The sequence below is a fragment of the Sciurus carolinensis genome, unplaced genomic scaffold (assembly GCF_902686445.1).
Source record: "Sciurus carolinensis unplaced genomic scaffold, mSciCar1.2, whole genome shotgun sequence".
NCBI lineage: Eukaryota > Metazoa > Chordata > Mammalia > Rodentia > Sciuridae > Sciurus > Sciurus carolinensis.
In genome coordinates, this window is record NW_025920253.1 from 270,772 (window position 1) to 337,538 (window position 66,767).

The 66,767-nt window shown below is 38.2% G+C and overlaps 1 protein-coding gene and 1 pseudogene across 1 annotated transcript; one reads left to right on the plus strand and one right to left on the minus strand.

The window, feature by feature from the left end:
- Positions 1 to 3,604: 3,604 nt before the first annotated feature.
- On the minus strand, positions 3,605 to 38,106 carry LOC124975332 (putative gustatory receptor clone PTE03; annotated as a pseudogene).
- Positions 38,107 to 45,115: 7,009 nt separating this feature from the next.
- Positions 45,116 to 54,501, plus strand: LOC124975334 (olfactory receptor 7G2-like). The gene is made up of 2 exons (XM_047538080.1): positions 45,116 to 45,207; positions 53,562 to 54,501. The coding sequence occupies exons 1-2, from the start codon at positions 45,116 to 45,118 to the stop codon at positions 54,499 to 54,501; spliced, it is 1,032 nt and encodes a 343-aa protein (XP_047394036.1).
- Positions 54,502 to 66,767: the final 12,266 nt, after the last annotated feature.

Below are 66,767 nucleotides of genomic sequence, written 5' to 3' on the forward strand. Positions count from 1 at the left end.
TAGTGCACCTATGGACCTCACATCCTGCTTAAGCTGCAATCTTATTTCTGCTTCTCGTACAATTTATCCCCCCAAATTTCAACTTTTTGTTTGTTCGTTTGTTGCATTACTGAGGATTAAACCCAGGGCCTTGTGAATGCTAGCCACATGCTCTATTAGTGAACTACATCCCTAACCCTCTCCTAAAGAATCTCTAATCTTACCCTTTCCAGTATTTATTTAACCATTTTCTTTTGAGGTCAGTCTAACAGGAATTTGCTCCAGCAAATCTTAGGATTTCTCCTGAAGAGTCACCAATATTCTCTGCCTCATTCAGTCCAGAGTTAACTTTTGGTCCTTCACTTAATCTTCTGGACAGCAGCTCTGACTGTGTTTGTTCTCCACTTGTTCTTCAGCGTCATATGTTATTTGGGTTCACTCTACATCACTGTAGATTATTTCTGAGTCTTCTTTTGAAGGCTGGAAAAATGTAGTCAATATAGATAATAAATATTTGGGTCCAATCTAGAAGGTGGGAACCGGTGGTAAAGGAAAGCAAATCAAATGCTGATATCTCCAAAGCCCTTTCCTGTCCTCCTTCATCCTGTTGCTAAGGAAACCTACCCCAGGATTGTTCCTCCCTGCAGGGAGTTGGAGGAGTTGTCAATTAATGCCTCCAGGGCTGCTACCTTCCTGCCTGGATCACTCTGTTAGGGTAACTGGTGCAAATATCCACAAGAGACACAGCTCTGAGTTCAAGCCAAGGTGTATTGACAGAGAGAGTCTATCAGGCTGCCCCTCTTGAAGGAGAAGAAGCCTATAGGAAAAAACTTCCAAACTATATAGTCATGTACAATGGAGTAGTTAAATAATAACCGGTCTAGCCCTGTGACTGTTACTTGACATCTTTTCTGGGGTGAGTGACACATTCGGGGTGGACCTACTGGGAAGGTCATGCCTGGGTGGGCAAGTCAGGGAGTTACTTTAACCAAGAGCCCTAACTCACTCCATCTTCACCTTTTGGCCCACCCTTTTGTCACATATGCAGGATGGGAACAGGAGAGAGGCAAGAAAAGGGGAGAAGAAGAAAATGAGAACAAAGAAAATCTAAAATGTGTACGAGGGACAAGACACCTCCACTTCTTTGGATACCCAGCGCTGTGGCCCCATCTCTGTGGAGAAGTCTGACTCATTTCTATCCTTTAAACAAAACTAGGTTTCTACATTTGCCTTGGTTTCCTGGGTGTTCAATCTTCACATGTGGGAATCAGAACTTGGCCCTGATGGATTCCCATCACCAGCAGTGTCACTCTGACACACATCTCATCTCCCCAGACTGCAAACACTGGTCACCCTCCAGACCCAGAGCTAGGTCCCCTTCCCTGTTCTGACTTCTTCCCTCTCTATAGTAGCTTCTGCCTCATGGCTTTAAAGGTCATCCACACCCTGAGGGCTCCAAGACCCTTGTCTCCACCGAGAAACCCTACCTTGAATTTTGTAACTGTGTATCCAGCATTCTGGAGAACCCCATGTGGATGTCTAATAGGACCCTCAAATACAAATTTCCTATAAAATACATGGCATTAATGCTACTGAAAGTTCGGTCCTTGTCCCCAATGTCAATTCATGCCAATTTAATAATGAGGACACGGTTTTGAAAAAAAGGAAAATTAAGCTTTGTTGCTTTGCACGCAGGACTCCAGTCCCAGGGTCTGGGGTTCTGTCCATCTCCCAGGGAATGGGGCCTTTTAAAGAAACTCTTTTGAGCCTGCATTACAGGAGAGCCCTGACACAGGTCCCAGGTTGTTGTAAGCAGTGAGTAAGAGAGGAATCAGGTTTGGTTCCAACAAGTGGATTTTATTCATGCAATGCACACTCAACTTAACATTCCAAATGATAGCAAGTCACAAATACATTGAAGATTCACTCCCTTGTTCAACTAGAGTCCAATCTCCATGGACTTATTCAATGCAAAGTGTCATAGCCAAGAAGTCAGTCAGCACGACCGAGGGGATTCTTCTCAGCTGTAGCCTCTCTCAGCTCCTCAGGAAAGGTAGTTATCTGTCTGGTCTCGGTGACAATAGTCGATCAGCAATCAGTGATGGAGTGGACAGAATCTGGGGCAGTCAAGAGACAGCAACATGGAGTCCTCTGGTCATGGTGCTGCTGACAGTTTTCTCCAAACGTCCAGGGGTTTAAGTCGTGATTTTCAGCCCAGTCATGCTCTGGTCTACATTGATAAAGAGCAGAACACAACTACACTAGGAGCCACCACTCAAATCATAGATAAAGATTCATATAGGCATTGTTCAGGAGAGTCACCTGCCACACAGCAAGTTTGTCAGTAGGCACCTTTATGATTTTAGTTTTACAAGTCCAGGCAAATACCAAATATAATTTATCATCATGGAAATGCAAATGAACACTATACTGAAATTTTACCTCACTCCAGTTAGAATGGCAATTATCAAGAAGACAACTAATAATAAATGCTTATGAATGCCTGTGATAAAAAAACACATACGTTTTGGGTGGGACATCACATTAGTGAAAGCAAGGCAGGAATTATGAAAATTCCTCTAAAGACTAGGAATCAATTAATCTATTAAAAATAAGAATCTCAATGGAAATATCATAGACATTTTTAGCATAGGAGGTCGCATGGAGAATGCTAAAATGTATTTATTATAATAGCAGAAAATAATTACCAGACATCATCACCATCACAAAACCTCTTTTATTTTTTAGCTCATCACACAAAATATACAAATACAGAGCACTGGCCGTAAATGAATAACTGTTAAATAACATGATTGATTTTTGAAGCACAAAGCTGAGACTAACAAGAAGATGTGGAATTAATCCACTAAGTTTGGCCTTTAACAAGGTCAAATGGAAAAACATTTGTGTCATAAATACCTTCATTGATGAGTTTGTGAAATGCCACCATCATGTCAAATCAGCAATGTCATCTAATTGCTCCAATTTTACAGATATAGAAATTGAATTTGGTGGATGGTATTAATATGTGGGAAGGACTGGCTTGGGATTAAAAGGTCTCAGTGTTTACTTCATATCATAGGACATGAGCACCCCCTCCTTAGCCTTTCAGTATCAATAAGTCTAGAATATGGCTCTACTCACATGATCTAAATTTGGAATAAATACAACAACAAACCTGTTTAAATACTTTCTTTGTGTTCTTTACCTTCTCTAATGAGTCTTCTTAGAGAATACCACAGAAGAATTGCTAAAAAAGAGTCTCTGCTACCAAGTTAGATTATGTGGCACCAGACGAAAGAAATTGTGCTTAGAGAATTGAAGTCTTATGTCAATTACTACAGAGGTGGACAAAAGGAGGAGTTGAGATACAAGCCAAATAAAATGTAGGTAGCCATCATGTTATTTAGTAATCAGATTAATTTTATGTTTCAATTTTTTCAGTGCTGGGATCCAACCAAGGCTCTCATTCAGGCTTCACAAGTTCTCCAACACTGAGCCACATTTCTACCCTATTAAGGCATTTTACAAATATGTAATGATAGAAGGATAAGGTATTCTGGCTCATCATGAATCTGGTAAGTGTAGTTTACTCTACAAACACAAGTGCAAAACAAATGATACATCATAGAAGAGAAGTGATCCTATCCATGAGTTTCCTCAAGGCCTCCTTCATGTCCCTGTTCCTCAGGCTTTAGATAAAGGGGTTCAGCATCTGAGGGACCACAGAGTACATCACTGAAGCCATTGCAGCATTTCTGTGTGAGTCAGTCACTGCAGAGCTAATTAACACCCCAAAAATTGTCCCATAGAACAAGGAGACTACAGACAGGAGAGACCCACAGGTGGAAAAGGCCTTATACATTTCCTCCTGATGAGGGCATTCGCAAGACAGAGGACAATATGTGGATATAAGAGAAAATGATCCCAAAGAGAGGAACACCAGCAAATATTCCAGCTGTAACATATATCAGGATGTTATTGATGAGGGTATCAGAAAAGGCCAGCATGATGACCTGATTAAGTTCACAGAAGAAGTTGGGGATCTCCAGGTCTGTGCAGAAGGACAACCTTAACACCATCAGACTTTGCAGCAGGGCATCCACAGTGCTGATGGAGAAGGAGAAGAGAACCAGTAGAACACACAGGCAGGGGTTCATGATGGCTGTGTACCTAAGGGGATGGCAGATGGCTGCATAATGGTCATAAGCCATTGCTGTGAGAAGAAAGTTTTCCAATCCAGCAAAAATCAGGACAAAGCAGACCTGACTGAGGCAGCATGTGTAACTAATGGCCTTCCTCTTTCTCTGGATGTTCACCAGCATTTGGGGGATGGTGGTTGTGCTTATGTCACAAGGAAAGGTTGGAGAGGAAGAAGTACATGGGGGTGTGGAGGTGGGAGTCAGAGCTGACGGCCAAGAAGATGAGCAGGTTTCCCAGGATGGTGACCAGGTACATGTACTGGAACAGGCTGAAGATGAGGAGCTGCAGTGCTGAGTACTCTCTCAGTCCCAGGAGGAGGAATTCTGAGAAAACGGACATGTTTCTAGCTTTCATGTTGTTGAATAAGCTGATAGATATGATACAATTGAAATATGATAACATGAATGGAAGGCAGCGACAATATCAGTTAAAAAGGTGTTAAAAATGTAAACTCTTGTTCCCACTCCAGAGTTACTGATGATAAATTATGGGCATGAGGACCAGCAGTCTATGTTTCAACGAATCCTCCACATGGTTTTGATGTATATTGAGCTTTGAGAACCAGTTCAGCAAAAACAAAAACTTCATCATCTCTATTTTGAGCTCAAATGACTGTTCAAATACAGTCATACGGCTCCTTTTAGCTTGGTCTTCCTTTTCCCTTCAGTCTCTTTATAGCAACTGCTCCACACTGAGAACCAGTCCTTTCCCATGAATTGTGCTAAGTGCTGAGAATAATTAAGAGGATAAGGCTTTTGAAACAAAATATTGCTATTTCTTCGAATAAACAAAGAGATAACAATGAAATTATTAACTCTGTCTGATTGAGGCATGGTTTACAAAGTTTGGAGTATTTCAAAATTGCTTTATGATCTTGCCGAATTGTACATGCATTAACTCACTCCATCATTCCCACCTACAAGTCCCAGCAAGTGCTCACAATGACTGGGACAAACTCAGAATATATCACTGAGGAGCTGAATCTTGACCAAGCTCTGCTAATGATTCTGGATAACTAGCACAAGCATTCCTGAATACTCACTCTGATCTCCTAATTTACCTTTCTAATTTTAATTTTTTCTTTGCAAGCAAAGCCTAAAGACATTCCCTGGCCCTCAAGGTTTTTTGACTTCTCCCCATGAAATTAGTGGGTGGCATTGATCCAGGTGGACACAAAGAAATCTTGCCTCTGTACTTGGATCTCAAAAGACAGTCCTATGGAAATTCAAGTCATCTCCTTTAACATTAATTCTAACAGGAGCTGGGCAACTCCATTCATGAACGTCTGTCTTATCCCAAGGGGATTCTTCCCTTAAGGTAGTAGGAACATAGAATTTTTAAAATAGAACAACTAAATGAGTGAAAGACTGAAGTGCAAAAACTCCTAAGAAAACAGGTGGGAATAAAAATGATTCTCTGTTCTTCAGAAAGCAAACACCACATAACACAGAATTATAACATATTTATGAGATACATATAATTAGGGTGCTACCAGGAGTGTCTCTGTAGACCAGTGGTCCCTCTACAGGGTTAAACAAGGTTGTCAATTACAGCAACTATAACTAGATGTAATATTGGCCATGGATACATTCTAATCCATGCTCCAGAATACAATTTGAGAAGGGGAAAAATCTTCAACTGTCCAAGAAGCCTGTATGTTCTACATGGACAATGGGAATTGCATCATGGTCATGCTCATTAGCTGTACTGTGATGATCATTTTGCAATACATGTGTATATGAGATCCTTACACTCTGTATTTGAAATATATTTTTTATTTAATTATGCTTCAATAAGCTGAAAAAATTGGGGGATGATGAGAAGTGAATAGAACAAAAGCCATCAGCACAGTGTACAGTATGTGGGACCCTCATACAGACATTTCTTACTGTGTTATATTTTTCTGTCATGAATATTTATACCTGGCACCTCTCATTCTGTAGAAAAAATCAAAGGGTAGGGACAGATGAGGGAAAAAGAAAGAGAAAATAACCGATATGATAAATGCACTTGTCAGGAATGAATTTATGTGAGGAATTCCCCTCTGGGAGTGCTGGTCATATAGAAAAGTGAGTGAAGAATCATCAGTCATTCCAATAATCTTTTGGCATGGTTATGTGATGAAGCACATAATAACTAAACTGAGTTAAGTAATATGTGAATTCCATATACAAATCTCACCAAAACTTACTTCCAGTACATTAACTAAGGCACTGCATATTACCTGGTCGACTTCAAGAGGAACGACGCTCAATGCCTCATCTGTGTATTGGTGATGGACGATGCATTTTCAGGAAGTGCAGACAGATTGAGTCAGCAGGTCCTGGTCAAGAAGGATCACATCTCTAGGTGGAGGCTCCTGTGTTGCTTCTCCACTGTGGCAGGGCTGTGGGGTGGGGTGGCCACAAGCTCACTCTATGCAGTCTCTATACCCCTGGGGCTCAATATCCAAAGCTCCGTGTTAGACTAGCAATTTTACTGCCATGCTGATCCCTGGGGTGCATAACCTTAAAGACGAAGAAAACAGAATGCAGGCTTTTAGGCTGGCTTGTCCCCTGGCCCCAGAAGCCAGGCGCAGATCACCCAATTCTCTCCACCGTTTCTCCTCTCCTCCACTTATGTTTTTTTGAGAACACAGCACATAGTATTTTCCAATAAATTGCAAAGTTCTGCTTTAGCTTTAAACAAGTGTCTCTATCTATTTATGATATCAAGAATCATGACATTATGATTTGCTTTTAGGTGTGAAATATACTTCATATGTGGAGTATAAATAACATGTCTACAAATAGAGCTAAGAGTCTTCAAAATAAAAATAGAGGTTTTTCTTATTGCCATTGATGACACCTGAGCCTTAATTTCTTTTGTGCAGGCCTTTGTTATTTTTCTATTTGTGCATTATAGTCAGTTATACATAATATGGGAGTTCACACTAACACAATCATACACGACTAGTTTCTAATTTGCTCCACTTCAGTCCCCAGAACTTCTTTTCTTTCCTCCTCTCTCCTCCTGTTCTACTTCCACTATTCTACTGATCTTTCCTTCTATTTATTTACAGTTTTTATTTTTTAATTTGTGCTTTATAGCTATACATAAAGTGAAATTACTGTGATATATTTGTATGTGTACATAGTATAATTTGGTCAATTTCATTCTGAAGTTTCTCCTTTTTCTCCTCCCTCATCCTTCCGTCTGCATCTTCTTCCTCTGATCTCTTTTTTATTTTCATGGGATTCTCCCACATTTTTCTTTATTTCCATCTAGTTTCCCCACATGAGAGAAACCTTTTCTGAGTCTGGTCTATTTCACTCTCAGTTCCATCCATTGACCAGCAAATGCCATGATTTCATTCTTCTTTATGGCTGAGTGAAACTCCATTGTTTGTATGTCCCAGGTTTCTTGACACATTCATCTGCTGATGGACACTAGCAGATTCTAATCTACTTCCTTAATGATCGCCAATGTCATCACAGTTCACTTTTCTTCACGTAAGGAAATTGTGAACTGAGATTCAGGTTCTTCAGTTTAAGATGAGGTGATAATTCAAGTACAAACCCAGTAAAAGTTAGTAGTAGGCAGATGTGTCCGTACACTTAGTAAATGTGGTTGGATCTCAACCTTCCTCTATGATGCAGCAATGGAGTTCTATGTCAGTGCCCATTTTAAACCTTCTTTCTATATTTAAGGACATCAATGTTTCTCTATCTTTATCAACTTGTTTTATCACTTGTTTCCTGTTTCTACATGAACTTAAAATTTTAAAGACACATTATTTGAAACAGGCACAGAGGCACACAACTGTAATCCCAGAGGGATTACACAAAGATTGTTTGCAAGGATTGTTCTTGAGTTCAAAGCCAGCCTCAGCAATTAGGGAGGGATGGTGAGTAGAGAGATCTCCTTTGAGGAGTTTTGGTACAAAGTGAGAAGAGACTGCAGCTAGAGCAGACTGAGGGGACTAGAGATCACTTCCTCTTATTTTCAGGGCATGTTCATATACTTTTAGTGTAAGGATGTCAGACTTCACTGGTGAACTTATACCACCATTTTAAGTGACCTCTGAGAAGTCCTTGGTTAGGAAACCTGAAGTGTCACCGGAAACTTCCACACAAATAGAGACACACAGGAACACTCAGCTCTCAAGGTCTCTAGTATTCTGGTCACAAAGGTCCTATCCACCAAGGGGTAGCATTTGAATAAGATCCACACTCTGGGCTCCCTACTTTTTAGGACTCATGCTTACTGTTTTGGTGAGACATTGTTTTCAGTAATTTCTTGAAGATTCAATCTCTGTGAATTAAGGTGACAGGTTGCACATTTTCTTTCCAAAACAGAGCAATAAAAGGAAAGATAAATATATGGGAATTTAAAACCTGAAGAAGTAGCAATATTTGTAACTGTGTCCTAGAGTAACTCTTAGGAGGACAAACGCAGAGTCTCCCAGGGTTAGTGTCCAGGCAGTTGTTGCAGTGGGAGAGGACAATACACCCAGCACATATACATTGACACCAAATAGGCCTCAAGCAAAGCATGCCTGATACCACAACAGCTGTCACCCATCAGGAACTTTAAACATTTCATTAGCACTGACTGCTTAGCAAGGGAGTCCCTTGCTGAATATGAGGACCTCACTAGTTGGTATTTGTTTGAGCAATTCCTGACTTTTCCCAGTGTGGTGATGGCTGATCCCACATTGTGAGCTACCAGGGCTGTGTCCCTCACTTCCATTCACCTTCTTCCCAGGTCCATTGCAAGGACCTTCCACACTTGGACACGCCTTCCTTCTGTGTGGATCCTAGTCCTCCTTCCTCAGCCATTCCTGTAGCCCCAGCTAACACATCCTCAGGAAACTATTGCTTTTCTTCTCAAAAGTAAAATATAGAAGATAGTTTCTATAATTATATAAAGTAATATGGATAGTTATCATTACGAGTATGGGGTGTATATTCATACATATTAACATATGCATGTGTTTATAAATATAACTTGTATGTATTAATATAGATAATAAATGCATGAGATAAATATGAGTGATAATACAGTGAATAGACCATTAAAATCCAACTTTTTAATGAAGGCAAATTCCAATGTAATTCCCTGAAATTTTTTATTGATTCTTTTCAGTTATATATAACATTATGATACATTTTGACCGTATCACACATAGAATATAATTTACTTTAATTCGGTTCCCAATATGTCACCCTCCCCCTCCTTTCCCTCTGCTCCCCTCCCTCTTCTATACTGATTTTTCTGCAAGTTATTTATATTGTTTTTGTTAGGATCTTGTTTATAAATTTGAACTCCCTGAAATTTGAAACTGAGTTTTCATATTACAAAGCAATTTCTCACAGAGTCAACACTCCATCATGTAGATGCAGGCACCAACTTCCTTAACAATATACCTAAAGTTCAAGAAATAAAACCAAGAATCAATTGACGGGATGTCATCAAATTAAAAAGCTTCTTCACAGTCTAGGAAATGATTAATAATGCAAAGAGAGAGCCTACAGAAATAGAGGTCTTTGCCAGCTTCTTCTCTCACAGGGGATTAATATGTAGAGTATATAAAGAACTAAAAAAAAAAAAACTAAAAAAAATAACCTAAGGAGAAAATAGGCAAACAAAATAAACAGATTTCTCAAAGAAAGAAACAAAATAGCCAACAAATTCATGAATAAAGTTTCCCAATCTCTAACAATCAGGAAAATGATAATCAAATCTACATTGAGATTTCATTTCATCTCACTCCTGTGAGATTGGCAACAATTGAGAATACAAATAATAATAAGCAAATGCTGGTGATGATATGGGGAAATGGTATATTAATATATTTTTAAGGGGCTGCAAAATGGTTAGTACAACCATTTTGGAAGCAGTATGGGAATTCTTCAAGCGACTAGATATGGCACCATGTGATCCAGCTATCCCATTCCTCATTAGTCATCCAAAATAATTAAAATCAGCTTACTATGATGATATCTACTTAACAATGTTTATAGCAGCAAAATAGCCAAGTTACAGAACCATCCTAGATGAATGGATAAAGAAATGGTGGTATACACACACAATGGAGTTCTACTCAGTCATAAAGAAGAATAGTCTCGGTTCTATTAGTTTCTACAAAGGAGTAGGAATCATACCTACTTTTGGCCAAAACTAATGTGTCAATTTGGATCCCAAAACTTTATTGTTTTGATCATGTACTAGTTCTTCCATTTTATATATTATGGATGGAAAATGTAATAAAGGAATTGCCTGTTAAAAAAAAAAAAAGAACAGAATTGCTGATATATGGATGGAACAGGAGATCATATGATAAGTGAAGTAAGCCAGACACAGAAAGTCAAGGGTCAAAAGCTTTCTCTCACATGTGGAAACTGAAGAGAAAAAAGGAATAAAAAGGAGGATCTCACAAAAATAGAAAGGGGATCACTAGAGGAGAAGTGGGGAACCAAGAACCAGAGAATGAAGTTGACCAAGTTATCCTGGATGAATGTAGGAATATACCTCATGACTTCCAAATTTATATATAAATATAATGCATCAATTAAAAATAAATAAACAGAAGGAAGATCAATAGAGTAGAAGAAGGGCATCATAGAAGGGATGAGGGAGTAAGGCAGGTAAGGCAGTGGTATTGGGGATTAAAATGGAGAAAACAATGTAACACACACTTATGATAATGTCACAATGAACCCCATCGTAATGTATTACTATAATGCACTGAAGATAAAAATTAGTATATAAAATTTAAAATGAAGGACAAAATGGATAAATAAAATGCAATATACACACACACACACACACACACACACAACCCACAGAATGGAATTTAATCAGCCATAAATAAGAATGAAATTATGTCATTTGCAAGGTAATGTAAGGAGCTTTATGTGAGGTGAAATGAACCAGACACAGAAAGTCAAGGGTCGTGTGTTTTCCTCCACAGGTGGAAAATGGCAAGAAAAAAGCTAAAAACAACTTCATGAAAATAGAAGGGAAACCAGAAGAGTAGTGAAGGAGGATCAGGGGAGGGTAAAGGGAAGGGGCAAGGCAGGTACTGGGAGATGAAATTGATCACATGTTCTATGCATGTCAAATAAGTCACAATGACTCCTACTGCTATGTTCAGCAATTTAAAAAGACAGACAAACACCTGAGAGTCAAAAAAGAAATGCAGAACCATAATTTCACCTCACAATCCCCTAATATGAAGAAAAGTGTAATGAAACATTTTTGTATGATCTATCAAAATGTATAAATGCATTTTACTGTCATGCACAACTCATTAGAACAAATAAAATTAAAAATTAAAAAATAAATAAAATAAAATATTTAAGATGGCTAAAAAGGAGAAGAAAATGGTGTTCATTAAACCTTAAGCTTGGAGAGACAGCCTGTTGATATTTTTCACCATCAGCAATGATCAACGAAAATGTATTGAAATGTTTGTAAAATGTAGGGTAGAAAATGTACAGTTCACAAATATTCAGTGATGGTCAAGAAGAAACACCCTGAGTGTTTGCCTTTCTACCATGTGATAGTTTGGATATCAGTCCAACCAAAGCAAATGTGCTAAAGGATTAGTCTTCACACTGTGGAACTCTTGGGAGGCGTTAAGACCTTTCAGCAGTGGGATGTAGCAGAAGGTAGTTAGGTCACTGGGGACTGTGCATCTGAAGGGTAGTGGGAAGCCCCCTCCTCTCTAGTTTTTTTGTTTTCTGGTGGCCTCCTCTGCCTCACATTCCCTCCATGATGTTCTGCATGATCCCAGTCCAAAGCAACAGGAGAAATGATGATAAAGTAAAACCTCTGAAATGAGTCAAAGTTAACCTTTTCTATTTTGGACTGATTTATCTGAAGTATTGGTTAAGACATAGAAAGCTGACTGATGCAATATCTTATCTAATATTTATTAGCAAATTATCAGTGCTCACTTACGGAATACAGCTCCTCATCTGAAATGGAATAAGACTTCCTGAAATCATTACTGCACAAATGAAATACGTAATATAATATGTAAGAGGAGCCCTGAATTCATTAGAGAGATGCCACCTATTGTGGGATCAGGGCCCATGCAGTGCAGCTGAGCAGAGACATGCAGAGCACTAAGCAGTGCAGACATGGCCTCAGGGCTCAGGAGTCAGCCACCTCGCATCCCTGACTTCTGCAGAGCTGGTCTTCAAGGATGTGCACTCCTGGGATCAGAATGAGTGAAACTGTTGGCCTAATGAGGAGCTCTGGATATTGGGGCCTCGAGTGATAAAGAGACTGCAGGAGTCACCCTGGGGTCACCTCACTCACTAGCCCTGCCCAATTCAGAAAACAAGGCCTGAGCCTCCTCCCCAATCTGAGTCCTCCTGACCAGGGTTCCACTAACTCCTTTGGTCTGCCTGAACTTTCTGAGGACACATCTTCCATCTTTAATATCCATGTGAGTTACTGAGCAACATTCTTCTTGAACCCAACAAGGTAATGAAATCCACTTAGTTAATCCTTTGGAAGTGTGACTCATGTATGTAATGCATTCATTATTTAATTCGTTTTATATTTTAATTTTTATTGTTGCATATCAATGACACCTGATGGTGGTTTCATTGTACCACAGTGGCACATGTGTTAAAACTCAGTGTGATCAATTTCACTCCCTATACCTCCCACAACTTCCTCTTCTTCTTCTTCCCAGTCCTTCTCTAAACACTAATGGTCACTGTTCAACTTTCATGGCATTTATCTCCCTTTCCCCACTTTTCCCTCTAGTTTCTACATATGAGACAAATCATATCATACTTTTTCTCCCTGAGGATGACTTATTTGGATGGACTAAGCTCTGTATACCCTCAAGGTGTACAAGGTGAGGGTCGGATGTATGTACACCCTGCAAAATGATGACCCCAATGAAGCTGATGAAAACGTCCCTCATGCAGTTTCCACTGGACAAATAGAACACCCAGGCTGCTCGTATAGAGGGTGATATGTCCATTCACAGAGCTGTGCTGGAGTCTGGATCAAATTCAGAGTGTGTGAGAGCAGGATCCCACCAAGTGGTAGGTAAGTCCTTCACAGTTTCTTCTGTCCCCCCTGGGCCAGAGACCACTGCTCTACAGGATGCTTCTAGTTGGACTATGATTGTATTAGAAGCATCTGCCTCCTTATAAGATTCTTTCTTCAGAATATCTGGAAACCATTGTATTTTAGATGTCTGTGCATTCTACTTGTTCTCTCATTTAGGTATTTAAAAATGAAAAGCTGTACCATTTATCAAATTAAGGGATGTCTTAGGATAAGACAGAGGATTTCATAAATAGATTTCCTCAGCTTCCCCTAGAATTAATTGCTAAAGGAGACAAGGACCACTGTACTTGTAGTTTTATGAACTTCAAACGTTTTCCTGTCCTTTCCTAGGTAAAAATGGATGAATACCATCTCCCCACTGTGACTAACTTCATAAGTAAAGTAAGTAAAGATGGATATGTATTTAAGGCAGGGGAAAAGCTAGAGGCCTTGTTTAGGACAAAAGTGTTAAAATTGCACAGGATAATGATGATACCTCAGATATCACTCAGAAAAATACATGACTAGGAACCATGAGATATTTTCTGTTACTTTTAATGCATTGGTTCTCAAAATTCAGCATATATCAAAGTCATACATGTGTGCTAATTAAAACAATGCTGTCCTTGTCACCAAATAGGATAAGCAGTGATTCTGGAGTGAGGACAAAGAGTTCACATTCATAGTCCTCCCAAATGCCCCTGGTGCTGTCTATATACTTTTGACTCTTTCACCCCATAATTTTTTTATCAGATTTATTCACAACATGAAACCCAGAAATGAAACAGCTGTTTCAGAATTCCTTCTCTTGGGACTGACAGATGACTCAGCACTGCAGTCCCTCATATTCAGCCTCTTCCTGTCCATGTACCTGGTCACCATCCTGGGGAACCTGCTCATCATCCTGGCTGTCAGCTCTGACCCCTACCTCCACACCACCATGTACTCCTTACTCTGCAGCCTGTCGTTATAATGATGTCTTCTTAAGCACATGCATAATTCCTAAGATGCTGGTAAATATCCAAACACAGGATCAGAGCATCACCTACACAGGCTGCCTCTCTCAGGTCTGCTTTGTCATACTCTTTGCAGTCATGGAAAATTCTCTCCTTCCAGTGATGTCCTATGATCGCTATGTGGTCATTTGTCACCCCTGAGGCATGCAGTCTTCAGGAAACCCTGCCTCCGTGTTCTGATGGAGTTGGTCTCTCTGTCTATCAGCACTGTGAATTCTCTGCTGCACACGCTGCTGTTGCTGCAGCTGTCCTTCTGCACATTCTTGGAGATCCCCCACTTCTTCTGTAAACTTGCTCAGATTATCAAGCTGGCCTGTTCTGAAATCGTCATCAATAACATACTGATATACATCTCAGTTGACATATTTGGTGGTGTTCCTCTCACCAGAATCATTTTCTCTTATTCTCACATAGTGTCCTCTGTCTTGAGAATGCCCCCATCACAAGGGAAGTATAAAGCCTTTTCCACCTGTGGGTCTCACCTGTCAGTACTTTGATTATACTATGGAACAGGTTTGGGAGTGTACATGAGCTCTGCAGTGACTGACTCCCCAGAAAGACTGCAGTGGCCTCAGTGATGTACACCATGGTCCCTCAGATGCTGAACCCCTTTATCTACAGCCTGAGGAGCAGGGCCATGAAGGAGGCCTTACGGAAACTCATTGGCAGGACAGCTTCTCAGCTGTGATGTGAAATTTGCTTTGTTCCTATGTTTCTAGAGTCAGTCCAGTTAGAGGATTTTTGATGAGGGAGAATGCCAAGTACTTCCATCTCTGCATTCTTTTACGTGACAGGAAAACCTAATGACCAGATGCTGTTTAACTTTTCTTGAAGCCTGTTATGACTTCTTGTCCAGTTCTCTGATATCCCATGCAATTGTTCAGACAATTTCTTTTCTCTGGATTCAATGGAGCAGAGCCTGAAGGAATGCTTCTAGTTTTACCAAACATCACATTGATGCGCTCTTAGAAACAGGTGAGCTGCAGTGGGGAACAGTCCTGGAAAACTTAAGCAATGCTTTGATTGTTTGTGCAGCAGATTCTCCCTGATCATGTGATTGTGAGAGGGGGATCGTGTATTGCATTTCTACTTGCATTGTAAGCTTGTATTTGCTTTTAATCAGTACTGTGATGTTTAACAAATGATATCAACCTCCAACCTCTACCTCATTGCTTGGACTCCATCAAGCAGAGCTGGATTTGGGGGATGTTATTTTGGAATTTTGTGGATTTGTCTCTAGGAAGGAGAGTTCTAGAAGGTGAACAGGACAGGGAAAGATGAACACAAGGTCAAGGTCATAGATGGAAACTATCTTCAACCTAACTGCAGGTTAGGGCCACACATATTTCATTTGCTGGTTGACCTACTATGAAGGAAATGAACTGATCTTTTATTCAGTTAATTAACGAGATTTTCCCTGAAGAACTATATCCCCTGTGATCAGATTGGCATCTTCCCTTCTCAGTTTTATTACTTATAAAAATTCATGTCATTAGATTTATCTCAGTAACTTGAGATGGTTTCATGATATGGAGGCTTTGTGAAACGCAATCAATTCTCAAAGAAAAAGAACCCCCAATTCTAACACCTGGGTCAAGAAAGAGAATGTCATTCATTACAAGTCTTCAGAAGCGGGTATGTGCTATTTTAGGGATTAAGGCTTCCCTGAGACCTACACAAGGTGGCCTCTTCCAAAGACTTGTTCTCCTGAGTCCCAAGCTGGTTACAGAGGATGCAGATATTGAGCCTGGAGGGAAATATTGTGACAGATTTAAAAAACCAGTGTCCTTCCCTTGGTCTACTGATGCTATAACTCACTTTGGAGTCATGTAGGGGACAACTGCATTATAAATTGATAACACCATTTGATATCTCCATCTCATCTTCCCCTCACTTGTTGATATGCACATACATGGTCAGAGGGGGAATGCTACTCGTGTTGAAAGAGGATTTTTGCTAAGCATGATCTCATTCCTTATTTTCTGTGTAGGCATGAATTGTAAAAACATAATATTTTATAAGAGAAAGAGAAAGATAGAAATTGGATTAATGCAGGCAATTTCTGATGGTACATATTTTCTCAACAAGTCTTATTTTTAAAACTCTAATAAATAGTCATCACCCCTCTATAAGTGACCATACAATTTACTACATCATTTTCTTGTTGTCCTTCATAAACATTCAAGGTCATGACTGATGTCTGGGTCTTGGCTGAGAGTCCATCCTGTTGTTGGGTTTAACAGATACTCATTGGTTTTCAGTCCCATTTTTACATGATGTGGGGTGACAATAAAAATCAGCAATCCTTTCTGTCATTGACAAAAGGTGGATAGTGTATAAAACTGAATTGAAATATTCTTTTTAACTTCCCCTGTTGAAATGTAAGATAGTTTTATCCTTGGTATGCATTTACATGATACAGGGTGTAGGTTTTCCTTTTGGAAGATGAAATGAGTTTTCCTAAGTGACTGAACTAACTTTCCTGGATGATTCTGGCACTTAACATCATCACAGTCTGGTGAGGTAAAATAATGCTTTGTTAATTTGTACTTCTCTTTTCATGAGGTGGAGTGTCTTTATACATACTATATGAGACTCTTACTTTTCCCATTTTGGAAAATATGTGTTTGAGATATTTCCATTCAGGAGTTTGTCCTTTCAGAAATGTGTAGAAGTTCTATATTTAATTGGAAGTTTGAACATTTTTAAGTTATGTGGATGACAGTTTATTATTGTTTTGACTGTGTTATTTTGCAACAGTTTTAAAGCATTTAATATGTGCACACAGGTGGTCAATTTTAAGGCAGCTTATCATGTCAATATTCCCTAATTTTGAGGGCTCAATACTCGATTTCTTCACATTTTTATTGGTGCATTGTAATTATACATAATAGTTGGATTCACTGTTATATATTCATGCATGTACATGATATAAAAAATATAATTTGGTCAATACCATCCCCATTATTTCCCCTTTAGCTTCCTTCTTCCCTGCCCGGTCCATTTCCTCTACATAGATCTTCCTTTATTTTTCACGAAAGTCCTACCCCCATGTTTATTTTCCTTTACCACCTTCAGCTTTTCATAAAAGAGGAATAATATGACCCTTGACATTCTGAGTTTGACTTATTTCTCTCGAAACAATGCTCTTAAGTTCCATCCACTTTCATTCTTCTTTACAACTGACTAAAACTCCACGGTGTATAAATACCAGGTTTTCTTTCTCCATTCACTCACTGATGTACACCTAGGCTTGATCCATTATTTGGCTTTTATTAATTGTGCTGCTGTGAACACGGGTATGCACAATAGTGACTCTAGTTCTTCAGGATAAATACTGAGAAGTGGTGTCAGTGAATTGCTTGGTGATTCCATTCTAGTCTATTGAGGAGTCTCTATACTGAAGTCCATTTGGTTGTGCTAATTTACAACCTAACCAACAGTAACAGTGTGCCTTTTCCCCACATCCTCCACAGCATTCATTACTGCTTGTGTTCCTGAGGGCCGCCATCATAACTCAATCATTCTTGATAACAAAAGCTGTACTTACTTCAGTAACAAAGGATTTAGAGTTTTACCTTCTAGTTTATTGTCATGAAATGTTCTTCCTTGACTTTTGCCTCTGAGTTGAAACAAATCCACATTTCTTTTTTACTACCAGTTCAATGATAAATAAACTATTCATTCTTGTGCTGATTTTCATCTGGACTCTCTTGTCACAACAATAGGTTTGAGTACTTGTCTCCCTACTCTAAGGTTGATGTCTACATTATTGTAACACACCTGCCCTATAAAAGCAGTTTGCTTTTGGTAACAAACTTCAATTCTTTTTTGATACTTTGTACCACAGGTATTCATCTTTTCTGTTAACTTTAAATTTCCTGCAAGAATATTGATAACAAATCCCATAACTTAAATAGATGACCTGTAATATTTAGAAAATAGATATATTGATGCTAATGTTATGATATTGCATAAGGTTGATAGTGAAAATATACAAAGATAATAAACCATATATCTTATACATGCTTAGCCCATATTGATTAAAGAGAATGTTTTCAAAACAGGTAAACATAATATTAAAAATTATCAAATCTGAACCATATATAAATGATCCCTTTGTAACAACTTTAATTTTTGGAAGGGTACATTCTCTGTTATAACTTCTATTATCGAGGAGATAGACACATAGACATCCTTAAAACATTTTGTTTCTCTTCACTCCTGTTTTAGTTCTTCCCAATATTGCTTTTTAGACTAGTGTTATTCAAAGGTATCTAGAAGGAGATGCATATAACCCAGGGCAGAGGAAAGGGGTATCCATGTGTGACTGGCACTTGAGTCATTGTGAACAGTAAAGTAGGCAAGGCAAAGAAGGTCACACTCAGGGTGTCTCAGGGTCAGGGATCAGCAAAGGCCAAACTGACAAAGGTAAGGGGTTTGTCAACCTAAAGTCAGTCCCACAGTCAGCCATCCTGACAATGTCACATAGGAGGGACATCACCCACACCACATCAGGAATTCAATGCTATCTATTTGCATGGATAGGTTGTCCTAAGTCCCTCCTCTAGAGTGGCCATTGATTGAGGCTCCCAGGTGTTCCAAGCTCCATGTTCTTTTTCTCGCTACCATGTGAATCCACTTCCTCCCTAGCAGGTATGACATAAGCAACCTTGACTCTTGTGTTTTGATATTGAGTCCCTCTAAGATTCAGTTTAAGACACACAGTTTGCTGCTATTTCCTTCAGTTGTTTCAAGTCCCTGTATATTTATTCTTCCCAATAGTACTTCTGATTCAGAAAAATGTGTGCAACTTATCACCTTAAGAATAGTGAGTTAATCAGTAAGTTATCGTTAAGAAGGTGTCTTCTAAATAACACTCAGAGCACCTCAGGCTTCAGTAAGTTTACTGTCTGCTCTGCAGTGTGGGTCCTGTTTGGGGCTGCCCCTTGATGTATACCACTTTGGTGGACAGGGAATCACAGGCATTGATAACCCAAGCTAGCCTTGTGGCTTTTGTCCAACAGTGTTCCCAGGAGACAAGTCGTGCCATCTTGCTGACCCTTCAGTATTGCTCACCTGGCACCCCTCAGAGGTCACCTCAGATGCTTGTGTATGGTTCACTCCAAAGTTTGTCATCTGGACTTCAAATGCATAGGAAGTTCTGTTAAAAAAATAAATCCATGTTGGGGTATTTGGCATGTTCTGAAGCACTGACCTGGGATGGACGAGGCCTGGGCTTCAACCTCCAGCCACACGAGAAGAAAAGCAAACAAAAAAAGAAAACTCCCTTTCAGACCTGACACTACTCTGGCCATCTACTTCATTACCCCTAGAAGACTCCTCACAGGGATCTCTATTCTCAGCATCCCCAGTTCTTCTCCTCATGACTTTTGGAAGTCTGTCCACTGGGTCTGGGGCCTGATTTCTCATCTGGCAGGTTTGTTACCTCATCCATCAGTAGTCGGGTCTCTGCTCCTGAATTCACTTTACTGACTTCTGCCTACTGACATGGAGAACACCACAGATCCATCCATCAGTCCCAGCCTGAGCTCAGTTAAATACTTCTTAAAAGACTTTCCTTAAACTTTGATGTGCTCCAAGTCTACATTCTTGGGTCTACATGGGGCTCAACTCCTAATTTCACCCATATTCTTCATAAGGAAGCTCCACTTTTGCTTTTGGAAACTAAAATCCTAGGATACCATGTCCTGGATACCTGGAAAAAAGAAGTACTTTTTTACTTATAGACATCAATCTATAGAGTCTTTTGTTTTCTTCTCACTACTATCTCATGTTTGGGTTTGTTATTATTTATTTTTATTTATTTAGTATTGGAAATTGTATCTTGTATCTACCCAGTATAGTCTTCTTCAGGTTGTATGTGGGAACACTGACTTGCTTGTAATCCTATTACTGTGTTTGCACATTGTGTCTATTAATCCTAACTTTAATGTGAGTAGGGTTATCATGATGAAGAAAGTCACCATGATGCTCTCTTGCCATAAAGTTCAAAAATATACCATGTAAAATATGAATGCATATGTGGAGTTAACAAATTATAACTAGGGTTGAAAAATACATAAAAATTTTTAAGCCCTTAAATAAAGCATAGTTTAAAAATAACACCACCATGTGATGTCCCCATTCCTATTAAATGATTGTATAAATCTAACTTGATGTATGGACACATGAGGCAACTAGTTCTTTCTGGTGACTTTATATTTGAACGAACACATCAGTTAAGAATGAAGAACTACAATTTCACCTAAGAAAAATGTATTTTGAAACTCCTGGGGTGGAATTCAAAATGGTGTTTATAAAACTCTCTGCAGGGATGTAAAGCCCTCTCTGTTACCTTTCAAGCAGCAGTGATGAAACAGAATATATTAGAGTTCATTTTGTCTATTATGTGGAATAATATAGTTCAACAATTTCCCAAAAATTATTAAGGGCATACTCTCTGTGTGATCATAAAATGCTATAGTTTACTTGTCACCCAAACTCCCCTGTACTAAATATTTAGTCACCAGCGTGGGGTGCTACTGGGCAGTGGTAGAACCTTCCAGAGTTGGGTACTAATGGAGGACTTTAGATCATTGGTAACTGGGACCTTAAATGGGCTAGTATAACTCCAGCCCCTGGTCTATCTTTCTCTCTCCATTTCTTGGCTGCCTAGTTTGTTACAAATTCCCTCCAGGATATACTGTGTTGTCACAGGCCCAAAGTGATAGTCCAAGTGGCCATGAAATCAGAGATATGAAACTATGAACCAGAGTAAACCTTTCTTCATTTTCTGTTTATTAACCTTACATATTCATTTCAGCAATTAAAAACTGACCTGCACAATATTTTAGCAAATATATATAAATGTTATTTATGCCCAAACATATAGGACCAAAATTGAATCAGTCTTTTTGAAATTATTAATTAAGTAGAGATGGGAAACAAAAGAGAGATGACTTTGTTTGTAACTGAAAAGGAGCCCTGGAATGCATTAGAGACATGCCACACATTACCTTATGTGAGCAAGAGCCATTCAATGCAGCTGAAGAGAAACAAGGGAGAGAACTGAGTGGAGCAAGCATGGCCTCAGGGGTCAGGAACCAACCACCCCAATCCCTCATTTCTGCAGAGTTGGTCTTCAAGGACTTGCACTCTTGGGATCAGAATGTTAGCAAAACAGCTGATCTGATGATGGGCTTTAGGTATGTCACTGACAGGGATAGATTCAGACACTGCAGGAGTCAACCTGTGAAGACCTCACTCTACAGCCCTGCCCCAGCCAGGAAACCGCACCTGAGCCTCCTCCTGAGATGAGTCTTCCTGACCAGGGTTCCACTCCATCATTCAGTCTGTCGTGTTTCCTAAGGACAGATTTTCCAATTTCAATATCCAGGTGAAACTTTGAAGCCAACCAGGTAACTAAAGCTGCTTAGTTAATGCTTTGAAAATGTGACTCATGTATCTCATTCATTTATTATTAAATTCATTTTAGTTCCTACATATGTCATCATATGCCCTTGCCAAGTGAACACCGGCAGAGAGGATGTTTCCCTCTTATTTTTCTACCCACTGACATTCCCAGAGATCATTTCAACCAATCTAATACTTTCTTGATTTTTGCATTTATGCTGTTGAGGATGCTTTCTCAACTTTTTCCTTCCTCAATCACCCTGAAACAATCTTCTCTCTAAGAAATGAAAAGTGCTTTGTGCAGCAGTGCATGGCGGAAAGAAGGAAGGTATGAAGGAAGGAATGAAGGGAGGGAGGGAGGAAGGAAGGAAGGAAGAAAGAAAAAACATAAAGAAAGAGAGAGAAAGAAACCAGTAGGGAATGCCAGCTGAAGAATTCCATATGTCAAATGCCATACTTGGTGCATTTGTTTGACACACATTTTATCAAGTAAACATTCCCACAGTCATTTTTCAGCTCCATTTAAGTATAAGTGATTTTACTTTGCATATGTTCAAAGTGTACATTATGATGTTTGGATATATGTGTACATTGGATAATGATTTACAATTAGATTAATGAACAAATCTGCAGTGCAGTTCGCATTATACAAATAGAACACACCAACCTCTCAGAGTTGATGATGTTTGCCCTTCCCAAATAGTGTCCTAGAATTTCTGTCACATTCAGTGTACGTGAGACTAATATTAATCAAAGGGGTAAATGCTGTCATAGCCACTTCCATCTCTCACTGAAGACAAAGACCACCGCTGGACAGTGGCCTGCCAAGTAGGATCCTGCTGGTGTGATAAGCATGTGTTATCATGTAAACTGTAGTTTTCTGAGTATCAGGAGATCTTATTTTCATCACTTTTCTCAGACATCTTTGCACTTCATTAACCTCTCCTTTAGCTGATATTTAAAAAACAAATTACCACCTATTGACCAACAGAAGGTCTCCCTTAGGATGAGAAAGATTATCTGAGATAGAGTTGCCCAGCTTCCCTTAGAGCTAATGGCTAAAGAACAAGGTTTATGTTCCATGGCGGAGTCTTCTGAGCTTCAGTGTGGAAGGACATTTTCTAACATTTGCTCAGGACCACCTGGTGGGATGCCATTCTCCTGCAATATTTACTTTTGTGGAATGAAGTGGGCACACATTGAAAGTGATAGAGAGACTAGGGAGGTCAGGAAGTAGCACAGGGAAATTGTGTTATCTGAGTAACCATTTAGGAATGTACTCTCCGGAGGAAGGAACAGAGTTGGATAAAGGAAGATTCTAGCAGTCAGACTAGCTGAGCTCAAACCCAGTCTGGGTCAAGCACTCACTGTGGATCTCACATTCATGATTTAACCTCCAGTTGCCTAAGTGTCGTCATGGATAAATGTGGATGCTAACTAGAACGAACACAGCTGCAAATGGAAAGAGATTTCAGGTTATTCTGAAGCAAGCCAATGTTATGGAACCATCACTTTAGAAGACAGATTTCTGAATTATATTCTTGTCTTTTTGAATGGTGGGGACTAATTGTGATTGAAAAGTATTGCCTTATGCTTGGTTTCATTCTCACCTCTTCACACAGTAAATAAAACAGTTGATGTTCAGTGCAATTTCACTTCAATAAAAGGAAAGGAGGGAAATGGGGGAAACAAGGGAACAAGAAAGGATGGAGAAAGTAAAAAATGAAAGTAAGAATATTCACTTCAGTTCACAGGACCTCTGAGAAAGTGATTCTTCTTTTCTTTTTTTTTTCCTCTGCAACAGGAACAGTTTTATTTCTTCCTTTCCAAGCTATACACATCCTTTTATTTATTTTTTAATAAAAATTGAATCGACTCTCAAAATTCAGCAGGCATTCAAAGGTTTCTTAAAGCATTAACTTACAGTTCTCATGCCCAGCAAGTGTCATGAAGCTTTCTGGAATGGAGACCAAGATTTTGCATTTCTAACATCTTCCCAAGTGCTGCTGTTTCTGCTGTTCACACAATCTATGATCTATTCACTCCATCTTTTCCATCAAATTCATCAAATACATGGAACCCACAAACCAAACCACTGTTTCAGAATTCCTTCTTCTGTGACTGACAGATGATCCAGCACTGCAGCCCCTCATCTTCAACCTCTTCCTGTCAATGTACCTGGTCACCATCCTGGGGAACATGCTCATCATCCTGGCTGTCAGCTCTGACCCCCACATCCACACCCCCATGTAATCTCTGTAATCTCTCCTTTAATGACATCTGTTTAAGCACATGTACAAACCCAAAGATGCTGCTGAGCATCCAAACCCAGGATCAGAGAATCACTTATGCAGGCTGCCTAACCCAGGTGTGCTTTGTCATACTATTTGCACTTTTAGAAAAATTTTTCCTGGGGGTAATATCCTATGACCACTATATGGCCATTTGTCACCCCCTGAGGTACAGAGTCATCATGAACCCCTGCCTCAGTGTCCTTCTGATCATGATCTCCTTGCTTATCAGCATTTTTCATGGCTTACTGCACAGTCTGATGCTGCTGCAGCTGTCCTTCTGCATAGACCTGGAGAACTCCCACTTCTTCTATGAACTTGCTCAGGTCATCAAGCTGGCCTGTTCTGATACCTCAGTGGATATTGTACTGATATATGTTGCAACTTGCATGTTTGGTGGCATTCCTCTTTCTGGGATTATCTTCTCTTACATTCACATTGTGTCCTCTGTCTTGAGAATGCCTTCATCAGAAGCCTTTTCCACCTGTGGGTCTCACCTGTCTGTCGTCTCCTTGTTCTATGGGACAGGTTTTGGGGTGTACATTAGCTTTGCAATGACTGACTCACCCAGGAAATCTGCAGTGGCTTCAGTGATGTACACTCTGGTCCTTCAGATGCTGAACCCCTTTATCTATAGCCTGAGGAACAGGGACATGAAGGAGACCTTGAGGAAGCTCACTGGAAGGATGACTTCTCTTTTATGATGTGTCAGTTTCCTCGGACTTGGGTTTCGAGAGAAAGTCACAGGGACTGGACACCTGCTGAATCAGAATGCCTGGATCTTCTGTCACTACTTTCTTATAGGAAGATGGGGATCAACTAATAACCTAATATTTTATTTTGTCTTGAACCCTGACTTTCTTTTTGTCTAGTTTTGTTATGTTTGACCCATGATTTCTATTCTCCTGTATACATTCTTTGCTCATATTCCACAGAAACAACACCTGGAGCCAGAGTTCTCATTTTAACTCATTTTGTTTTCATGTACTCTTAGAAACACAAGTTGGAGAAACTGGATGGACAGAATAATATTGGAGCCAAGCTGTGATCCTATCTACAAAAGCCTTCCAGTTGAGCATATGGTTGGTGTCATTTGAGTGGCATCCTAGAGTTTATTTTACTATGAGAAAAAGGGGTAGCCATTCACCTCTCATGTACTATTTAGTGGACAACCAGAAACTTCTGGTAATAGCATCCACCATGTTAAGCGTAGTGGTCTCTGAAGTTGGCATAGTTACCTGGACGTTACCAGTGCTTTCGGATCATTCATCAATGAGAGGTGCCTTCAGTCCTAATGAGGAAGGAAAAGTCTACCATTAATATGCTCCGTCTGACAGGGTTTATATCATTCCTACTTGAGGTGGCCTTTTCCTGGGCTTTCTTTCTTCCTAGGGCACCAGGTGATAGCAGCAGATTCAGGGGTCATACCTGGACATGATGCTAGAGCCAATTAACTGAATGCCATTCCTGGGTTAATTGGTATGTAATGTTCATGGATTAGACTGAATCTCTGTGCAGACTGAATGGAGACCCTCAACACACACCCAGGACCTGACCCACTAGTTTTTATTAACATACATGATGATTGGGTACTGTTAATTGTTTGAGAAGAGAGTGTTTGATGAGAATGAGTTTTTCCTGGATTATTTGGGTAGATCTTCATTGTAGTCATGTTTCCATATTAACAGTCTGAATTACAGAAGAAAGAGGAAAGAAAGAGGCATGTAACAATGAAGGTAGAAATTGGATTCATGCAGCTATATGTGAAAATTTTTGTCCTATCAACCTGTCATTTTCATAGAACTGTAATGAACTGTTGTCACCATGTAGATATTATTACACATATTTTGACCTTGTCATAGTTCATATTTAATATATTCTGTTTCCTGTCATTACTAACATCCTTATTTTCAAAACCATTTATGCTGTTTAGTAGGTTTTCATTCATTCTTTTCAGCAAAATCATTTTCTTTTGTTAAAGTTAAATCATTTTTACAAAATTACACCACGAGGTTTCAGTTTTTTCAAGACTTGATGCAGTTCTGACCATGGAAATATGATGTAGGAGCAAAAGGAAATATTCTCCCAGGTACCCATTAGGTAATGACAATGTGGTACAAACAGGCCTGTTTAACATCTTCATTTTTATTCCTGCATTTTTATCCCCCAAATTTTTCATTTTGCATTGCAACGTTAAAATACGTAGCCCTTCTGATGTTGATGAAATGTTGGCATCTATTTTTCTGCTATTGTGAATAAATCTCTTGAGTGTTCTCCTCTGTGCTTTCTAAAGGAAATAAAACAGTTGTACTCTGGGTATGGAACTTTGGGCTGAGTGGACTGAGTGACCTTTCGTCTCTGGGTATTTCCACTGATCAATTTCCTAATTGATCAAACCACTCTACCTTCCATTAGATATCCCTAGCACCATTTTCTCTTACACTGAAAACTCTGGGGGTGTAAAATAGAATTTAATAAATTTACTTTTCCCTCAAGATAAGAATCAGTCATCCCATTTATTAGGGACCACTTTTCTCTTTTGTGAAATGTGTTTTTTTATGACATATCCACTGGGCTTCTTCTCTTTCCAAGATCAATTCCTAACAGTTCTTTATGTACTTGTACTAGCAGTTACGTTCGTCTATGTACACTGCAAATTCATCCATCAGGAGAACACCTCCTGTTGCACGCTTGTCATGCTATTTAGTAGTCCCCCTCTAATTCATTTTAATATGGTTTATTTTGTAAGAATTTTCCTCATGGCCTGTACTCAGTCGTTTTTGATATTGTAATTTCTACTGTGACTGATAAAATAATTGTAGTCTTGCATCTTGCCTTTCCCATTTGAAGCTGAAGCCATGGGGAATTTATATTTTCCCTGGATGCAAGAAAAGAATCCCATTCATCTTCATTACTGAGCACCTTTCATTAAATAGTCCAGCCTTTATGTTGAGACCAGTTCAGCCGTAAAAAAGCAGTTCACTTGGGTGTTCCTGTTTCCTGGCATCCTTTCTAAACAGTGGCATTGTTGTAACTATCCCTACACTAACATCACATGCCTTAATGGCTGCAGCTCTCTGGTCAGCAAAACTATTCCTCTTTCAACAAAGAAGCCCCAGAGGCTTTTTAGTTACAATCACAAAAGTACCATGGCCCCAGGTTAACTGTTTTTCTGTAAATTTGCAATTTTTGTCAACAATATTAATAGATAAGACTCATAGTTTATATCTGTGGTCTTGTATTATTACTTGTAATATGCATATGTTATTATACTGGGATGTTTTGAAAATGTGGTGATGAAATTCTTAAAAGGAGATAAAATATATATTCAATAGATAATTTTAACTTCAAAGAATAAATTAGAACTATTGTTTATTGTGTACAAGGAGGTTCATATTTCACTTATCCAAACATTGAATTAACATTAAGTGGTTGCAGTTTGTATGGCACTTTTAACATATTATCATTGATATTAAAAAGATAGGTAGATAGATAGATATATAGATGATAGATAGATGATAGATAGGTGATAGATAGGTGATAGGTAATTAGATAGATAGATAGATAGACAGATAGATAGATAGATAGATAGATGATAGGTAGGATTCCCAATTTTTGTCTCTCAAAACAATGTCTTCCTTGACTTCACAAAGTGCATAGCCAACTGCCCACCTGACAGCCCTGTGGATACCTAACAGACATCTCAAAGCCAACATTTCTATGAAACTATGGTAATAATTCTCAGGTGTTCTACACACACACACTATCCTGTCCCTTCCTGCAGCTCTTCAGAAGTTTCTGTCATTGAGCAACCTCTGTGGAAGAATCTTCCTCATTTACAAGGCAAGTTCTGGGGCTGGGTTTTGGAGAGCATAGTCTTAGCATGGCCCCAAATGATCTGTGCTCATATGGCCACTGGCGACTCCTGTGTCTCCCAGAATTAGGCCGTGTTCTGCAGGGAGATTCCTGTAAGGACACCTGCTGCTAGTGCTATCAGGTAAGCCTGGGTCCCCTGAGCATCAATAGATTGTTGCTATTGTCATGTGTGCTTTTGAGAGCACATGTTCTTCACTTTACTTCTCTGTCAGTTTTTTTTAAATCAACCACCTACAATATCTGGGAAAGAACTTCCCTGAACATAAGTTAGACTTCATGACTTTATTTTTGTAGTTTTGTTGGAAGGTTTCAATCACTATTGGTTTAGAAATTTGTCTCCTTGCAGTGATGGCCTGTGACTACTCTGTGGTCACTTGTCACCCCTGAGGTTCAGCGTCATCATGAGCCCTGCCTCGGCATCCTGCTTGTTCTGTTCTCCCTGTCCAATACCCTTGTGGATGGCACACTCTGGTGGTGCTGCAGCTGTCCCTCTGCCCAGACCTTGAGTTCCCCACTTCCTCTGTGAACTTGCTCCAGTGACTAAGCTCACTGACACCTTGATCAATCACATTGTGGTTCATTTTATGGCTGCCAACATGGATGGTAGTTCTTTCTGTGGGATTATTTTCTCTTGTTCTTGAATTGTCTGTTCTCTCTTGAAAACTCCTTGGCTGGCAGAAAACCTAAACGTTATTCACCTGTGAGTCTGCCCTCTTGCTTTTTACCTGAACTTGGGGTGTACATTTCTTCTGCAGTTACAGACTCACCCAGGAAGACTGCAGAGGCTTCAGTGATGTACTCTGTGGTTCTGATGATGTTGAACCCCTTTACCTACATCCTGAGGAGCAGGGGCATGAAGGAGGCCCTGAAGAAAGTAATTAATAGGTCAATGTGTTTGGTGACTGCTGTCCTAGATAAAGCAGGTGTCTAGAATGCATCCAGGTGCCCACAGGCTGTCCTCTGAACTTATCAATATGTCTTCATGAGGAAACTTCTTTTTCTGTGGAGGAATATTTTTACTTCTTGGAGGAGATGTTAGATGTAAAACATAGTTGCACAAGTTAATGGGGAATCTGGTGAGATGAAGGGTCATAAGTTTCCACAAGCAACAAAACAGTCCTCTGTGAGCATGAGACTGAAAACAATGGAAATTTCATAGAACAATCAAGAGAGTATACACACTGCCCATCATTTGGGGAGTACAGCTCCCCAAAGTTGAAAAAGTCAGAATTCATGGCACCTGAATCATGAATCTACACTAATTAAAGCAGCGTGATATTGGTATAGATGCAGACAAGTAGATGAATGGGGTCACCCACAAATGGACAGCCGAGTTTTATAAGAGATGCACCTTCAGACTGGTCTCCAGGTTCATGCAGTGGACCAAATCTGTGCTTTGATCAGTTTTGGGTTGTAACCTTGAGAAAGGTCATAACCTGAGCATGGTGTCTCCCCCTCATGATACAGTCCCAGGAAGAGCTTACAGCCAAGTGCTGTCTGCCACCAGCACTCCTGCCAGCTAGGTGATAATTTATCTTCCAGAGAGGAGATCCTGGTGACACCTGAGGGTCCACCACACACATCACAGTTGTACTGCCAATTTCTTTCCTCCTGGAGGGATATCCCCTGGCATAAGGCCTTGTTTCAGTGTGGGCACTGTTAAATCAGAATCTAGAATACAGCATGGCTCCCATCACGGTCCTTAACATTTGATGGACTGAATGAATGGTTGAACAAATAATTAAGTAGCTGCTAGGAAAATAAATCTGCCCATTGACACTAGAAACCCAATAGCATATCAGGTTGCCTCAAGACTGACATTTTGCTTTTGTCTCTACTCATGTGATTCTCAGCCACTGGGGGCTGCTATAACAAAACACCAGAGGCCGGGTAGGTTGAACAATAGATGTTCTAAGTCTGGGTCTCAGACTTCTGAGTTTTGCAAAGTACAAATCTGACGTGCTAAAACACTAGCAAGAGTCCACCATCTTTATGGTTTTCACATAAATTTCTCTTCTCTTGGCAAAGAGAGGAGGCCTTGGGATCTTTTCCTTACACAGATGTTAATCCCATCATGTAGCTCTATACACAAGACCTCATATTAACCTAATTACCTCCGTAATACCACCTCCTAAATCACCGCATTTGGAGAAATTTATAAACGATAATAAAAGCAGTTGAACTGGTGAAAGTCACCTTCATGTTTGTAAATCAAAAGCTGTATAGGATGCATCAAAATGCATTATAATGTCAAGTGTAGTTAATTAAAACTAATAAAAAATGTTTTTATGTTTTTTTGTTTTTCTTATTATTGTAAACAAATGGTATACATGTTGTTTCTCTATTTGTACATGGAGTCAAGGCATAACCACTTGTGTAATCATAAATTTACATAGGGCAATGATGTTTGATTCATTCTGTTATTTTTTTCCCTTCTCCTAGACCCCTTCCACCCCTCTTTTCCCTTTATATATTCATTCCTTCCTCCATTCTTAACACCCTCCTTGTCCCTATTCCTAAAAGTAACCCTAACCCTAATGCTAAACCCTCCCACCCCCGCTTATATGTCCTCATCCGCTTATCAGCGAGATCATTCGTCCCTTAGTTTTTTGAGATTGACTTATCTCACATAGAATGATATTCTCCAATTTCATCCATTTGCCTCCAAATGCCATAATTTTATCATTCTTCATGGTGGAGTAATATTCCATTGTATATATATGCCACAGTTTCTTTATCCATTCATCAATTGAAGAACATCTAGGTTGGTTCCACAATCTGGCTATTTTGAACTAAGCAGCAATGAACATTCATGTGGCTGTATCTCTGTAGTATGTTGATTTTAAGTCCTTTGGGTATAGGCCAAGGAGTGGGATAGCTGGGTCAAATGGTGGTTCCATTCCAAACTATCTGGAGAATCTCCATACTGCTTTCCAAAGTGGCTGCACTAATTTGCAACCCCACCAGCAATGTATGAGTGTACCTTTTTCCCCACTTCCTCGCCAACACCTATTGTTGCTTGTATTCTTGATAATCACCATTTCAATTGGGGTGAAATGAAATCTTAGGGTAGTTTTGATTTGCATTTCTCTTATTACTAGAGATGTTGAACATTTTTTCATATATCTCTTGATTGCTTGTACATCTTCTTCTGCGAAGTGTCTGTTCATTTCCTTAGCCCATTTGTTGACTGGATTATTTGTATTCTAGGTGTAGAGTTTTTTGAGTTCTTTATAGATTCTGGAAATTAGCGCTATATCTGAAGTATGAGTGGCAAAGATATTCTCCTGCTCTATAGGCTCTCTCTTCACATTACTGATAGTTTCCTTTGCTGAGAGAAAACTTTTTAGTTTGAATCTATCCCAGTTGTTGATTCTTGCTTTTATTTCTTGTGCTATGGGAGTCCTGTTAAGGAACTCTGATCAAGATTTGGACCTACTTTTTCTTCTATAAGATGCAGGGTCTCTGATCTGATTCCGAGATCCTTGATCCATTTTGAGTTGAGTTTTGTGCAGGCTGACAGATAGGGTTTTAATTTCATTCTGTTGCATATGTATTTCCAGTTTGCCCAGCACCATTTGTTGAAGAGACTATCTTTTCTCCATTGCATATTTTTGGCACCTTCATCTAGTATGTGAAAATTTTATTTATTTGGATTTGTGTCCATGTCCTGTATTCTGTACCATTGATCTACCTTTCTATTTTGGTACCAATACCATGCCAATTTTGTTACTATTGCTTTGTAATAGAGTTGAAGATCTGGTATTGCAATACCTCCTGCTTCGCTCTTTCTACTGAGGATTGCTTTAGCTATTCTGGGTTCTTTATTCTTCTAGATGAATTTCATATTTGTTTGCTTAATTTTTGTAAGGTACATCATTGGGATTTTAGTTGGAATTGCATTGAATCTGTATAGCACTTTAGGTAGTATGGCCATTTTGACAATATTAATTCTGCCTACCCAAGAACATGGGAGATCGTTCCATCTTCTAAGGTTTTCTTTAATTTCTTTCTTTACTGTTCTGTAGTTCTCATTGTAGAGGTCTTTCTCCTTTTTGTGAGATTGATTCCCAAGTATTTTTTTTGATGCTATTGTGAATGGAGTATTTTTCCTAATTTCTCTTTCTGAAGATTCATCACTTATATATAAAAATGTTTTGGATTTATGAGCATTGATTGTGTAACCTGCTACTTTACTGAATTCACTTATGAGTTCTAAAAGTTTTCTGTTGGAATTTACAGGTTCCGCTAAATATATAATCATGCCATCAGCAAACAGGGATAGTTTGAGTTCTTCTTTTCCAATTCGTATCCCTTTAAGTTTTTTGGTTTGTCTAATTGCTCTTGCTAGAGTATCAAGACGATGTTGAATAGAAGTGGTGAAAGAGGGCATCCCTGCCTTGTTCCAGTTTTTAGGGGGAATGTATTTAGTTTCTCACCATTTAGAATGATTTTGTCCATGGGCTTAGTGTAGATGGCCTTTACAATGTTTGGGAATGTTCCCACTACCACAATTTTTTCTAGTGTTTTGAGCATGAAGGGATGCAGTATTTTATCGAATGCTTTTTCTGCATCTATTGAAATAATCATGTGATTCTTGACTTTAAGTCTGTTGATATGGTGAATGATATTTATTGATTTCTGGATGTTGAACCAACCTTGCATCCTTGGGATAAAACCCACTTGATCGTGGTGCACTATCTTTCTAATATATTTTTGCATGCGATTTGCTAAAATTTTGTTTTTAAATTGTTGTGTTGATGTTCATTAAGGATATAGGACTGAAATTATCTTTCCTTGATGTCTCTGTCTGGTTTAGGTATCAGGGTGATATTGGCTTCAGAGAACGAGTTTGGGAGGGTTCCGTCCTCTTCTATTTCATGGAATACTTTGAGGAGTATTGGAAAGAGCTCTTCTTTAAAGGTTTTGTACAACTCGACTGAGAATCCATCTGGTCCTGGACTTTTCTTTGTTGGTAGGCTTTTGATGACCTCTTCTATTTCATTACTTGAAATTGATTCATTTAAGTTGTGTATGTCCTCCTCGTTCAGTTTAAGTAATTCATATGTCTCTAGAAACTTGTTGATGTTCGAGGCTTTCTGTTTGGTTGGAGTATAGATTTTCAAAATAGCTTCTAATTATGTTTTGTATTTCACTCGTGTCTGTTGTGATATTTCCTTGTTCATTCCAAATTTCAGTAATTTGAATTTTCTCCCTCTTTCTCTTTGTTAGTGTGGCTAAGGGTTTATCAATTTTTTTTATTTTTCCAAAGAAACAACTATTTATTTATTTAATTTTTCCAATTGTTTCTTTTCTTTCAATTTTGTTGATTTTGGTTCTGATTTTAATGATTTCCTGTCTCCTACTACTTTTGGTGTTGGTCTGCTCTTCTTTTTCTAGGTCTTTGAGCTGTAGTGTTAAGTCATTTATTTGTTGATTTCTACTTCTTTTGTTGAAAGCGCCGCATGAAATAAATCTTCCTCTAAGTACTGCTTTCATAGTGTCCCAGAGATTTTGATGTGATATGTCTTTGTTCTCGTTTACTTTTACGAAATTTTTATGTCCCTCCTGATGTTTTCTGTTATACATTCATTATATAATAGTGTACTATTTAATCTCCAGGTATTGTAGTAGTTTGTTTTTTATTCTGTCATTTATTTCTCATTTCAATCCATTATGATCTGACAGAGTACAAGGTAGTATCTCTGTCTTCTTGTATTTGCTCACAGTAGCTTTGTGGCATAAACTATGGTCTATTTTAGAGAAGGATCCATGTGTTGCTGAGCAGAAAGTGTATTTGTTCTTTGTTGGATGGTATATTCTATGTATGTCAGTTAAGTCTAAATTGTTTATTGTGTTATTGAGATCTATGTTTTCTTCATTCAATATTTGTTGAAAGATCTATTCAGTGGTGAGAGAGGTGTGTTAAAATCGCCTAGTATTATTGTGTTTTGGTCTATTTGCTTTCTGGAATTGAGAAGGATTTGTTTGACATACATGGATGAGCCAATATTCGGGGCATAGATATTTATGATTGTTATGTCTTGCTGATTTATGCTTCCCTTAAGCAGTATGTAGTTTCCGTCTTTATCCCTTCTGACTAGTTTTGGGTTGAAGTTCACATTATCTGAAATGAGGATGGATACTCCAGGTTTTTGTTGTGTCCGTGTGCATAGCATGTTTTTTTCCCATCCTTTCACCTTAGTCTATGGGTATCTCTTTCTATGAGATGAGTCTCTTTCAGGCAGCATATTTTTGGATCGTTCTTTTTAATCCAATCTGCCAGTCTATGTCTTTTGATTGATGAGTTCAGGCCATTAACATTCAGGGTTATTATTGTGATATGATTTGTAGTCCTAGTCATTTGACTAAATTTTTTTTGACATGATTTGGTTTCTCCTTTATTTGGCTATTCGTTTAGGCTAGTTCCTTCCATTGCTGATTTGCATAGTTGTTTTTCATCTCTTCCTCATGGAATATTTTGCTGAGAATGTTGTGCAATGCGGCTTTCTTTTTGTAAATTCCTTTAGCTTTTGTTTATCAAGGAAGGATCTTATCTCGTCGTCAAATCTGAAAGTAAGTTTTGCTGGGTATAAGATTCTTGGTTGGCATCCGTTTTCCTTCAGGGCTTGGTAAATGTTGTTCGATGTCCTTCTAGCTTTTAGGGTCTGGATTGAAAAATCTGCTGATGTTTTTATTGGTTTCCCCCTGAATGTAATTTGATTATTTTCTCTCGCGGCCTTTAAAATTCTGTCTTTATTTGTATGTTAGGTATTTTCATAATAATGTGCCTTGGTGTGGGTCTGTTGTAATTTTGTATATTTGGAATCCTATAAGCCTCTTGTATTTGGTTTTCCATTTTATTCTTTAAATTTGGGAAATATTCTGATATTATTTCATTGAATTGATTGTTCATTCCTTTGGTTTGTTTCTCTAAGCCTTCCTCAATCCCAATAATTCTTAATTTTGGCCTTTAAGCTTGGAATGGAATCACCATTTGACCCAGCTATCCCACTACTTGGCCTATACCTAAAGGACTTAAAATGAGCATACTACAGAGATATAGCCACATCAATGTTCATTGCTGTTCAGTTCACCATAGCCAGATTTTGGAACCAACCTAGATGCCCTTCAGTTAATGAATGGATAAAATAACTGTGGCATATATATACAATGGAATATTACTCCACCATGAAGAATGATAAAATTATGGCATTTGCAGGCAAATGGATGAAATTGGAGAATATCATTCTAAGTGAGATAAGCCAATCTCAAAAAACTGAAGGACAAATGATCTCGCTCATAAACAGATGAGGACATATAATGGGGGGTGTGAGTGGTTAGCTATAGGGTTAGGGTTAGTTTTAGGGTTAGGGATAAGGAGGGTGGTAAGAATGGAGGAAGGACTGTATAGAGGGAAAAGGGGGAAGGGAAAAAATAACAGAATGAATCAAACAACATTACCCTATGTAAATTTATGATTACATAAGTGGTATGCCTTGACTTCTTGTACAAATAGAGAAACAACATGTATCCCATGTGTTTGCAATAAAAAAAAAAAGAGCAATCCCTAGTGAGCAGAAGCAAAGGGGTTTTATTGACAAATTAAAACCCTGTTAAACCTAAGCATGGGTAGTTATCTACAAATACTAAATCACAACTAAGCAATCCATTTGCCATTCATACATAGGCAATGTATACTATATATACTTTCTAATAATATATATATATAATATATAATTCTGTGTGATATTACATAAAGGACTATTTTGAATAAGATATTAAAAATGATAAGCCGAAGAATGGAAATATCATGTATCTCACAAGAAAGGAAAATAAATAGACCATAATGTATAGAATAGCTCTCGAACACATAATAAGAAAAAATGTAAGTTGATTGAATGCTATTTTGGACCTACTAGATTATTAGGGTAAAGGACCACTTCAGGAAAGATATGGAACACCAGGAATATCTAAAAGTAGGGCAAAAAGTTTTAACCAATTAAAACTTTTTGGAACTAACCCAAGGTGAAAATCTCCTCTTTTATAGCCATAATTTTATCTCAAGGACAAAATTGACTTTTAACTACTTCAGAGGATATAGAGTGACTGTTAAAGTAGCTTTATTGTAAGAGAAAAAAATAATAGCTACCAGAATTTCATCAATGCCAGAAATGTCCCACATTTTAATGTCATCACATATAACATGTAACTACAGATCACTGAAAGCAGAGAGAGAACTGCTACACCCAAGATCATGATTGCTTCTGAAGCAAAATCACACTAACAAGAACTCATCATTTTCACTAATTAAACCTGCACTTCAATATTAGTACACATATTTAATAAGTGGGATATCTAAAGAATTGATTTAAAATAATTCATCAGCATCTAAGAAAAAGACCGCTCTATGGGGCAGAGGTGATCACACAATGGCATCAAGTGGGGTTCCATCTGCCCAACTCCACCTGTGGTCACAGTGCCCCGTTTACTGTGTCTCCTCTGCTTCTGTTATGAGGAAAGACAGGATTATATTTACAGCCTGTCCACTGAATCAGGTAAATGCTCCTGCTCTGCAAATCCCCTTCTTCCAAACAAGTAACAATCACCATTTATCCCATAAGTGAATAGCAAGTTAGCAGGATGGGATCTGGAGATACTTCAAGGACCACCATTCAGCCCACCTCAGATGTACAATGTGGCTGATCCATGATCCACGACTTACTAGTTAAGCCACCCAGTAGCAGGGTCTTAGATTTTCACCTCTGGCATTATGTCCAGATATGACATTGCACATGCCATTATGGTCTGGGGATGGGAATGAGAACTGTGTTAGGATGAGGCCTCTTTGTGGGCAACTGAATGAAGCTCTACACTCTGTCCCAGTTCATTCCCATACTTTGAAGATCTAAGAATGGAAGGTCACTCTCTTTATTGTTAGAGCTATCAGAAGCATAGGATTATTTTCTTATTAGCATAGAAGTCATCTTCATTTAATATGTTCAACTACATCACAGTCATCTAAAAACACTGCTATCATTTAATTCTGTGAGTTTCACAGAAAATGCAATACATATGTTGATGCTCTTTTACCTCAAACAGATATGAATACTAGTGACTGATATAAGGAATTGCTTCCTGGGTTATGAATTTACACCCCTCAGTCTCACAGTAGTATCACCAGTGGAAGGCCACAATGATGACCCAGGTCAGGTGCTTTAGAGGTGGCTGTTCTGCAGGTATGACCACATTTGTCTTCTGTCTATTCTTTACCTGTTCTCCTTAACTAATGTGCCAACTTCTGAGGGTGCAATACAAAGAAATTTACTACTACTAGAACCCTTATTTTGGGCTCCACTTCTGTGAAACCTGAACAAAGAAATTGTGTTGGATAATGGAAAACCTAAGTCAAATATCACAGAGCTAGATCAAATAAAAAGTAAGGTTAAACCAACTTAAAATGCAATTGGTCCTTGTGTGATCTCAACATTTTAGAAGAATGTAGTGACAAAAGAGTCAGGGATTCCAGATAAGCAGGAACACTTGACTTACACAAAAGATCCCATGTCATCATTGAGAAACTGTCCTTCCAAGGATTTTTCTCAAGGCCTCCTTCAAGTCCTTGTTCCTCAGGTTGTAGATAAGGGGGTTTAGCAATGGAGGGACCACAGTGTACATCACTGAAGCCACAGCATAATTTCTGGGGGAGTCAGTCACTGAAGAGCTAATGTGCACTACAAATCCAGTCCCATAGAACAAGGAGACAACAGACAGGTGAGACCCACAGGTGGAAAAGGCTTTATGCTTTACTTCTGATGAGGGCATTCTCAAGACAGAGGACACGATGTGAACATAAGATAAAATGATCCCAGAGAGAGGAACACCAGCAAATATGCAGACTGCAACATATATCTAGATGTTGTCAATGAGGGTATCATAACAGGACAGTTTGATAATCTGGGCAAGTTCACAGAAGAAGTGGGGGATCTCCAGGTTGTGCAGAAGGACAGACACAACACCATCAGACTGTGCAGCAGGCGATCTACAATGCTAACCAACAATGAAAACAATTTCAGCAGTTCACACAGGCAGGGATTCATGATGAATATGTACCTGAGTGGATGGCAGATGGCTATATAGCGGTTATAGGCCATCACTGCAAGTAGACAATTTTCCAAGACACCTAAAACCAAGACAAAGCAGACCTGCATGAGGCAGTCTGTGTAGGTGATGCTCTGACTCTGTGTTAGGATGTTCACCAGCATCTTTGGTATCGTGCTTGTGCTTAAACAGATGTCAGTGAAGGACAGGTTGGGTGTGTGGAGGTGGGAATCTGAGCTGAATGGCCAGGATGATGATCAGGTTCCCCAGAATGGTGACCAGGTACACAGACACGAAGAGGCTGAAGATGAGGGGCTGCAGTGCTCTGTCATTCGTGAGTCCCAGGAGAAGGAATTCTGAAACAGCTGTCTCATTTGTAGCTTCCATGATGTTGATAAACCTGTTGCAAATGAAGTGGAGAAAATACATAGGTCAGCATAAGCAGTACAATATGGGAATATGTTTGAACACCACTTCTGTAGCCACATTTATCTCTGCACATTAGCATCTAGATCTCTGAGATATTCAATTCTGTTTCTAAGTCACCAGTTTGTGGTATTTGGTTATGGCATTCATGCCAACTAATACACCCAACACCAACATAAGAATGTGAGGAAATATCAAAGTACTTTTTAATAGTCATCACTTTTGAGAAAGGGAAGATTTCTGCTCTGAAGGTAAGGGGACATATCCCACTGCACAGTATGACTTCAGGTGAGTGCATAAAAGAATGTGTCAGGGGGTGACAGTCAGTTGATATGCAGGGCACAAGGCTTGTTTCTCATCATCATAGGCTCATGCTTTCTCTCTGCCTCCCCAAGATGAAATTCTCAAAACACATCCTCCCTCATTTCTAGCGCATTAACTCAGGGGCTTTGTGTTTCCCTTCTGACTTCAAGAGGAATGATACTTCACATCTTATCTGAATACTGAAGATGGAAAATCTCCTTCGGGAAGTGCAGACAGACTAAAGAGATAAAGGGGATACTGGTCCGGGAGGTCATGTCTGAGAGGGACTCAGGTGTTGCTTCCTGAGCAGGGCAGGGCTGTGGAGTGAGGTCAGATGCTGAATTCTGATGCTATTTCCCTGGGGTCTCAATATCCAAAGGTCCTCATTAGAGCAGCTTTTTCACCATCACTCTCATCCCAGGAGAGCAAGTCCTTAAAGACCAAGACTGCGGAGGTGGGGAGTTCAGGATCACTGATTTCCTGACCCTGGAGGCCAGTTGTCTGCCCTTCAGCACTCCCCACTATTCCTACTCCTCTCCACTTCCCAGAACTTGCACATGTCATGCCTCCATCTTGATAAGAAATCCCAGTGTCCCCTTCAAGTTCAAAACTAAGACACTTTTATCCACTTAAATACATCTTGAATCCTGGTTCCTATTTGAGGTATGAGAATATGTCTCATATCTGTGAGTGTAAATAGTGTCCTTTTAAATGTTAACTACATAGTGAAATGAATCTGACCTGACATTCCCACCTACATCCACAAATATACTGCAGTGAGTCTCATCACCATGTAATTCACAAAACACTAACTAAAAAAAATTTTAAAACTGAAAGTAAGTAACAGATAGATAGGTTGAGTAGAGGGAAGGAAACAGGGCAGGAGAACAAGGGGAGGGATTAGGGAAATGATGGAGACTGTATTGGAGCAAATTCTATCCCACATCTTCATAATTATGCCAAAATGAGTTCCATGCTCTGTTTAATGAAAAAGAACCACTAAAGGGGGTGGGGTGGGGGTGAGAGAAGAATGGAGGAACTTCAGATTACGTAGAGGGAAATGAGAGGGAGGAGGGGCGGGGTATGAAAGATGGTGGAAAGAGACAGACATCATTACCCTATGTACATGTAGGATTACACAAATGGTATGAATTACAGCATGCAAAACATAGAACTGGAAAGTTGTACCCCATCTGTGTACAATGAATCAAAATGCATTATGTAAAAAAACAAAAACAAAATAATAAAAGATTTCAAATGTTGACCTCTTACAGTACTTAGCGTCTACATACAAATTTTGGCAATTGATTTTGTTCTGTTTTATTTTATTCTCTTACTGGTTCATGTGTATAAGCCTTGCTTTCCAAGTTATTATTACAAACCACAAAAAAAAATAAAATAAAAGATAAACAACAATAAAAGTAAATAAAAGAACCAATAAAAGAGAAAAATCTTAGCTAACTATTATAAAAATGCAAATATGCATAGTCTTAACTACAGTGGATGTTGACTAGACCTTAATTTTTTTCTTTGCACTTAGCACAGAGGAGTTCAATTGATTTTCTATGATGACCACTGATTGCCAAAGAAAGACAGGACCATGACATCTTGTTCAGAATATGAAAATATATCCTTCAATTTTATCACAATAGTTTCCATAGGTTTCTTCACAAAAAGAGACTGTGAGTTGAAATTATGTTTCCTCAGGTGTAATAAAGAGAGGTGATAACTTAGCACCAAATCACCAAAAGGCAGGACAGGTCTGATGTCCATGAGCTCAGCGTATGTGTTCAGAATTTAACCATCATTTTCTGAACAGAGGTGGTGCTCCACAGAAGTGTTTGTTTTAAAACCTTTTACTTTAAGTCCTCAATATCTTCATGTGTTCTCAAAACATTTTACCCCATGTTCACCCATTCTGCATGCATTTGTAATTTTCAAGGTTATTATTTGAGATTTTGGGGAAGGTGGTATGCTTCTTCATCATTTTAACCTCACTAAATTTTATAGCATGTTAATCATTGATAAAATGTGCAGATATCACTGAGCTAATAAATGGCCAATCTTCCCATGGACCACACAAAGATAACAGTTAATGTAAAAAAAAATTAATTAAAGTTTTCCAGATACTATCAAAGAACTCAGAGAAAGCATGTTGAATGGGTAGGAGCCAAGGAACTCTGGATTTATACCCATAAAGAAGAAAGGAGTTTCTCTTTCCTGGTGATGAGGACTAAATACCCAGGAGAAGACATATTGATAAGGACAGAGCTAGAGCTTCTTTATCTCAGAAATATGGATGAACTTGAGAGTTAAACAGAGCCTAGACCAAGGACTGTGGGCCTGGAGCCCATCAGAGTGTCAGAAAATCCTACAAGAGTCTAACCATGTTCACTTGTCCTCTGGGTAGATGGATCTGTGACAATGTCCACATTGTTGAGCAGCAGAAGTCGATGGAGTGAACAGGGGTGGAGATCTGACCAGTGAATGGTAAGGGGCAACCATAAACCTGCAGATTACAAATGTTGCTACAGCCTCATTGGCTGGACCTCAGAAAAACATGAGTGGAGATGATCTGGAGGCAGTCAATGTAGAGATTTTCTTAAGAATTTCTGCTGTAAAGCAAGAAGAGAATAAGTTTATTGTATGCTTTTCTTTTTTTAAACCTTTTTCATTGTGTTATATCTGATGGGATTAGTAGGCGCATGTAACACAATTGGGTCAGTCTTGTTCCCTCTCCCTCCCTCCTCATTCTCCCTGATCCATTTGCTCTACTTAGGGATATCACTGCTATTCTTGTTGTTATTTTCATTAGTGCTTAAAATTCTATGTGAAAATGGGGTTCATTGTGTACATAGATACATGGAAAGATCAAAACTAGTAGATTTCATTCCCAGTGCCTTCCCAAGCCATCCTCTCCTCCAACCCTCTCCATTCCTTCTTCTACCCTATTGAGCACTCTTACAATTTCATGAAATCCTTTTATCCCCCCTTTCTTTCCCTAACATCTACATATGAGAGAAAACATGAGACCCTTGATTTTCAGAGTCTGATTTATATTACTCAGTATGACATTACCTAGTTCCATCTGTTTATCAGAAAATCATATACTTTCATTATATTTGATTTTCTAAAAAGAAATTCCTGAAATTTGACATCGTGATATCATACTTTGGAGTTGACTCTTTGCCATCATGTGAGGTGGCCTCACATGATACTACTGGATTATCCACACTGAAGTCAGTAAGAATCCATCACTGGTATCCTGATATCTTCCTGAACAGAGCATCAAAGATGTGCCTCAGCTTTCAAGGTCTCAGGTCTCTGAACACATCGTTAGTTTAGAGCATGTAGAAGCATCAAAATAGGCCTAGAGCAGTGTCCTCAATATAGTAGTGTTATGACTTCTATTTTCATGAGCCATTGATTTCTAATTTTATTTAACTTTTATTTATTTTTATTTGTTCTAATTAGTTATGTGTGACAGTACAATACATTTGTGCATTTTGATAGATCATATATAAGAGGAGTATAATTTCTCATTTTTCTGATGGTACATATTGTAGGATCATATCAGTCATACAGTCATATATGTACATGAGGTAAAAAGATCTATTTCACTCTACTATCTTTTCTATCCCCATACTTCTTCCTCTCCCTTCACTCCCCTCTACCTTATGTAAAGTAACTCTATTTTTCCCTAGCCCACACTCCTTATTGTGAGTTAGCATCCACATATTAGAGAAAACATTTTGCTTTTAGTTTTTTGGGTTTGGCTTATTTCACTTAGCATGATATTCTCCAACTCCATCTATTTAGCACATTACTTTCAATTATCCCATCAGAATGAATCATTATTTCTTATGATATGTAGCACACAATTTCTTTCCAAATCACAGGAGAGAAAGAATATAAAATGCAGGGATTTGAAAAACATTAAGAAAAATCGTAAACTTGTGTTTTTGCACACTGAGCTGAATTTTAGGATGATAAAGACACACTGTCCCAAGACAAGTGTCTAGACTACTGCTGAGGTTGGAAGAAGAAGAAGAGAAGATTTCAAAGACAGAATGAAAAAGTATGCATGGACACATCCACAGGTATAAAGATTGAGGGAATTCAAATACTGAATCCAGTTTCTTTTCAGGTAAATCACTTGTTGAGAGTGAAATGATTGCAATGAAAGATAGTCATTGGGTTAGTTATTGGAGGCGGGAGACACCTCAATTCCTTACTTTTCCTAACTTGGTGTGGTCGATCTCTCATTCTGAGATACCATGAATATGTCATCATGTCCCTCCCCTCTTTCTGCTCACATCCATCACAAGACCATTCACATATGGACATGATTCCTTCTGTACTAGGTTCTTCCTCCCTTCAATAGATATCTTTAGAGTCACAAATGAAATCAAGTCAAAAAGAAGACATGTACCCTATGGATATACATTTTTGGATATAACTCTATATACATACAAAAACAAACGGCAATACATAGACTATATAATAAAACAAAACCATGTAATCCAATGAAAATCTCAGTGTTGCAGAGGAAATAATCAGACACTGGCAATCAGTACACTGTGCATCTCTAGGGTTACAGTGCCTCACACTTGTCTCTGTGTCTTCTCCCCTTTGTCTGTTTTATAAGGAAACATGAGTTTATATTTAGGGTCCATTAAGACATTACAGGAAAATTTCCAGTTCTGAAAATCACTTTCATCCTTCATCATACTGGTGTTATTCACCCACTTATCATATTAAATAAGCAAATGTGAGTGGGACCAGATTTGGGTTTATGTGGAGGGCCACTATCCACTCCTCCAGAGCAATGTAGTCTAGTTGATACGTGGAAATATAAAATGGCAGCACATGAAGAGGAAGGAATCTCAGTTTTATGCCTCTGACATCATGTCCAGACATGACACTGAATTTGTTACTATCACTGGGTAAACTCAAGGAGAACCAGTCCTGGGTGAACTCAAGAGGGTGAATGAAGCCCTGCTCTCTGTTTCTGTTTCTGTCTCTATTCAGAAATCCTTGATATAAAAGTTAACTCTATTGCTTCAGCGGATAAATGTGAGAGTTTCTTTTCCTTATTAGACTGAAAACAACTTCCCTGCTGAGTTTGAAATATCTCACCACCATCTTAAACCACTGATATTATGAAATTATGCCACATTATAGATAATAAAATGGAGTAAGGTAAAAGCTATTACTACTTGAAATAGACTTTATATTAGGTATAAAGGAGCGACAGGGAGAGGAAGGGGTATAGGAGAAGGAATGATAGTAGAGTGAAAGAGACAGTATTGCCTCATGAATGTATATGACTGCATGACTGATGTGATTCTATAATATGTATAATCAGAAAAATGTGAGATTATACTCCAATTTTGTATGATCTATCAAAATGTAAAAATGCATTCCACAGTCTTATATAACTAATTAGAACAAATAAAATTCATGATTACACAAATGGTATGAATCTACATTGTGTATAACCATAGAAACAAAAAGATGTACCCCATTTGTGTACAACAAATCAAAATGCAGTCTGTAAAAAATTTAAAAATAAATAAGTACTTAATTTTTTTTAAATTACAGAGATAGACATAAAGCAAAGTCAGGTTTCAAGTCAAAGCTAAAATACACCTACTCAATGAGTTATTATTTAGAAGAATGTAGTGATAGAAAAATTATGCATTCTTGCTCAATAGGAAATCTATCACTTCGACTTTCTCTAAAAATCCAAAGCAAAGAACACTTCATGGAGGAAATGCTATCCTACCAATGAGCTTCCTCAAGCCCTCCTTCATGTCCCTGTTCCTCAGGATGTAGATAAAGGGGTTCAGCATCTGTGTGATGACAGAGTACATCACTGAAGCCACTTCAGTATTCCTGGGGGAGTCAGTCACTGCAGAGTTAATGTACACCCCAAAACTGGTCCCATAAAACAAGAAGACAACAGACAGATGAGAACCACAGGTGGAAAAACCTTTATGCTTTCCTTCTGATGAGGGCATTCTCAAGGCAGAGGACACATAATGAATGTAAGAAAAAATGATCCCAGAAAGAGGAAAACCAGCAAATATACATACTGCAACAAACACCAGGATGTTATTAATAAAGGTGTCAGAACAGGCCAGCTCAATGACCTCAGCTAGTTCACAGAAGTGGGTGATCTCCAGGACTGTGCAGAAGGACAGACACAGTACCAACAGAGTATGGAGGAAGGCATCCATAGTGCTGATGAACAGAGAGGATTGAAGAAGAGACATAGAGGAGTGGATTCATGATGGCTGTGTACCTCAAGGGGTGACAAATGGCCACATAACGATCAAAGGCCATCTTGCAAGGAGAAAATTTTTCAAAATAGTAAACACCAGGACAAAGCAGACCTGAAAGAGGCAACCTGTGTAAGGTAAGCTTTGATCCTGTGACTGGATGTTCACCAGCATCTTGGGGACTGTGGTGGTGCTTAAACAGATGTCACTGAAGGACAGATTGGAGAGAAAGAAGTACATGGGGGTGTGGAGGTGGGAGTCAGAGTAGATGGCCAGGATCATGAGAAGGTTTCCCAGGATGGTGACCATGTACATGGACAGGAGCAGGCTGAAGATGAGGGGCTGCAGTGCTGGGTCATCTGTCAGTCCCAGGAGAAGGAATTCTGAAACAGTTGTTAGGTTACTATATTTCATGATGTTGATGAATTTGGTGGAAAAGAAGTTGCAAAAAGATAAGAAAATATTAGACAACCAGTATCTGTGTGATGTGGAATGTTTTAGAGAAACACTGCTGTGGACACCCTGGTCTCTGAAAATTACCCCTCTATACATTGGGAAAATAATTCTTCTTTAAAGTTATCCAGTTGGGGAACTTGAATGTGTTATCCCTTTCAACTAGTCCACTCATAAAACTTCCTGACCAACACAAGCACAAGTATATAAGTAAATGTCTGAATCATTTGAAATAATCATTATTTTTGTCCAAGGGTAGACTTCTGCTGTGGAGGGAAGCAGGATCTCTCCTTATGGAGAGTAAGAGACTGGAGGAATAGGATCTGTGTAAGTATCAGTCTTAATGTATATGGCAGGAGGTTAAGAGGATGACAGACAGTTGACAAGAGTGGCATGGGGTACAGGTTTCTCAAAATCTTATGCATGTGTTCTCCTCACTGCTTCCCTAGTATAAAATTTTCAAAAACTCTGTCCTCATTTCCAAACTACTTTCTGAGGGGCCTTTCATTCCCTGACTGATTTCAAGAAGAATAATGTTGAGTATCTTACCTGAATACTGAACATATAAAGTGTGTCCTCAACAAGTGGAGGCAGCCTGAATGAGCCAATGGAACCCTAGTCAGGAGGAATCATCTCTGGGAGGAGGCTCAGGTGCTGCTTCCTGGTTGGGTGGGACTTTTGACTGTGGTGCTCGTAGGCTGATTCCTGCAGTCTGTGTATCCCTGGAGCACAATATTCAAAGTTCCTCATTAAATCAGCTATTTTAGTATCATTTTAATCCCAAGAGTATATATCATTAAAGACCAAGACCATGAAGGCATTCCGCTGTCTTCTGAGCACCAACAAAGTGTTGCTATTCTCAATTTTATAAGCATATGACTTTCATGTTTTCTCCAACTAGGTTATATTTTTCCTTTTAATTATATGCCACCTACAACCTCAGGTAATGTACTTTCATAATGATGAGACAGGATTAAATGATTTTATTGTTGTGTTTCTGTTTGCTTGACAGTTTAAAATAATTCTGAAAGAATAAAGCCATGCCTTTTTATTAACTTTTCAAAACTTGGCACAACATGTAAGAGTAGTAATAATGAACAAAAAATAATTTGAATAGGTCTGTACTGAGAAGAATATGAGAGAGAAAAATGATGAAAAGAGATAAACAAAGAGAAGAATTTAAAGATTCACTTGACTTCACAATATAGATGAGCTAGTATCTGTACAGCAGCAATTCCTCAACTTTAGCATGATGTGTAAGAGAGGTTAAATCACAGATGTTCGATACTCATCTCTGGAAATTATTATCAGTAGATGGAGTAGGTTACACCCATTACATGTCCCAGGTGATGCTGCTACTGCTATGAGCTAGAGTTTCATTGAATTTATTGTCATTTTGCCCACATATGCTTTAGATTCATCAGTAGCAGAGAACCCAGAAATCAAAAGTCTGTTTCAGAATTCCTTCTTACAGAATTGGAAAAATATCCTCTTCACTCTTTTCCTGTTCATGGATGTAGTGGCTGCCCTGGGAAGCCTCTTCAACATTCTGGTTCTAAGTTCTGACTCTCAACTCCAAACCTCTATGCAATCTCTTCTTTACTGAAATATGATTAAGCACATGCAAAATCTCAAGGATGCTTGTGAACATCCAAGCAGACTCAGAACATCACCTACCCAGGTTGTCTCATTCAGATTTTCCTTGTTCCAGTTTCTCCTGTAATGGTAAACTGTCTCATCCCAGCAATGGCCCATGACCGATATTAAGGTCATATGTTGCTCACTACTCTGTATGTTCATAGTGAACTTCTCACTCTCTATAAAGTGCCTTAGTCTCTGACTATTAGCTCCTTGAATCCCATGCTGCTCAGTTTGATGGTACTGTGCCTGTCCTTCTGAACAGACCTGGAGATTCCCCACTTGTGAACTTTTACAGGTCTTTAGGTCTGAGTGTTATGATACCCTGATCAGTAACATTTTGTTCTGTTTTTATTTTTCAGCCTGTCATATTGAATGGTAGTTCCTGTCCTGAACCTTTGTCTCATGTACTCAAATTGTCCATTCATTTTGAGAATGTCATCAGCTGATAGAATATACAAAGCTTTTACCACCTAAATTTCTCTTCTCTTACTTGTTTTCTTACTCAGTGGAACATCTTTTGGCATTTACTTTTGTTTTTTAGATACTTATTAATCCATGAAGACTTTAGTGGTTTCAGTGATGTATTCTATGGTCCCTCACTCCATTGTCTACAGCTGAGAAACAGAGACACAAAGGAAGCCTAAAGGAAAATATTTAGTATAAGAATATTTTTAGGAGATTGTAATCATATTTAAACTACATTTCCAGGATATATATATGTGTGTGTATATATATGTATATATATATGTATATATATATACATCTGACCAATGAAAAGTTCATGTAAAACTTTTAAATTTGTCTTTATGAAGAAAGCCAATTTCTGTGGAGAAAGATTTTACTTTTTGGAGTAAATGTGCTGTCTGAAAAAATAAATGGAAGAAGATGAAAGCTGGAAGGTTTAAGGGTCATGAATTCTCTACCAGCAGAGGAAGACACTCCATGAGTCAGACTCATCTCTGTGGGTGTGGAAATGAAAACAATGGGATTCTCATGTCTCAAGGAGAATCCAGAGAGTACCCAGCTAGACCATCACTGGGGCAGGAGATGGTGGGAGGGCACAGGGAAAAGATTTCAGCACCACAGTCCGTGGACAGCTCAATGCTTAGCTCCCTTTCTGTCTTCCAGAGCAGAGTTTCACCACTGGTGTCCACAGTGAAGAATGTGGTGGGTCAGCTGAGCACTATATTCAAATTAATTGATCCCACCTTAAAACTACTGAGTTTGGATATTTTCAGAGATGTATCAAATATATGCTTTGTAAAGAAGTACTTCTCAAATCTGAAAAGATAGATGTGAATATTTAAAGAACAGGCAAGAATAGTTATTAATATAGCTTTGGCCCCTTCTGAATCAGTTAAACATACACCTAACTCATGATACTTCCATTTCACTCTTTAGTATTTACCCAGGAGAAATGAAAACATAAGTCTAAAAATAGATCTATACATGAATGTTCATAACAGTGTTGTTTGTACTCAACCCAATTGCTATAAAAAGGTGAATGAATAAGCAACACATGCAACTTTCGAACAGTTAAATACTGCTCAGGAAAATAAGTGAAAAACTGTAGACCTAAGACTGTTGTTGGGTCAAAAATCTAGTATGATGAAAGAAAAACAAACCAATTCTACAAAGGAACATAAGAAAACTGGAGATGTAACTCCAGTGATATAGTACTTATCCAGGATGTGAGAGTCAAGGGATCAATTTTTATATGGAAAAAATGGGCAAAGAGACAGAAGTAAATTTTGGCTGTTGATGGACATATCATTATTGAGTTTGATGATCTGTCAGATCTATTTATTTCTATCTACATGCATATGCATATATATGTATATAATGTAGATATACATATCTATGTATCTATATGTCTAAATATTGAACCCCATGTTAATACAAATGAGTAAATTATACATTTTAATTATATGCATTTTATTGCATATCAATCATAACTCAATAAGGTTGTGAACAACATAAAGGCCATTTTGTATTTGATTACATTTGATTAGTAAACATTTTTTCATCTATATATTAGTAACTGTTTGATGTAATATGCACATTAATAAACAGAATAAATGTTCACGAGCCATCCATAGTATACTATCCACAGTATTGCTATGAAATTTTATTTTATTTATTATTTTATTGAATTTTTAGCATACATTTATTATTTTATCACATGAATTTTTACAAGTAAAATGAGCTATATTTACAGACTTAAATATCATATTTTTCTTATATTGTTATCAGAATGGAGTTGCCTTAAATATACAAAAATAGGAAGAAAATAATCCAATAACAGAAGGAGAATGTGTTGAGGTGTATGTGATGCTTGAAGTGGGGCTGAACCTAAGCAGGTAGAGGGAAGAAGGCATCTGCTTAGCCTCTCCATGTGGGAGAAACAGTCAAAGTAAAACTCTTCATCAGTCAGGTTTGCTCATTAAAATTGTTGCTGCCGTATGATTGCATAAGATTAAAAGTGTTTGACTAATTAGGACCTTTGGATATTGAAGCCCCAAGTGTCACAGAAATGGCAAACTTTCTGCTCATGACCACCCACTCAACACCTTGCCCAAGGGAGAACACAGCTCACCTGGCCCTGGCCTCAGGACCATCTTATCTGCCCAGGAGGCAGGTGCTGCCCTGTCTCTCTGTGTTCCCTGAGAACAGATCATTCTTCTTTCTCCTCTATACCCAGGGAGGAACTGAATGCCATTCCTCAGTGATGTCACCCAGGTAATAAGAAGTCTACCAGCTTGTGATTTCCCATAGTGACAGGTATTTTTCTGCTTACTCATTCCAGAACTGGGTCACTTGTGAGGTGTCTGTCTGATTCTCCTTCATCTCCATGTTTCATTTGAGTCATGCACTGATATCTGAGTAACTTGCATTCTACTAATATCTTATTTCAACCTTAAAGTCCAGGGACTTTTAAAATTCTCAATATCCACTAGCTCTTGCTCATTTTGAAGTATGATTTAGAATTTCCTAAATTTTTCTTTAATTTATATGACAAGAGTTAAAAGTACATGGCCAGTTTTCTTTTACTTTTTCCTTCCTGGATCACAATACCCTTTTGTAGAACAAATACCTGACTGACACTATTTCCTGTTTAATAATATTCTGATAAATAGCCACAAAGAAGAATAAAATTATGGTATTTGCTAGAAAATGGATGGAACTGGAGAATATCATTCTAAGTAAAATAAGCCAGGCTCAAAGTCAAGGATGGAATGTTTTCTCTAGTATGTGGAAGTTAGAGAGTATAAAAGGGATTATAAAAGGAAACAAGAAAATATAAAGACCAATGGAGTAAAAAAAAAGGGTTTGGAGAGAGGGTGGAGGAAAGGGGAAGGGGAAGAACTGGGGAAAAACTGAACAAAATTATGATGAGTCCAAGTATGAAAATACCACAATTAACCCCAAATTTGTGTATAATTATAATGCACTAACAATTATAATAGCAGTAGAAGGGGGACCAGTGGAATGGAGCCAGGGGTTCAGGGGAAGAGAGGATGCGAAGAGACTACATACTGGTCTGCCTTATTTTCTCTATTAATCTATGAAGTGCTGAAATTTGAAAAGGGAGAACAGCACAGAGAAACACAACAAATAAACATGTATGCATTCTTCCAAAATGAGGCTGTTTTGACACTAAGCCATCAGAGCTCTTTACTTTAAATAACAAAAGAGCACGCATAATTGTAATGGACCCTGTAGGTCAATCTCCATTCTCTCTGCTTGCAGAGGCAGCATGGTCTTAATGAGACTTCACATGATCTTTTAAAAATTTTACACATTGCATACTATTATTTGTGAGTGTGCTTGCATTTCACATGGCTATGCATATGTACATGTGTGTAAGTATAATATATACAGTTATGTATACATGTGTTGGTTTACATATGCATTGTACAATGTGTACTGTGCCTGTGTGTGTTCATGTATGTGTATGTGTGTGATGTAACAAGATGTTAGAAAAAAGTAAGATCATTACATCTAATTAACCAGAGATAATGGACCAAGATTAAAAAGTGATTAAACATATTGTTTGTAAACAACCCAGGGGCAAATGCTATGTTCTCTGTGAGGTTTTAAAAGGTAGAACAAGACATATGTGAAAAAAAAAACTATCAACTAAAACACAGAATAGTGATTAAGAGGGACTGGGAGGGGTGTGGAAGAGAGGGAAGTGGGTGGTTGTGTTTGATTTGTGCGTACTGTATGCATGACTGGAAATATCATGTAATCCTGCTAATAGATACAACTGATATGTGTGACTTTTTAAGAGGGAAAAAGAAAAAGAAAAACAAATACATGGTTTACAGATAGACTCACTCAATTTGTTAAATGATGGGGAGAATAATCAAGATCAAGTTCAGTAATGTGGTTCCCCTGAGGAAGGGAAAGCATGATCCTCAGATGATAAAGAATATGCAAACATAAGATGTGTTATTTTATTTCTTTACAATATCTAAGGCAATCATGGCAATACATTTACTTTAATGAGTGGTTGAATATCCAGGTCTTTGTTCAGTTTATCTTTATTTATTTATTTATTTATTTAATTTTTTCAGAGCTGCTGAGGCTCGTTCTTATTTTTGAACTGCATTTTGAATACTTGAAATACTTTATAAGAAGTTAAGTTTTTAATATCTGTAGTATTATAATTGGTAAATTTTACCATGCTGTAGTTGTATTGTTAAGCAATATTTTTTTATAGTTACTTGAGATTTGTTGCTACATCTAGGTCTCATTTACTTATTTTATTGAACTTTTATTGTAAGTTTATAAGAAAGAAACACTGACATCATGATACTCACCGAGGTGCTCATTCTTCATGCTCCCCTGTGGATTTTGCTGATACTGTCTCCTGTCCTCCAGTATTCATGGGGAGAGCAGGTGAAGAGTAAGGGAGACCCAAGACTTTGATCTAGCATACATGATTGTCTGTATCCTTCTATGATATATTTAAATTTTAAAACTCCAAACAGCACAGAATGATAGAGAAAATAAGCACAAACACATGCTGCCGGATTTAACCAGAGTTTTTCTTAAAATAACAAAACTATGCACATTGATAAACCATATGTTTCAAATTCCTCTCCATTCTATTCGTTTTTCAGAGGCAAACACAACCTCAAACAATCCTCATATGTTTAAATTGATTCGTGCATTACAATCTTTACATATGTGTATGTGTGCATAGGGAATGCATAATAGAAATGCCTTTTGGTTAGAGAAAGCATAAATAAGTAGTGATTTGATAAAATATTGGAATGGAGTAAGGTAGTTATGCTAAAGAAACAGAGAAAAATATACAACGACCAAGAGCTGATTAAAATATTATTAGAATAATTAGAACAATGCCAGGCTCAGCATGCAAAGCTTTAAGATACAGGATGGCAATGTGATTTGCAGATGCAATCATTCAGAGCATGGAATCCTGGGGGACAATGGGCAACTGCAGCACGGTGACTCCCTTGGAGAACACAATACACACAGTTTTCCTGTGATTGAAGATACAAAAATAAAAACGTATATTTTAACCCAAACATGGCATTATATTTTAATTTGAAGGTTAGTGGTGAATACTTGGCTGTTTATTGCTATATGTTTTGAATAGCTGGTATATTTTATAAAAAATTTAAATGTTATTGTCAATGTTATTTTTAAACTTACTTAAATTTTGTTAGGCTGTTTGTGTCTTTTAAGAAAATTTTCTTGCTTATCCATTAATCTATTTGTGTTGCTATGTCCAGCTCTTATTTATTTTATTTCTAGATGTATTGTTATACGCACAGGAGAATAGAGATATAAACATTAAATATAATAGATATGCATTTAATCATTTGCTTTTCCTGCTTCTGCATATGTGTGAGATTCTTGGGGTAGGGGGAGATTTAATACACTGATTCTTCCCTGAAATTGGCAGTTATCAACTAAAGAAGCTCCTTCTTTCATCTTTATACATTTGTCCCATCCATCACTTCTCATCTACTATGATGAGTACAGGCACTCTGGTCATGTCCACAGCAGAAGCAAGTAACAATAACAATATTAAGTGTCATGGATAACTAATTAAACAAATTTTGAAAAGAAATAAACATAACTTATCAACAGGGAAAAAAAAAGAATGTCTCATATCAAGCCCTTCCCCCAAAGGTTTCCTCATTGTGCATCCTCATAACATTTCCATGGAGTCTCTTAATGGCTCCGGTTATACAGATGCAGAGACTGAGTCTTCTTACACAGTGAACCAACCAGTGAAAATGTTTCACTGGTTGTGAACCAAGCACTGAAGCCAGAGTCTAACTTGGGTGTGTCCTACTTAGAGAGTAGGGCAGAAAGAAAAACTTTTAAAGAGAAAGAGAGGAAGAGAGAAAGAGAGAGAGAGAGACAGAGAGAGAGACTAGCAATACTCTCTCACAAAGTTTATGTGAAAGCTTTTCAAAATAACAGACCCTGGCACACCTACTCTGTTCCATCATCTTTTCTTTTCTCCTCAGCAACAGGAAATCAGAAAACCAAACTGTTGCAGTAGAATTCCTCCTCCTGGGTCTCTCAGATGATCCTGAACTGCAGCCCATCCTCTTTGGACTGTTCCTGTCCACGTACCTGGTCACAGTGCTTGGGTACCTGCTCATCATCCTGGCCATCTGCTCCAACTCCCACCTCCGCACCTCCATGTACTTCTTCCTCTCCAACCTGTCCTTCACTGACATCTGCTTTAGCACCAGCACAGTCCCTAGGATGCTGGTGAACATTCAGAGACAGAGCAAGACCATCAGTTACTCAGGCTGCCTCACCCAGGTCTGCTTTGTCCTGGTTTTTGCTGGAGTGGAAAACTTTCTCCTTGCAGCAATGGCTTATGACGGTTATGTGGCCATCTGCCATCCCCTCAGGTACTCAGTCATCATGAACCCCCGCCTGTGTTTTCTGCTGATCCTGTTGTCCTTGATCATCAGCATTGTAGATGGCCTGCTGCACAGTCTGATGGTGCTGGGGCTGTCCTTCTGCACAGAACTGGAGGTCCCCCACTTCTTCTGTGAACTTGATCAGGTCATCAAACTGGCCTGTTCTGACACCCTCCTTAATAACATTTTGGTATATGTATTGACTAGCATGTTGGGTGGTGTTACTCTCCTTGGAATTATTTACTCTTACATTAAAATAGTCTCCTCCATTCTGAGAATTTCATCCTCTGGGGGAAAGCATAAAGCCTTTTCCACCTGTGGGTCTCACCTGTCTGTCGTTTCCTTGTTCTATGGGACAGCTTTTGGGGTGTACATTAGCTCTGCATTTACTGATTCAACCAGAAAGACTGCGATAGCTTCATTGATGTACTCGGTGGTCCCTCAAATGCTGAACCCCTTTATCTACAGCCTAAGGAACAGGGACATGAAGGAGGCCTTGAGGAAACTCATTAGAACCTCTCCTTTCTTGTGATTGCAGAATGAGTCAATGTGAAAGAACACCGAGTAAGCCAAATGGTGAATTCTTCCACCACCACGTTCCTATGCTACCAAGATTAGATTCCCTTATGCTACCAGTGTTTCAACTTAGACTTGAAAGATGACTTTGTCTCCTGAAAAGACCTGTGACCATTCTAAGCTTGATCTGTTAGTCATCTTTCATAGTAGCAGAACATAAGCAAAGGATTTTCCTCTATTGACTTGGGGTTATTTCTCAGGTGAAGGTTAGTGACAGCAGGTCATATAGAGCAAAGAAGTGAAAGAAAGTTCCAGGCGTAGCTGAAGGACTAAATTTCACATCCGTCCATGTAGAGTGCTACTTCCTGAAGTTATTCCCAGTTTAAGAGCCTTATTACATTCTGAGCTTTATCACCAGGGATGTGATGGCTGATTATCTGTACAGGATACTATTGAGCTGAGATAATCCTCCACAGAACACTGCAGCTATGCATTGCTGTCCATTAACCCTTTCTGAGCACACAGTCCAGAGGCTGATAAATACCCAGACAAGCCACTGTCCTTGGTTTCTCATCTATGAAATTGGGCCGAGTCGTCCACTCACAGATTTGACATGGCTATGAAATTTTTTATTTGTATCCATAAGAATGGCTCTATCTCAAATAAGAAAAAAATGCCACTCAACTTTGCTCCAAAAAGATGATCATCTTGAATAAATTAGAGTTAATTGAGGACCTCCAAGTACAGCTCCATGGAATTAGCTTCAGCTGTTTCCCCATGAGTTCATTCAATCTCTGGACTGCCTGCCTGTGCATATTCTGACATGACACCTCTCCCAGGGTTTCCACTATCCAGAATTGTGTGTTAGTAAATTTTTCCTGTTTCCAGCATTTCTCCATTTGGCTTAATATATGACACATAATTTTACCTTGTTAAAGTTTAATTGTGCCAGGTACAGTGGCACACAGCTGTAATACCAGCAACTGAGGAGGCTGGGGCAGGAGCTTTGCAAATGTTCAAGGCCAGCTGGGGCCACTTGGTGAGACCCTGTCCCAAAATAAACATATAAAAGGGCTGGGGATGTACCTCAATGGAAGAGCAGCTCTGGGTTCAATCCTCAGTACCAAAAGTTGAATTGCAACATATTAAACATGCCTTCTTTTTTTTGTAAATTAACTTTATTGTAAAAAATGGGATACACATTGTTGAACTGTGCCTTCTTTTACTTGCCCTGATGTATTTGAGATATACTGATGATAAATTTTTCCTTGCTGTATATTTTTGCAAGATACATGATGATATTAAAATTTAATTATCTTTTAGGTATTTAAATAGCACTTTCATTTAATTTTATTGTATTCATTTAAAGTATGCCATGTGAAATGATTATTATAGTCAAGTAAATTATCATATCCACCATTTCACATTTGAGAAAGTACAGTAGCCCCTCTTTATCTGTGGTTTCTCTGCAGTTACCCATAGACAAATGCAATCTGAAAGTTTAAGGAAAATATTTTGTTTAAATTTTTTTAAAATTCAACTTAAAAACATAAAAGTTTTTTTATTAAAATTTTTCTTTCACATGCCTGAAACACAACCATCTTATTTCTAAAATTTTATAATATTTTTTCTAAGCATCTTTGTTAATAAAGTCCTGAATAAGAAAAACAGATTTAAGTTATGCTTCATTTTCAGATTCAATGTTCACAATGTATAGTGACTAAACATCCATTTTGATCTTCGAAAATGAATAGCTGTGAGATGAATTTACACACAATTATAAATATGGTAATACATGCCCTCTGCTTTCAAATATCCCACTGTGAAGTATAGCCTGCAGTATTACTGACCAGTCACCATACTGTGCAATAGAGCACCAGAACTTACTCCTCCACTCCACCTGAAACCTGGCACCTGTTCACTGACACTTCCTCACATCTCCCTCCTCCCTGCCATTCCTAGATGCTGGTAATGACTATTCTACTCTCTACTTCTGAGATCAACATTTTAGATTCCATCTATGAATCATTTGGTCATTATACAGTGTACACATGTGATAAACTATCAGAATATACCTGATAAAAATGTACAATTGTGCCCCTAAAAATAAAATAAAACTTACAAAACAAAGACCTTGATCATACACCAGGAAGAAATTCATTTTAATGAGTAGGTAGACAGGGTTTTGCACAGTTCATAGGACAGAGAAACTCTTGTACACAGGCAAACTTTGTATGGATTCCAGGAAACCTGGGATAGGGTTCCAAAAGAAAATAAAACAAGAAAAAATACATTGCTTTCTTGTAATATATTCGAGGAGTATCTCATGCTAAGTCAGACTGTGATGAAAGGTACTTATGAAAATCATTAAACAGTAACTCATAGAATGAAGTGAAAATTTCTTTAATAATGTACACTAAGATGCCCTTCATCACACCCAGCTGTGCTTCATCCTCTCCCTCCCATCCTTGACTGACATCTATTTAAACACAAGCACCATACCAAAGATCCTGGGAACATCAGAGCACAGGACCTGAGCATCACTTAAGCATAATTTCTCTCCCAGCCATGCTTTGTTTTGGTTTATACTGTCTTGGTTTATATAAAATTTCCCTTGCAGTAATGTCCTGTAATAGTTTCATGACTGTCAGTCACCCCTTGGAATAAATGGTTACCATGAACCCCTGCCCCTCTGAGTCCTGCCGATTCAGTCCTCTCTTTTTAACAACATCGTAGATGATCTGATGTGTCAGATGGTGCCATGACTTCCCTTCTGAGCAGACCTGGAGATCCTCACTTCTACATACTCACTCAGATCATCAAGTCCATCTGTCAAGTGCCCTCATTCATAACATCCTGAGGCATCCATGAGAGGAGAAAAATAGACAATGCACCAGGGAAACAAGCATGACAGGCATGTGAGGTGGTATCTGGATCTCTTGTCAGGAGAGGTGGACTTATCACCACAGCAGCTGAGGGCTGCTGGCAGTCAACGCTTCGCTCTTGGATCCCTTCTGGGAATTCCTCGGTAGCACAGATTGACTGGATTGAGTTTGGTGGTGCATGTCTATAATCCCAGCAGCTTGGGAGGCTGAGGCAGAAGGATTGAGGGTACAAAGCCAACCTTGGCAATTTAGGGAGACCCTGAGCAATTTAGCAAGACCCCGTCCCAGAATTAAAAAATGAAATAGGGCTGCAGATGTGACTCAGGAGTTAAGCGCCCCTAGGTTCAATTCCTTGCACCAATAAATAAATAAATAAAGAGATGTACTGCAACCAAGATTACAGCCCCTTCCCAAATTACATTCATGGCCCAACTCTGCAGTTTAAACCCTGACTCACTTGCTCTTCTTGGGGACATACCAGAAGGTGAAGGTTCATTTCATCTCCATAATCCCCAGTCAGGTCAGAGGATACTGGTGGTTCTCTCTCAAATTATCCCTCAACCTAATCTATTCTCCAGCTCTTCTCTTCCCCAGGTTCTCATTCCAGGTGCATGTTCTAATAACCCGTCAGTATCAACCTCTGATTCTGTATTATTCTTGGTAGCTCTACTGGTTGTAATAAGAAAATCATGTTCTTTTAAGTGCTGAGAAATGCTGTGGATTATGTCAGGAAATAAGATGATCCTAAAGTATTTCAATTTGGAACAGAATGGTAATGAGATGCTTCACTGAGAAGAAGACATTTGAGAAAAGACATGGTATAGTCAAGAGCATATCATGTGATTATGTAGAGATAGAACCAACTTTGTATTCCTTGAGAAAAAAATAGTTACAATCTGTATTCTTTTCCGGGCTCCTATTTCTATCATTCTGCCAGAAATTTTGCAGTCTAAGTACATTTTGGTTTTCCTTTTATGTATTAAACCTTTCTGCATTCATCATACCCGATGTGGATGATATAGAGCATATTCCTTCCCTATCTTTCCTGAAATCACCCTTTAATGTTGAAATCAATTAATCAACTCCCCTGAATGTTAGGAAGAACTTCTGTATAAATTTTGTGAGTCTGGCAATGTTCCATGGAATGTTGTATTACTTATAACATTTAAATTACTTTTTGTTTCCAAGACTAGTTGCTTTCTGTGTTTTATTGAGAGAAATGTGTGTGCCTAGTTAATTTCAGCACTTCTAAATTGTGTTGAACTTGTTCACTCTAGAACATAGTTCTAGAAATTCCCACATCTGTCCTCTCTATCATATTTTTCTGACTTGATGAGGTCATTTCTGGTAGCCTCCAATATGTGAGTTTCTCTTAAAAATTAAACAAAACCCCATTGAAGATCTATTACATTTTTCTACTCTTTCCCCTTTTTAAATAAATAGGGTTGAGATGTTGAAGAAAACCACCACAATCCATCTCTTCACAAATTGCAAATAATATATTCAATGAAATATAATTTCACATGGAAAGAGGTTAAATGTAAATAACTTGATAAACATATGATGATAGAGAAATCACTAAATGTGGAAGGTTTTCAAATAAATACCAACACAAAACACCAAATCCATTAAGTGATGGGTGATATCCAACACAATGTGCTAAATATGTGAACACACTGCTTTTGGTGGGTTTGAAACTTGAATTATAATTTCACATAATAATAATTATAATAATAATTATATATAATATATATAATAATAATTATAATTCACATACCCTTCCTGTATGTGAAGAAAACTATTGAAACTATTGTGATAAAATTGAAGAATGTGTTCATCAAATTCTAAATGAAGAGTCATGATTCTATAATATATCTATAATTTTGACCATCAGCAATGATCCTAGAAAATAGACTATAATCCTCTATTTCAATAAAAAAGCACAAAATTTACATCAAAGGCAGCAAAGAAAAGTCATCCCTAAGTGTATGTATTTTATACTATTTAGATAACTGTTAGAATGACAATATTTAGACCCACATATATCAGACATATTATCATGCCTAAAATAGGAACCAGGTTTCCAGATTTCATGAAATAAGCAGAGATGGCATAGTTTGTAAGTTAAAAGCAACACTGGAATTTATAAGAAGTGCTCTGTGTTACATGTTTAAGGACTCAGAAATGGAGATGAGAAGAAACAATGGAGGGAAATGAATGGTGAACACCTGGCCTGTGGGGTCAGGAATCAGCCATCCCGAACTGCTAACCTTCAAAGTCTTGGTCTTTAAGGACATGCACTCCTGAGATTAGAAGAATAGTGAGATAACAGCTAATGAGGAGCCTTGGATATTGAGCCCCAGGGACAAGTGACTGTAGGAGTCACCTGTGACCACCTCCCTCAAAAGTCCTTCCCCAACCAGGAAGCACCACCTGAGCCTCCTCCCAGAGATGAAACTTCCTGACCAGGATCTCATCCACTCATTTAATCAGTCTGCATTTCCTGAGGATGGATATTATATCTTCAGCATTCAGGTAAGATGGGCTATGGATGTGCCTCCATGGTACAGCACTTACCTAGCCCATGTGAGACCCTGTGTTCCATCCCAAGTACTACAAAAAACATTACGTAGATGTTCAACACCATTCCTCTTAAATCCAAGCAGAGGGCACAGAGCTTTCATCAATGCTTTGGTAAGGTGAGCCCATGTTTTATGAGAATATCATCCTGGGGAAGCAATGAGGACAGGACACCAAGAGTGATGAGAAACCAGTCTCCCCAGGCGACTCCTGTCAACTCTCACCTACTTGACAAATTCCCCCACATGTTCGAACTGATAACCCTCAGGCTTCGGTCTTCCAGTCTCATACTCTCCTCAAGGAGATTTCACTGTTGCCCCACACCAGAAATCTGCTGCTTTTTAAACATAATGACATTAAAATATTTTGAAATATATTTGTATTTTTGTGCGGGTGTTGAGCAAGGTTTGGTGAGTATATTAGTTGCTAGGACTATTATAACCAATTACCTCAAACTGGGTTGCTTAATAGAAATTTACAAAGAAATAGTTCTGGAGGTCTACCAGCATGGTCCTAATATGTTCTCAGGTGATACTGCTCTTGCTGCTCCATTAATTTTTACCTTTCACCCCATCAATTTCATAAGGTTTGTCAACAACTTAGAAACTATAAACCACACAGCTGTTTCAGAATTCTGTCTCCTGGGACTGACAGATGACCCAGCACTAGAGTCCCTAGTCTTCAGCCTGTTCCTGTCCATGTACTTGGTCACCATCCTGGGGAACCTGCTCATCATTCTGGCTTTCAGCTCTGACTCCCACATACACACTCCCATTTACTTCTTTCTCTCTAATCTTTCCTTTAATGACATCTGTTTAAGCACAAGCATGATTCCAAAGATGCTGGATGAACAACCTAACACAGAACCAGAGCATCACTTATAAAGACTGCATCTCCCAGTTCTGTTTTGTCTTGGCTTTTACTGTGTTAGAAAATTGTCTGCTTGCAGTGATGGCCTATGACCGGTATGTGGCCAGCTGCCATCCTCTCAGGTACACAGCCATCATGAACCCCTGCCTGTTTGGACTGCTGACCTTGTTTTCCTTATTGATTAGCATTGTGGATGCCCTGCTTCACAATCTTATGGTGCTGTGGCCATCTTTCTGCACAGACCTGGAGATCCCCCACTTTTTCTGTGAACTTGCTCAGATTATCAAGCTGTCTTTTTCTGATAACTTCATTTATAACATCCTGATATATATAGTGGCTTGCATATTTGGTGGTGTTCCCTGCTCTGGAATCATTTTCTCTTACGTTTACATTGTGTCCTCTGTCTTGAGAATGCCCTTATCAGGAGGGAAGCATAAAGACTTTTCCTCCTGTGGGTCTAACCTGTCTGTTGTCTTCTTGTTTATGGGACAGCTTTTGGGGTGTACATTACCTCTGTATTTACTGACTCTCCCAGAAAGACTGCAGTGGCTTCAGTGATGTACACTGTGGTCCCTCAAGGGCTGAACACTTTTGTCTACAGCCTGAGGAACAGGGACATGAAGGGGACCTTGAGGTAGCTCACTGGCAGGATAATAGATCATCTTTAATTAGTCATTTGCTTTGTAGTTGGGTTTCTTGGGTAAATCAAAAAGCAACAGGATTACTTGTGGTCCAGAATTCTGATTTTCCTTTCACTTACATTCTTTTAGAGGTTCACCACTAAAATAATGAGATAACATGACTGAGTATTTTGTGACTTGGCTGATAACCTCTTTGCTTTATGTTTAATTCTGTAATGTTAGATGCATGATTTCAGTTCTTTTAATACCATTTATTTATTCAGGTTATTTGGAAGAAGAACCTACATCAGAGTTCAGAGTTGTAGAAAAAAAACATCTGGTGCTTCCTCAGAAGAGGCAAGTTAGACATAGTGAACAGGCCAAGGACTATAAACCCAATGGTGGCCATACCTAGGTAATAGTTTACACCTGGTCACTTAATTAGTGGTTCAAGTGAATTTTCTCCTTAGACTTAGTCCTAATGTGAGGTAAAGTAATTACACAAAGCAATTACTGAGACAAATTACTGGCAGCAAATATCCTTCTCAGGTAGTAACAGCATCTACCATATTCAATTTCAATTTCTATAATTAAAATTGTTTTATTTCATATCCATGTTTTGAAATGATTACAAGATATTTGAAACTCACAAGGAAGATGACTTCAGTCCTACTAAGAACAAGAAATCCAGTGTCAATAAACTGAAATATCAGAGAGTTACCTTTCACACCAAGGACCTCTGAGCAGAGATTCTACAGGGACAGAGATCAGGGCTTCCCTCAGTCCTCCCTGAGGGGAGCTCATCACAGGGCTGGTTCTCCCTCAGGGACCCAGGTGATAGAAGCAAACCCAGGTGTCATATTTGGACATGATGCCAGAAGTGAACACTGGTGTTCCTCCCCTTGGTCCTTTTTCTGTGGATCTACCAGACTGCAGCTCTGTAGAGGACTGAATGGGAGCCCTCTGTGCACACCCAGATCCTGTACCACTAGCTGTGCTCATTGTGATAAAGGAGGGAATGTGACTTATATGATAATGGGGGAAAGAGGATTTACAGAAGAGAAACTTATCCTGGTTTACCTGGGTCAGTGGCCCTGAGCCCAGTGACATTTCTTTATAAGATAGAAGTGGAGAAGACACAGAGAAAAGTGGGAGGTATGGTATCCACAGAGATGGAAACTATTGATCCAGTCAGTACTGATCTCCAGTATTTGATCACTATTTAACCTTCAAAATTGTGACTTCCACTCTAGTGCATTTTTATCCCCTTGCAGGTATTCCTGTACATGCCACTACGTAAATTTGTTTCTATTTGACCTTGCCTTTTCTGTGGATACACCATCAAAAAATTGCTAAAACTAGAAACTCTGCTTTAGGCTCTGCCTCTGTGTAACACAAGCAGAGACAGTATGTTTAGAGAATAGAAATCATGTGCCAATGCCCACCCTTGCTAATCAATGGGTTAATCACATGTCATGTTCTTCTGTGCTTACATCAAATCCACTGTTATCTATTTATTTAGCAATTATTTATCTATTTTCGGTGCTCTATGTCTGAGTTGCGTATTGAAGCTTGAAGATAAGGGACATTTTTTGTTGTGGATGTAATTTGGGTATCTATTTTTCTTCTATTGTGTGAATATTCTCTTCCATGTCTTCCAAAGGAAATAAAATACATTTTGACATACAGGGTACATTTACTGGCTATTGTATATAGTTCTTGGGGTTGACAAAGAGTATTTCTAAATGATTTAGTGAATTTAACTTCTAATTAGATATTTCTTGTGTTTCACTTCACTTGCAGAATACTTTATTTACCTTGAAAAACTAATGGGTGTAAAATATTAATTAATTTATCTTCTTATTATGAAACAGAGTCTTGTCACATATTATGAGCCATTTAGTTTCCTATCCTGTTAAATAAATGTTTATCATATTTCCATTGCCTTAAATTTTCTTTTCCTAATTTATAGGGTTTTGTGCATTTGGAATAGCAATTCTTGTTTGTAATATTAAATCTTAAAAAATAAATATAAATTAATAATAAATAAATTGAATAAATAAGAAAATTTATTAACTAGCATTAAATATTTGTTCTTTGAGTGCCTCCTTTGACATCTGCTTTTTACTGTATCATGGATATCCAAAAGTGCTTATTTTTTGCATGATTTAATTTGTCAGTATTTTCCCTCTGCATCTGTACTCGATAAGCCTTGACATTGAAAAAATAATTTATAGTCTTTCCTTTTGAAATTGAGAATGAATCCATCTGAAATATATTTCTGGCTTTGATAAGAGAAAGGTATTCAAATTCATTTTCATTTTAGCAAGTTTTATGAAACAGTTCATCCATTCACTGTAATGCCAATTCAGCAGTAAAGAAGTCTTTCATTTATGGGCTGATGGAACCTCTTTTCAAACAATAAGATTACTGTATATGTTCTTGCAAAAATATCTCCTGTCTTAAAGATATCAACACATCAATCAATCAAATCTAGTTTGCTGGGTTAACAAATATGCTCTCAGGTTTTTACATACAATCACAAAGGTGCTTTATACCACAAATTAACTGTTTTTTTCTGTTAGTTTGGAATTTTCTGTAACAATGTTGATAACACACACATGAACCAATACTGTGAAATCTGGAAAAATTTGTAGTGAAATTCTAAAAAGGGAAGTGAGATATTTGTTAAATGCTTAGTGCATTTTGATAACAGAGACTCTATTAGAAACATTCTGTTTATAATGTTCAAAGCCAAATTCAAATTTTACAGAGAAATAAATGAAATGATCCCTGTTGCAATATTATGGTACACTCTGCTTTATCACTTGTATTTAAATGTTGATATATTCATACATATCTTATTTCGAGTTGAAATGTGATATCCGATTTCTTGATTTAACTTATGAATATGGTTGTGCCTCTAAAGGCACCTACTGAAAGAGAAGCAGAAGCTAGTATATAGGAAGTGGTGCTTTTGATGGACATGAGCAGAGACATTTCTCAAAAGAAGAAATGCAAATGCTCAACAAATATATGAAAAAATGTTCATCTCTATTAGCAATCAGAAAGATGCAAATCCAAACTATACTAAGATTTCATCTCACTCCAGTTAGGATAACAATTATCAAAATGCAAATAATAACAAATGTTGGAAAGGAAATGGGGGAAAGGTTCACTTATATGTTGTTGGGGGGACTAAGAATTACTACAACCACTCTGAAATGTGGTATGGAGATTCCTCAAAAACTAGAAAAGGAATCACCACATGACCCAGCTATTCCACTCCATGGTACTTATCCAAAAGAACAAAAATTAGCATACTACAGTGATATATGCATGCCAATATTTATAGCATCTCAATTCCCAATAGCCAGTTTATGAGAACAGCCTAGGTGTCCCTCAATCAATGATTGCAGTAAGAAAACATGATACATACACACAATGGAGTCTTACTTAGCCATAAAGAAAAATAAAATTATGTCACTTGCTGGTAAATGGATGGAACTGGGCAGCATCATGCTGACTGAAATAAGTCAGACTCAGAGAGGCAAGAATGTTTTCTCTCATATTCTGTTGCTAGATCAAAGAAAGAGGGAAAGAGGAGGAAATTCCTGAAAACAGAAGAGAGATCAGTGGAGTAGAGGAAGGGGATTGAGAAGGAGGAAGGGGATTGAGGAGGAGGAAGGAGGGATGGGGAAAGGGAAGAACTGTGGAATTAAATTGACAAAATTATGCTATGTAAGTAAATGAATATACCACAGTAAATTTCACCTTTAAGTGTATCTATGAAGCACAAATTTGTAAAACTGTAAATGAGTAGAAGGAAAACCAGTAGAGTAGAGAAAGGGGAAGAAAGATTAGAAAGTGGGGTGGGGGAGAGAAAGTACTGAGGACTGAAATGGAGCAAATTATAGTCCATGCTTATATAATTACACCAAAATGAACTCAAATATTATGTATAACTATAATGTGTCAATCAATCAATACAAATGAGAACAGATTTTTTATCTGGTGGGGTCACAGTTGCCTCACCCATCATCAGTCAGGTCTCTACTCCAGAATTCTGTTTAATGAGTTTGGATGTGTGATGATATGAAGAACATCACGTCAAAAACCCTTCCACAAGTCATTACTGATTTTGATTCTGTTCTTCCTTGTAGATTTTTCTGCAATTATAAGGTTATAGGCCCACAGTCATGGGTCTGGTAATGCTTGATTCTTGAACTTCTTGAGCAAAAATCTCTATCTCTGCCCTTAGCAACTGGTCCTCTAGAACACCACGTTTGCAATACCTAGAAAGAGGAAATACTTCTTGCTTATGGGGATAAATCCATGCAGCAGTTGGCTTCTACCGGTATGGCAAATTGTGTCATGTTCTTTACTGGTACCTGAGAAACATTATTCTCTATTTATATTTGCTGTTCTCTTTCTGTGCTGCACAGAAAAAATGACCGTTTTGTAATCCCAATGATGTCTTTGTTAATTTTAACTATGACTCATGTGTGTTAGACATTGATGGGATTAAAATGGTGAAGAAAGATATCAGAATGCACCAGACACAGTGGCACAGACCTAAACCTGTAATCCCAGAAACTCAGAAGGCTGAAGTAGGAGGATCACAAGTTCAAGGTCAGCCTCAGAAATTTATTGAGGACCTAAGCAACTTAGTGAGACCCTGTCTCAAAATAAGAGGGGAATGTGACTCAGTGACTGAGTGCCCCTGGGTGTGTATATATACCCACATGTATATATACACATATACACACACACGTACATATACATGCCATCTTGTCAAGAAACATCCAATCTATTTGGAATTATAGATTTATGTGTAAAAAGTTAACATGATGTAAAATGTGCTTATAATACATGAACAAACTGAAGCCCTTCATATTAAAAATCTTTAAGGCGAACACTAACATGAACACCACTTTTAACTCCTTGAATGATGTCAAAAATCGAAACAGATGTGCTGAGTTCATGGACACATTTGCATAGTTCTTTCTTTTGATGATTTTGTAAATAATTAACATATCTCTTCATTAAGCATGAAGAATGATAATTTCTACTCACAGTCTCCTTTAGGGAAGAAAACTACTAAAACTATTGTGACAGTATTGAAGAACATATTTTCAAATTCTGAACAAAGAGTCATGGTCCTATCTGTATTTTTGGTCATTAGCCATGATCATTGAAAGCAGATTATAATCATCTGTGCTAAATATGAAAAGCAGAAATTAAGGTTTAATTAATACAATTAGAGTTAAGAAAAGACATGCCTGAGTGTCGTCTGCATTTTGTAAGATCTAGATAACATTTAAAAT

What these genes read in the sequence shown, in the direction of transcription:
- LOC124975334 (XM_047538080.1), top strand. Translation starts at nt 45,116, where the DNA reads ATGTTCACCAGCATCTTGGGGACTGTGGTGGTGCTTAAACAGATGTCA. An exon ending in AAGTACATGGGGGTGTGGAG is followed by an intron (nt 45,208 to 53,561) that starts GTGGGAGTCAGA and finishes TTTTCTCCTCAG; the next exon opens with CAACAGGAAATCAGAAAACC.